Source organism: Salmo salar, chromosome ssa14 (genome assembly GCF_905237065.1).
Source record: "Salmo salar chromosome ssa14, Ssal_v3.1, whole genome shotgun sequence".
NCBI lineage: Eukaryota > Metazoa > Chordata > Actinopteri > Salmoniformes > Salmonidae > Salmo > Salmo salar.
This window is the reverse complement of record NC_059455.1, coordinates 68866196-68937654: the sequence shown is the minus strand read 5'-3', so window position 1 is coordinate 68937654 and position 71459 is coordinate 68866196. Positions and strand designations below refer to the sequence as shown.

At 42.5% G+C, this 71459-nt stretch overlaps 4 protein-coding genes across 9 annotated transcripts in view; 1 reads left to right on the top strand and 3 right to left on the bottom strand.

Moving 5' to 3' along the window:
• Positions 1-10607: 10607 nt before the first annotated feature.
• On the bottom strand, positions 10608-27169 carry LOC106570204 (hepatoma-derived growth factor). The gene is made up of 6 exons (XM_014142285.2): positions 26687-27169; positions 23596-23672; positions 23103-23247; positions 22684-22842; positions 13916-14107; positions 10608-13507 (listed from the first exon to the last, which is right to left on the bottom strand). The coding sequence occupies exons 1-6, from the start codon at positions 26771-26773 to the stop codon at positions 13487-13489; spliced, it is 681 nt and encodes a 226-aa protein (XP_013997760.1). The 5' UTR covers positions 26774-27169; the 3' UTR covers positions 10608-13486.
• Positions 27170-36936: 9767 nt separating this feature from the next.
• prcc (proline rich mitotic checkpoint control factor) lies at positions 36937-45326 on the top strand. 2 transcript variants are annotated; one of them, XM_014142287.2, is made up of 8 exons: positions 36940-37183; positions 37702-37948; positions 38085-38132; positions 40559-41038; positions 42628-42726; positions 42974-43120; positions 43379-43444; positions 43782-45326. In XM_014142287.2, the coding sequence occupies exons 1-8, from the start codon at positions 37146-37148 to the stop codon at positions 43866-43868; spliced, it is 1212 nt and encodes a 403-aa protein (XP_013997762.1). In that variant the 5' UTR covers positions 36940-37145; the 3' UTR covers positions 43869-45326. The 2 variants fall into 2 exon arrangements, with proteins under 2 accessions (XP_013997761.1, XP_013997762.1); XM_014142286.2 differs by having other exon boundaries at positions 36937-37948.
• Positions 45327-45532: 206 nt separating this feature from the next.
• On the bottom strand, positions 45533-52973 carry mrpl9 (mitochondrial ribosomal protein L9). 3 transcript variants are annotated; one of them, XM_014142290.2, is made up of 7 exons: positions 52866-52973; positions 50377-50536; positions 50146-50270; positions 49917-49970; positions 49589-49690; positions 47485-47568; positions 45533-45948 (listed from the first exon to the last, which is right to left on the bottom strand). In XM_014142290.2, the coding sequence occupies exons 1-7, from the start codon at positions 52956-52958 to the stop codon at positions 45817-45819; spliced, it is 750 nt and encodes a 249-aa protein (XP_013997765.2). In that variant the 5' UTR covers positions 52959-52973; the 3' UTR covers positions 45533-45816. The 3 variants fall into 3 exon arrangements, with proteins under 3 accessions (XP_013997765.2, XP_013997763.1, XP_013997764.1); XM_014142288.2 differs by lacking the exon at positions 52866-52973 and adding an exon at positions 52342-52654; XM_014142289.2 differs by lacking the exons at positions 49917-49970; positions 52866-52973 and adding an exon at positions 52342-52658.
• A 9959-nt stretch (positions 52974-62932) lies between these two features.
• The window catches only part of si:dkey-266f7.9 (phosphatidylinositol-specific phospholipase C), an 8761-nt gene continuing 234 nt past the window's right edge, over positions 62933-71459 (bottom strand). Inside the window, exons 1-4 of one of the 3 annotated variants that reach the window (XM_014142299.2) lie at positions 71453-71459; positions 65125-65218; positions 64241-64811; positions 62933-64162 (exon numbers count right to left, since the gene is read on the bottom strand). The exon at positions 71453-71459 is cut by the window's right edge and continues 234 nt beyond it. In XM_014142299.2, coding sequence (XP_013997774.1) covers positions 63896-64162; positions 64241-64811; positions 65125-65218; positions 71453-71459 — 939 coding nt within the window. In that variant the 3' untranslated portion in view covers positions 62933-63895. Of the gene's footprint in view, positions 64163-64240; positions 64812-65124; positions 65219-68354; positions 68480-70773; positions 70943-71452 lie in introns of those variants that run through there. The other 2 variants (XM_014142301.2, XM_014142300.2) reach the window with 2 other exon arrangements.

Here is a 71459-nt window from a genome sequence, read left to right as displayed (position 1 = left end):
AGCGCTCATCCGGGAGTTCCACAGCCTCCATCCGGATCGCCCTGCGCCTCGCCCTCCGGGGGCGTCCTCGAGGCCGGCGTCGGCGCGCTGCGGGAGCCGCGCGTCAAGGGGGGAGTACTGTCACGAGAGTGACGGATGGTGGCGCCCCTCCTCGGCCGGGCGGAGCTCGGCGGTCGTCGTCGCGGCCTACTAGCTGCCATCGATCCCTTTTTGTTTCACTTTCGTTTGGTTAGGTCTAGGTAGGCACGCACCTGTTTTGGGTTAGTAATTAGTAAGGGGGGGTTATTTAGGTTAGCGTAGGATGTATGTGGTTGTACGTGATTGTGTTGCTTGTCCGGGTTTTGTGTGTTCGTCAGAACGTGTATTGAGTTTTCCCTTCTGCCAGTGGTTTCTTTATTTTGTGTACACCACCGCAGAATCTTTCAGGGCTGCGCCCCTATACCGTATCGACCGCGTACAGTACTTCAAATAAAGAAGTGTGGTCACGAACTCTCTCTGTCTCCTGCGCCTGACTCTACCTCTCCTGTTGTTCCTCGAGCCAGCCCGTGACAGCGACTGCCTCTGCAACTGCCTCTGCAACGCAATGCTGCAAGGCAAACACAGCGTTTCATCGGAAATGAATGTAATTCTGGTGTACTAAAATGCAATGACGTTGTCGGTGTGATCGAAGTGTTAATAGAAATTACGGATTGCCTCTTATCCGCTTGTCGTCCCTTTATGTCATAGTTTGTACATCTCAATTGTCAGTAGAAACCACATTTGTTTAAGCAAGTCAGCCATATCAGCTATGTTTTTTTAAAAGGCAGTAAATGAGGCTGAATGAACTGTTTCGCTGCCAGATAAGGCTCCGCTGATAGCCAGGTGTAGCAGTGGTAAGGTGTTGGGACTGCTATTGGGGTTCTGCTGTTGGGAGAGCTTTATGGAGGGCTCCCGGGTGGCGCAGCGGTCTAAAGCACTACATCTCAGTGCAAGAGGTGTCACTACAGTCCCTGGTTCAAATCCAGGCTGTATCACATCTGGCCGTGATTGGGTGGCGCACAATTGGCCCAGTGTCGTCCGGGGTAGGCTGTCATTGTAAATAAGAATTTGTTCTTACCTGACTTGCCTAGTAAAATAAAGGTTAAAATAAAAATATAGGCCCTAACAGTTTGTGGGCACCGTTATAGTGCAATTTTAGTGTTGTGTAGTGGCTTTGCTGGCATGCATCCCACTTTCTTTTTTTCCCCCCACCAAAACTGATGTCTGCCCGCTTGCCTTTTTAGTTGAATTCTCTTGCACTCTCTCTCCTCATTAATACGTCTCCAACAGCATCCTGGAGAGGCGTGCTGGGCATGGACAATCTAAATATTTTGCGCCCCTGCATTTGGTAAAGTGGGCACTGGTTATCACCGGGCGACATCAGCACTCACCTGCTTGTAGTGTATGTACAGTAAAGTGCTACCACCTTCAGTAACAGAATTGGCCGGGTAAAGTTCAAATTAATTGGGGATTAGAGAGGCCCAACCTTTGTTCTTTAGAGCTGGTTTGCCTTAACCTCAAAGGCATACTAATCCTGTAGGCCACTAGCAACCATACACAATACATTATACTGAACAAAAATATAAATGCAACATGCAACGATTTCAATGATTTTACTGAGTTACGGTTCAAATCAGCAAATGTGTCAATTTAAATAAATAAATTAGGCCCTAATCTATAGATTTCATTGACTGGGCAGGGGCACATAGGTCTACCCACTTGGGAGCCAGGCCCACCTACTGGGGAGCCAGGCGCACCCAATCAGAATGACTTTTTCCCCTCAAAAGGGCTTTATTACAGACAGAAATACTCCTGTTTCATCAGCCATCCGGATGGCTGGTCTCAGACGATCCCGCAGGTGAAGAAGCCGGATGTGGAGGTCCTGGGCTGGCGTGGTTACACGTGGTCTGCGGTTGTGAGGCAGGTTGGGCTTATTGCCAAATTCTCCAAAATGATGTCGGAGGCAGTTTATGGTAGAGAAATAAACATTAAATTATCTGGAAACAGCTCTGGTGGACATTCCTGCAGTCAGCATGCCAATTGCACGCTCCCTCAAAACTTCAGACACCTGTGGCATTGTGTTGTGTGACATTACTGCACATTTTAGAGTGGCCTTTTATTTTCCCCAGCACAAGGTTACCTGTGATAAGGATCATGCTGTTTAATTAACTTCTTGATATGCCACACCTGTCAGGTGGATGGATTATCTTGGCAAATGAGAAATGCTCACTAGCAGAGATGTAAACAAATGTGTATACATAATTTAAGAGAAAGAAGCTTTTTGTGCATATGGAACATTTCTGGGATATTTTATTTCAGCTCATGAAACATGGGACTAACACTTTACATATTGCGTTTATATTTTTGTTCAGTATATAACCTAAATAAATTGCCATTACACTGTCTTACTGGGCCTTTTCCAAAGGGGTCTAATGTGAGAGGTTTGCTGCAGCTCTGCATGATTACGGAGTAGAGTGAAAGAGATTCATAGCCAAAGGCCCGAACCTACTAGTCTGACTAACACCTAATCTCAAAGTCCTCCTGACTTCAGAGTCCAGAAAGGCTGTTTTGATGTTGTTGAAACAATGTGTTCATAATGAAGGGGACTGTGCTTTTACTGGATGGTTCTCCTAAGTGTCTCTCTCACTCAAACACACAGGCAGAGTCACACACACACTGAGTGCTGCCCCCTGCCATTACAACAGGTCAGATGACAGGTCTCAACTACCCAGGAAAAAAACGAAAGAACCAATCAAATGTTGCATTGACAAACAGCCTCCTGTCCAGACCAGTGAGTCACTGCTCTTCCTCGCTGTGTGGTCACGTGGGTCGCGTCAGCCGGGCTACAAACCTACAGGCACAACCAACAAACAGATGAGCGGGTGCACTTACACATAAAAGGTATGGACAATGTAGGCGTGCATTCTCAAAGCCTGAGGATGGCAGGTTGAGGATCACTGACCAGGTCTCCCTTGTCAATACAATATAGTAAAAGCAAAACTGATATTCTATCTGCCCCAAAATTATTTTTGTAGACCATAAAAGAAGGGTGTGTGTTCAATGGTGAGAGCTGATGATGAGGCGGGAAAATCCAGACCCCGGTGCGTGTGTGTGTTCTCATCATTTCTGGACCGATGTAATGTATGAATTATATTAACAAAATATACTAGAGAATGAATATAGTTGCTTGAAAACACACATTTCATTATATTACAGCACTGCAGTGGTAGTTTTTCTGTTTTAAGGCTTATGCTCCTATTGTAGACATATTGCCTAGTAGCCAAGATAACTTGTAGAATGTGCAACTCAATGTATTCACTTCTGACCATTTGTTTTCAAGTGTATCTCCCCAAAAATAGTGGGCAGACAAGGCCACACAAAGAGCAGAGATAATCAGACAGCAATGGATAATTGAAGTACACAAAAGGGCCACTCGATGTCACACTGACAGAGATAAAACAAAAGTAGATAGTATAAATCAAATTATAGATGTATCTCTACCAAAAAAACATATGTTAAATGTAGTGTTAGGACAAGGAACCTATACTCTCAAGAAGCGAACAATATAACCATAAAACATTTAAAACAGATGCAACACTAGATACATTGCACCAGGAGAAAAAAACTAGATGTAAGTAAAGGGTGGTACAATAAGGGCAGGTTTCCCTGACACAGATTAAGCCGAGAAATATTAGACTGAGTAGGTGTAAGTAGCGCCAAAGCCATAGTGAGGCAAACTATTCTCCAACTTGGCACTAACATTATTATGACATTCTCATCCTAATTTAGTTTTATTGTGGCCATGGAACCTTTGGGCCAGCATACAGTGCATTCGGAAAGTATTCAGACCCCTTGACCTTTTCCACATTTTGTTATGTTACAGCCTTATTCTAAAATTGATGAAATAAATAAAAAATCTTATCAATCTATATACAATCCCATATAATGAATACTTATTTACATAAGTATTCAGACCCTTTGCTATGAGACTCGAAATTGAGCTCAGGATCATCCTGTTTCCATTGATCATCCTTGAGATGTTTCCTCAACTTCATTGGAGTCCACCTGTGGTAAATTCAATTGATTGGGCATGATTTGGAAAGGCACACACCTGTCTATATAACGTCCCACAGTTGACAGTGCATGTAAGAGTAAAAACTAAGCCATGAGGTCAAAGGAATTGTCCGTAGAGCTCTAATACAGGATTGTGTCGAGGCACAGATCTGGGGAAGGGTACCAAAACATTTCTGCAGCATTGAAGGTCTCCAAGAACACAGTGGCCTCCATCATTCTTAAATGGAATAACTTTGGAAGCACCAAGACTCTCCCTAGAACTGGGAAATCTGGGGAAAAGGGCCTTGGTCACAGAGGTGACCAAGAACCTGATGGTCACTCTGACAGAGCTCTAGAGTTCCTCTATGGAGATGGGAGAACCTTCCAGAAAGACAGCACTCCACTAATTAGGTCTTTATGGTAGAGTGGCCATACGGAAGCCACTCCTCAGTAAAAGGCACATGACAGCCCGCTTGGAGATTGCCAAAAGACACCTAAAAACTCTCAGACCATGAGAAACAAGATTCTCTGTTCTGATGAAACCAAGATGGAACACTTTGGCCTGAATGCCAAGTGTCACGTCTGGAGGGAACCTGGCACCATCCGTACGGTGAAGCATGGTGGTGGCAGCATCATGCTGTGGGGATGTTTTTCAGTGGCAGGGACTGGGAGACTAGTGAGGATCGAGGGAAAGATGAACAGAGAAAAGTACAGAGAGATTCTTGATGAAAACCTGCTCCAGAGCGCTCAGGACCTCAGACTGGGGTGAAGGTTCACCTTCCAAAAGGACAGCGACCCTAAGCACACAACCAAGACAACACAGGAGTGGCTTGGCACAAGTCTCTGAATGTCCTTGAGTTGCCCAGCCAGAGCCCAGACTTGAACCCTATCGAACATCTCTGGAGAGACCTGAAAATAGCTGTGCAGCAACACTCCCCATCCAACCTGACAGAGTTTGAGAGGATCTGCAGAGAAGAATGGGAGAAGCTCCCCAAATACAGGTGTGCCAAGCTTGTAGCGTCATACCCAAGATTATTCGAGGCTGTAATCGCTGCCAAAGTTCTTCAACAAAGTACTGAGTAAAGGGTCTGAATACTTATGTAAATGTGATTTTCCCGGGTTTTTTTTATGTATATAAATTAGCAAACATAAAAATAAAAAATAAAACGTTTTTGCTTTTTCATTATGGGGTATTGTGTGTAGATTGATATGGGGCAAAAACTATTTAATACATTTTAGAATAAGTCTGTAACCTAACGAAATGTGGAAAAAGTGAAGGGGTCTGAATACTTTTCGAAGGCACTGTATATTGTAGTGAATTCAGGGGGTAGCCTCTACTCAAACCCGGATCCAGTGACTGTCATTCCAACACTTTAACTGTACGCAAAAAGGTTTGGACCACACACACGGCAAGCCTACCCCTACTAACATACCTACTATAAGCATTCACTTACATTTTCTATGTAAAAAAAATATTTTGAAGTTGGATTGATAACCACAGGCCTTTGAATGACATCTACATGTATTATTTTTTTCTATAGTATTATAAGGCCTCTAACAATACTCTAACGCTCATGTTAACATGTTTTCACACTTCTTAAATCATTATCATACCATTTTCATTTTCTTACTCCCCATCATCTCAGATTAAATAAGTGTGGTTCTTTGGACTGTGTCATGCATAGAGCAGGTTGGCAACATGTCATAAAGTATAATGTCATAGGGAACATTCTGTAATGAAAGACAACTAATGTCACCCCAATAATGCTGAAATGGGTCACTGCTCACCTGTGTTGGTGTTTGTCCTACTGTAATGATGATGATTACTGTAAGAAACAACAATGAAACTTAAGAATGGGAAGTATAGAAATAGAGAACATAGAACACAAATACCGCTTTTTAGAGTTGCTTTCAACACGAATGACAGATCTATAACTCACATGTCTATGCGACTTTGGTCAGCTCACTCAAAAAGTTACATATTGCAACTTTAAGAGTCCTTGTTTCCATATATGTTTTTATTTGTCTAGAAACAATAGAATGTGTCAACGTTTCATTGTTTGAACAGGGGGGTTGTCTGGGACTACTGTCCAGGCAGTTTCTATGCGCTGAGAGGCTGATGCTATCATCCAGAAGGCGAGGTCAGTGCAGGTGCATCAAAGCTGGGACCGAGAGACTGAAAAACAGCTATCTCAAGGCCATCAGACTGTTAAACAGCCATCACTAACATTGAGTGGCTGCTGCCAACATACTGATACAAATCTCTAGCCACTTTAATAATTACAAATTGGATGTAATAAGTGTATCCCTATTCACTTTAAACATTGCCGCTTTATATAATGTTTACATACCCTACAGTACTCATCTCATATGTATATACTGTACTCTATACCATCTACTGCATCTTGCCTATGCCGTTCGGCCATCGCTCATCCATACATTTATATGTACATATTCTTATTCATTCCTTACACTTGTGTGTATAAGGGAGTTGTTGCGAAATTGTTAGATTACTTATTAGATATTACTGCATGGTTGGAACTAGAAGCACAAGCATTTCGCTACACTCGCATTAACATCTGCTAACCGTGTGTGTGTGACCAATAAAATTTGATTTGGTCATGTTCACAGCACTCTGTGCCCATATCATGAGAAGTTTGCACGTCCTTGTTGAGCCCCATTGTCCTGAAAATGTCAGAATCACTGTCTCGCAAAACCGTGGATTTCCGTACTCCATAATGCATCATGACAGCCCCCGTCAGATGGGTGGCAATCAACTCGTATTCCTCAGCGTGGCAGTCCGACAACTTTTTGTGATCTCTCCGATTGTTGTTGCTGAAGTTCCAGAAGTCTACGGTGACCCTTTCCGACTTACAATGGGTCAGTGCCAAGTCGACCTTTCCACGAACGATTAGGACAGTTCTCTCTGCTATATTTTATTTAATTTTTTTATTTCACCTTTATTTAACCAGGTAGGCAAATTGAGAACAAGTTCTCATTTACAATTGCGACCTGGCCAAGATAAAGCAAGCAGTTTGACACATACAACAACACAGAGTTACACATGGAGTAAAACAAACATACAGTCAATAATATAGTAAAAAAATATGTCTATATACAAAGTGAGCAAATGAGGTGAGATAAGGGAGGTAAAGGCAAAAAAGGCCATGGTTGCGAAATAAATACAATATAGCAAGTAAAACACTGGAATGGTAGATTTGTAGTGGAAGAAAGTGCAAAGTAGAAATAGAAATAATGGGGTGCAAAGGAGCAAAATAAATAAATAAATACTGTTGGGGAAGAGGTAGATAGCCCATCTAAAATTTAGCCCAAACTATCTACAGGTGCAGTAATCTGTGAGCTGCTCTGACAGCTGGTGCTTAAAGCTAGTGAGGGAGATGTGTTTCCAGTTTCAGATATTTTTGTAGTTCGTTCCAGTCATTGGCAGCAGAGAACTGGAAGGAGAGGCGGCCGACAGAGGAATTGGCTTTGGGGGTGACCAGAGAGATATACCTGCTGGAGCACGTGCTACAGGTGGGTGCTGCTATAGTGACCAGCGAGCTGAAATAAAGGGGGAACTTTACCTAGCAGGGTCTTGTAGATGACCTGGAGCCGGTGGGTTTGGCGACGAGTATGAAGCGAGGGCCAGCCAACGAGAGCATACAGGTCGCAGTGGTGGGTAGTATATGGGGCTTTGGTGACAAAACGGATGGCACTGTGATAGACTGCATCCAATTTATTGAGTAGGGTATTGGAGGCTATTTTGTAAATTACATCGTCGAGGATCGGTAGGATGGTCAGTTTTACGAGGGTATGTTTGGCAGCATGAGTGAAAGATGCTTTGTTGCGAAATAGGAAGCCAATTATAGATTTAACTTTGGATTGGAGATGTTTGATGTGAGTCTGGAAGGAGAGTTTACAGTCTAACCAGACACCTAGGTATTTGTAGTTGTCCACATATTCTAAGTCAGAACCGTCCAGAGTAGTGATGCTTGTATTTAAGAGCAGTTGGAGGCCACGGAAGGAGAGTTGTATGGCATTGAAGCTCGTCTGGAGGGTAGTTAAGTGTTCAAAGAAGGGCCAGAAGTATACAGAATGGTGTCGCCTGCATAGAGGTGGATCAGCGACTCACCAGCAACAAGAGCGACATCATTGATGCATACAGAGAAAAGAGTCGGCCCAAGAATTGAACCCTGTGGCACCCCCATAGAGACTGCCAGAGGCCCGGACAACAGGCCCTCCGATTTGACACACTGAACTCTATCAGAGAAGTAGTTGGTGAAACCAGGCGAGGAAATCATTTGAGAAACCAAGGCTGTTGAGTCAGCCGATGAGGATGTGGTAATTGACAGAGTGGAAAGCCTTGGCTAGGTCAATGAACACGGCTGCACAGTATTGTTTCTTATCGATGGCGGTTAAGATATCGTTTAGGACCTTGAGCGTGGCTGAGGTGCACCCATGACCAGCTCTGAAACCAGATTCCATAGCGTAGAAGGTGCGGTGGGATTTGAAATGGTCAGTAATCTGTTTGTTGGCTTGACACAAGAGGTTGAACAGGCTAGTAATAGGGGTTGCAACAATTTCGGCAGATCATTTTAGAAAGAAAGGGTCCAGATTGTCTAGCCCGGCTGATTTGTAGGGCTCCAGATTTTGCAGCTCTTTCAGAACATCAGCTGACTGGATTTGGGAGAAGGAGAAATGGGGAAGGCTTGGGCGAGTTGCTGTGGGGGGTGCAGTGCTGTTGACCGGGGTAGGGGTAGCCAGGTGGAAAGCATGGCCAGCCGTAGAAAAATGCTTATTGAAATTCTCAATTATAGTGGATTTATCGGTGGTGACAGAGTTTCCTATCCTCAGTGCAGTGGGCAGCTGGGAGGAGGTGCTCTTATTCTCCAAGGACTTTACATTGTCCCATAACTTTTTTGAGTGGAGCATTTTAACTTGTCTTCGTCGCAGGTCGAGAGGTTGGACTGTGACCACCTTGCTCAGTTGCATCAGATGGGGTTGCCCTGGTTGGCTGCAAGTAAATAGGTCAAAAGATTTTTGGAGATTAGTGGCCTCAAACAATACCTGGCCACGGTCAATGATTTACAGTATCTTCATGTTTGCAGCTTGTTTTACCTCAGAGCTCATTCCCGTCTCATTGACCTCCACTGCCTCAACATCTCTGTGAAGATACAACCCAACTGTATAGTAAAGTGGAGCCATAGTAAAACTGAGCACAGAATTAGAATTACTGATTGTCTGTACTGTAGATGTGTTACCTGGCGTCCTCAGTAGCTGTACTGTTGCTGTCTGTACCCTTGCTCTTAGTATCATTACACACATTTAATAAAAGTCTACCCTACAAAATAACATACCTACCATAAGCATAAACTTCACTTTTCAAAAATACCTTTGGATGACAGATTGATAACCACAGGTCTTTGAGCGACATCAACCTTCATTTATTTTGTTAATTAGGGTACTAATATTACTCAAAAATGTTATTAATGTATATATATATCATAGAAGAGTGTAATTGTTTTTAGGCCAGCTGTTTTTAGTCAAGATGTTTGTGTTTTTAATGAAATATGTAATTGTTGTACTGTATGTGTGTATATAGTTTTTTTTTATGTGTTAGTGTATGTAAGTTGTTTTGTCTGAAACATTGTTGCCCCTGCTGCTATGGACCAGGTCTCTCTTGGAAAAGAGATATCTCAATGAGAAAAAACCTGTATAAATGAAGGTAAAATAAAAAAATAATAATCACCAACAGGTCTTGGCACTTCAATAATGATACCTTTTTCGATTTGTTCCCGCCCATGGTTGAAAATGTTATTGGAACGTTGCATTCAGAGAACAATGGTAGTAGGTAACATGTCATAAAGCATGATGTCAGTTATTCCAGGGTGGAATGTTCTCAATGATCCATATGTTCTAAATGTATTTCTATAGTAAGTCAGCAGAGGTCTTAAATGATACGGCTACGGAACACACGGCTAGCATTAATGGGATGTTTAAAATAGAAGAGCGTGTTTGATCTCCACCGGTTATTGTGCAGCATTAAAACTATATAGACACACAGTTCCATGCCTCAATCCAAAAGTCATATCAGGAAGGAATTACAATGTATTATGGCTAATATCTAGTGGCCAGAACAGGACACAACAGTTAACCATACATCATTGTGAAATAAAAAATGGCTGTCATAAATACACTGAAGAGCTAATTTATTAACCCATTAAAATCACTTATGATTTACCCATTCCCAGGATAAATAAGAAAATGCTTTGACAGGAATCTACAAACATATTTTCCACAAGTCAACAGTGACACTGTCGGATATTGGACTCTTCAGTAAAAGATGCAGGTCTTCGCGTACCCCCTCCCCCTATCTTACATTTGGTGGCAGCTGTGGGATGAACGTTAATGTCCAGGTGGAACGATAAGAGGGGAAGGTGCACATTCTATAAGGAAAGGCACTCCTGGTGGGGTTGACATAAGTCCACATAATCACAGGCACATAGACATTTAAACATGACAGGCAGGTGGACTCATTTCGTAATCAACATGTTTATTGGTTTGAACCAAAATGGACTGGCAGCTAGCTACAATGGTAGAACTAAGCAAGAAGTGTGGCGGATTGACAATCAGTGAAAAAGATCCAAAGAAAGTAAGTAGAATTTTACTCCCCACACATTTTTGGGGGGATTTTAAGTCCATTGTGAATTGCAGAGGTGGTGAGGATCTCGTTATGACCCCCAAAAACAGAATCCTATCCTTTTGACAGCATTAGGTTTTGAAAGTTGAAATGTAGAAGGGAAAAATAATGAAAGGTCCAGAATCATGGAGCAGGTCAGTCAGCATACAAAGTTGTCTATGAATGAGTGACAGTCTAGCAGTTGAAAGGGAAGCCTGGTGTAAAGGTCTGGGCCATATTCAGTACAGACTTAAAGCAGGTCTAAGACCTGTTCCTGAAGCGCCCCTGTGTGTCGTGGTTTAGTTCATTAATGACTTACAGAATTCTAAAAGACCTGATGATTGAATGCGTATATGGATTTCACTAAACAAGGGCCACATAATTGCAACAACGAATTAATGACATATCCAAAAAACATCCAATCATAAAAAAACTGAAGACACAGGGCCCCCCCACAAATCACAAAACATACATACGGGAGGGACCAATAAATGTGACAAAAAAGGGCTCCCCGGGATAAAAAAAAAAAAAAAACACATATTTCATTTCAAATAACAACATATTCTTACGACAACACAAAATAATAAAACATTTGGTTTAGCAGCCAAAATCATAGGACAAGTCTCACTCTGTTTCAGTTCAAAAGGTTTGAAGGGCAAGTCACTCACACCAAAATATTAAGTTACACATACTCTAAGTATGTCCCACAGTAAATAGAATAAGAAAAAAAGCAGAGCAACTTCAAATCAGAATTGTGACAATCATGTACCCAAAGACAGAGCTATTCTGTACAGTGTTGAAGTGTTCGGTTTTCACAGGTGCCCCAATATCAAAATAACCTGGACACTGGCCACAAGGCTGATGTCTGTTTCACTACATTGTCACCATTAAAGCACCATAAGAGATGGATGACATGAGATTGTAAAATGTCTGGACCAATGAACAGTGCCGTTTCTATCAAGAAATGTATATCTTTTTTCAAGAACCCTCATATTAAAATCTGAACCTTGAAGCCACGTCTACTGCTTTTTTCCACTTTTCATTATTCCCTTTCTAAATCAGGTTTAAACCTGGGATATCAGGTAGGTGAAATTAATTAGGTGCAATTAATAGAACTGAAAACCAGAAGTACTTCAGACCTCCAGTGTAGGAGTAAATGTCCCCTTCCATAGAAGGTAGTCCTTCCTAGTCATCTTCCAGACCTGAAAGCATTGCGCGTCATCAAGCAGGTCACTGGTTAATACCAACATTGTCACAGAAACATTCAGGAATGTTTTTCTTGCTTTTAACAATGCACATTTAATTTTGGGGTAGTTTTTTGAAATATAGATTTCCCTTAACTATTTACACGTGGGAATTGACCTATATGGACAGGGATAAATTGTAATGTTTCTTATAGAAGAAATATGAAAATGCATATGCATAAGCATGGTAGCAATTGAAAGGGAACAGTTTGGAGATTATGGAATAATTTTTAGACCAACGTTGAGGACAACAGTTCACCTGACATCCAAACATTACAGTGTTGATTTTATGTGCATTTTACATTTAGTGTACTTTTCTTAGCATTTGTTGATAACAAAATCTGAAAATACTCTGGATACAACCAGTAAGGGAGAGATGGGGGCAACTTCTGAACTTGAGCACTGCACACGACAAGAACGGCTGTCAGTCAAAACCCATACAGCGCTGTGACACGCAGAGCCAGAGCTCTGACGTCATTTATAGCATGTTACTGTAGAGCCACTGCGTTCCAATTTAGACTTATCAGTGCCCAAATCTGCCATTTTCAACCCATATAAGGGTTCGAGTGTAAAGGGTTAAGACAGGGGTTTGCAAAGTGGTTTTCATTATCTTGTATTTGTGCTTATGTAAATAGACTTGTGACATTCAATCAAAATAGGGAATTCGGTGGGATCTAAGTCATTTAAGGCGCATTATTTGGTCACCTACCATGTACAGGTAACATGCAACATGTTATATAGCGTTAAAGCGATAGTTGTCGCTAGAAAAACTTGCTAGTGATCTAGGCAAAGCTAAATATCTTAAAAATGCAACACACCATGAGTAAGAAAATACATCGCCTGTTTCAAAGTCAGGCCGAGGAAAGGGAAAGAAAAGCAAGTACAATTACTATTATGTATACACCTTAAAGCCAAGAAAACATTTTTATAAAGCACAACGACATAGCAAAAAGCTATCAAGTCTTCTAACACCAACGACCCTCAAAACTAAAAACATATTCAAAAACAGGATTTTTATGTCAAATGGAAATGAATTATGAATGCAATGTTTACTAGATTTCCCCAAAATAGTTTTGTTTTTGTATTAATTTGCTTATGTTCAGGTTCTTGTTAAAGAAACCGCCGCGTATGTGCACTCTCTAAACTGCATTTGACACCTAGCAGCCAGACATCCTAATTGCACGCCAAAAAAAATGTATACATCCGAAACACATTTCCTCTTGAGCCTTGAATTTCTCATCACTATTGGTTTGACTTGACAATTTCAATCCTGGGATATACAATATCCCCAACTGGCAAGTAAGGTTTTTTGCCTATCAATATATATCTATAGATATATAGCAAGTACAATTTCTATATAGGTCTTAACATTTTCCAGTTACTTAAACAGGAGAAACCTAGCATTCAAAGATTAGCTAAATTACTGTATGTTGACGCCCCAAATTCCACAGAGAAGAACCAAGGGTCCTTGGTCATCCTCGGAGGCTTGATGTTAAGCACTGTCCATCACAGGCTGAAAAGAAAGCATGGAGAAAATGTTACATTGCATCAGTAATTTCATATTTTTAAATAAATGTTGGATATGAAACAAACACCACCAACTATTCAAATTTACGTGGGTGTGAGTTTCTCGAAAGCCTCGTTGCCAGTGCAGTAGTAGATACAGTATCTATTGATGAACCATTCCGCGTAGAACAGCAAAGTGCTTCATTTGTTCAATTTCGTTAGTTCAAGCACAGAAGATTGTCAACAGAAATAACAGGCCACATAAGCTAGAAGGCTTTTGGGAAACTCACCCTGGATCAGGCCCTGATGTATGACCAAATTAATCGATCTCCTGTTCAGAGAAGATCTATGTAAAACATAGTGAAAAAAGGTAGTTTCATATCTAACTCAACAGCCAAAAGACAGCTTCCCTCACCTTCTCTGATGTTAGTTGGCCCTCGGTCGGTGGTTTTGCCTGGCCCTCTGGCTTTGATTCACCCGGCGCGGAAGACAGCTCAGTGGGCTTATGCCCTGCCTTGTCATTAAGCTTCAGCTCAGTGTCAGACTTCTTACTATCCACCTTCGAGTCACCTTTGCCCTCTGTGTCCTTAGGTCGTTTAGGAGAGCTCTTCAGGGAGAGAGAAAGACGCATCACCCTTATTCAAGTGACATGTTTCCCCAAGTCAGCAAGCATACAGTGGCAAGAAAAAGTATGTGAACCCTTTGGAAATATCTGGATTTCTGCATAAAATGGTCATAAAATTTGATCGGATCTTCATCAAGGTCACAACAATAGACAAACAGTCTGCTTAAACTAATAACACACAAACAATGATATGTTTAAGTCTTTATTGAACACACTGTAAACATTCACAGTGCAAGGAGGAAAAAGTAAGTGAAACCTTGGATTTAATAACTGGTTGACCCTCCTTTGGCTTCAATAACCTCAATCAAACCTTTTCTGGAGTTGCAGATCAGACCTGCACAAAGGTCAGGAGGAATTTTAGACCATTCCTCTTTACAAAACTCTTTCAGTTCAGCAATATTATTGGGATATCTGGAGTTAACTGCTCGAGGTCATGCCACAACATCTCAGTCGGGTTGAGGTCAGGACTCTGGGCCACTCCAGAAGGGGACTGGGCCACTCCAGAAGGCGTATTTTGTTATGGTGAAGTCTCTCACAGATGCAACCTGCTATAGACCACCCTCTGCCCCCAGCTGTGCTCTGGACACCATATGTGAACTGATTGCCCCCCCCCCCCCCCCCCATCTATCTTCAGAGCTCGTGCTGCTAGGTGACCTAAACTGGGACATGCTTAACACCCCAGCCATCCTACAATCTAAGCTTGATGCCCTCAATCTCACACAAATTATCAATGAACCTACCAGGTACCACCGCAAAGCCGCAACACACAGGCACCCTCATAGATATCATCCTAACCAACTTACCCTCTAAATACACCACTGTTGTTTTCAACCAAGATCTCAGCGATCACTGCCTCATTGCCTGCATCCGTAATGGGTCAGCGGTTGAACGACCTCCACTCATCACTGTCAAACGCTCCCTGAAACACTTCAGCGAGCAGGCCTTTCTAATCGATCTGGCCCGGGTATCCTGGTATCCCTTCAGTAGAGGATGCCTGTTTTTTTTTTTTAAATGCCTTCTTCACCATCTTAAATAAGCATGCCCCATTCAAGAAATTTAGAACCAGGAATAGATATAGCCCTTGGTTCTCTCCAGACCTGACTGCCCTTAACCAACACAAAAACATCCGGTGGCGTTCTGCATTAGCATCGAACAGCCCCCGTGATATGCAACTTTTCAGGGAAGTTAGAAACCAATATACACAGGCAGTTAGAAAAGCCAAGGCATAGCTTTTTCAAGCAGAAATTTGCTTCCTGAGACAAACTCAAAAATGTTCTGGAACACTGTAAAGTCCTTAGTGAATAAGAGCACCTCCTCCCAGCTGCCCACTGCACTGAGGATAGGAAAATCTGTCACCACCGATAAATCCACTAAAATCGAGAATTTCAATAAGCATTTTTCTACGGCTGGCCATGCTTTCCACCTGGCTACCCCTACCCCGGTCAAAAGCACTGCACCAACCACAGCAACTCGCCAAAGCCTTTCCCATTTCTCCTTCTCCCAAATCCAGTCAGCTGATGTTCTGAAAGAGCTGCAAAATCTGGAGCCCTACAAATCAGCCGGGCTAGACAATCTGGACCCTTTCTTTCTAAAATGATCTGCCGAAATTGTTGCAACCCCTATTACTAGCCTGTTCAACCTCTCTTTCGTGTCGTCTGAGATTCCCAAAGATTGGAAAGCAGCTGCGGTCATCCCCCTCTTCAAAGGGGGGACATTCTTGACCCAAACTGCTACAGACCTATATCTATCCTACCCTGCCTCTCTAAAGTCTTCGAAAGCCAAGTCAACAAACAGATTACCGACCATTTCGAATCCCACCGCACCTTCTCCGCTATGCAATCTGGTTTCAGAGCTGGTCATGGGTTCACCTCAGCCACGCTCAAGGTCCTAAACGATATCTTAACCGCCATCGATAAGAAACAATACTGTGCAGCCGTATTCATTGACCTGGCCAAGGATTTTGACTCTGTCAATCACCACATCCTCATCGGCAGACACAACAGCCTTGGTTTCTCAAATGATTGCCTCGCCTGTTTCACCAACTACTTCTCTGATAGAGTTCAGTATGTCAAATTGGAGGGCCTCTAACTTAGAATATGTGGACAACTACAAATACCTAGGTGTCTGGTTAGACTGTAAACTCTCCTTCCAGACTCACATCAAACATCTCCAATCCAAAGTTAAATCTAGAATTGGCTTCCTATTTCGCAAAACAAAGCATCTTTCACTCATGCTGCCAAACATACCCTCGTAAAACTGACCATCCTACCGATCCTCGACGATGTAATTTACAAAATAGCCTCCAATACCCTACTCAATAAATTGGATGCAGTCTATCACAGTGCCATCCGTTTTGTCACCAAAGCCCCATATACTACCCACCACTGCGACCTGTATGCTCTCGTTGGCTGGCCCTCGCTTCATACTCGTCGCCAAACCCACCGGCTCCAGGTCATCTACAAGACCCTGCTAGGTAAAGTTCCCCCTTTATTTCAGCTCGCTGGTCACTATAGCAGCACCCACCTGTAGCACGTGCTCCAGCAGGTATATCTCTCTGGTCACCCCCAAAGCCAATTCCTCTGTCGGCCGCCTCTCCTTCCAGTTCTCTGCTGCCAATGACTGGAACGAACTACAAAAATATCTGAAACTGGAAACACTTATCTCCCTAACTAGCTTTAAGCACCAGCTGTCAGAGCAGCTCAGATCACTGCACCTGTACATAGCCCATCTATAATTTAGCCCAAACAACTACCTCTTCCCCTACTGTATTTATTTATTTAGCTCCTTTGCACCCCATTATTTCTATTTTGCACTTTCTTCCACTGCAAATCTACCATTCCAGTGTTTTACTTGCTATATTATTGTATTTACTTCGCCACCATGGCCTTTTTTGCCTTTACCTCATTTGCTCACTTTGTATATAGTGTGGCAAATAAGGGGGTCGAGTGATAAATGGCAGATATGTGAGGGCAGAACTAATAAACGGGCTCTGCCCGATCACTAAAATGGCCACCCCGATCAGAACTACAGATCACAAAATGGCCGACTGCCAAAACTACAATTCCCAGAAGCAAGGGGAACCCTCAGAAGGTGGAGCCGACCCACAGATAAAAGGTCAAGAAAAACCAGGAAGAGAAAGAGAGGGCGGGAAGGATCTATGAACCATAGAGAAAGAGACAATGTACATTGGCTGGATTTACCGTGTACGAGCTGGACTGTTTTGGACTTACCTGTTGGCGTTTAGACCTGGACCTACCGAGAACCAGATTTGTGTACCGAACCCTGCTATCCTTGACCTTACCTGCGGCCTGGGTGGACCAGGACAGCGAAACAAACACACAGGTACTGTCATGTTCGAAAGAACTTTCATTCTGGGCTGACTTTGGTGACAGTTTCCCACTTAATTTGTGACAAACGCTCCTAACTTTGAAGAGGTTTGCCACAATAGACTTATTTTTCTACTATATTATTGACTGTATGTTTGTTTTACTCCATGTGTAATTCTGTGTTGTTGTATGTGTCAAACTGCTTGCTTTATCTTGGCCAGGTCGCAATTGTAAATGAGAACTTGTTCTCAACTTGCCTACCTGGTTAAATAAAGGTGAAATAAATAAATCAAATAAATTAATTCTGTTGTGGATTTCATTCTGTGTTTTGGATTGTTGTCGTCATGTAGCTTCACCCAACTTCTGTTGAGCTTCAATTGTCGGACAGATATCCTTACATTCTCCTGCAAAATGTCTTGATAAACTTGGGAATTCATTTTCCCGTCGATGCTGTCCAGGCCCTGAGGAAGCAAAGTAGCCCCAAACCATGATGCTCCCTCCACCATATTTTACAGTTGGGAGGTTAATGTTGGTGTGCTGTGCCTTTTTTCTCCACACACATTGTGTGTTCCTTCCAAACAACTCAACTGTAGTTTCATCTGTCCACAGAATATTTTGCCAGTAGCGCTGTGGAACATCCAGGTGCACTTTTGCAAACTTCAGATGTTTTATTCGGACAACAGTGGCTTCTTCCGTGATGTCCTCCCATGAACACCATTCTTGTTTAGTGTTTTACGTATCGTAGACTCGTCAACAAACATGTTAGCATGTTCCAGAGATTTCTTAAAGTCTTTAGCTGACACACTCGGATTCTTCTTAACCTCATTCAGCATTCTGTGCTGTGCTCTTGCAGTAATCTTTGCAGGGCAGCCACTCCTAGGTAGAGTAGCAACAGTGCTCAACTTTCTCCATTTATAGACAATTTGTCATACCGTGGACTGATGAACATCAAGGATTTTAAATATACTTTTGTAACCCTTTCCAGCTTCATGCAAGTCAACAATTCTGAATCTTAGGTCTTCTGAGATCTCTTTTGTTCGAGGCATGGTTCACATCAGGCAATGCTTCTTGTGAATAGCAAAATCAAATTTTTGTTGAGTTTTTTTTATATGGCTAGGCAGCTCTAACCAACATCTCCAATCTCACCTCATTGATTGGAAACCAGGTTAGCTGACTCCAAATAGCTTTTGGAGAAGTCATTAGCCTAGGGGTTCAAAAACTTTTTCCAACCTACAAAATGAATGTTTAAATGATGTATTCAATATAGACAAGAAAAATACAATAATTTGTGTGTTATTAGTTTAAGCACACAATGTTTGTCTATTGTTGTGACTTCGATGAAGATCAGATCAAATTTGATGACCAATTTATGCAGAAATCCAGGTAATTCCAAAGGGTTCATACTTTCTTGCACTGTACATGATTGCTTATTTGTTCGTATTTTTTATTTTTACTGTTTAAAACAAACAAAAAAATGAAATGCCATGCAATGTCAGTTTCATTATGACAAGCAAAGTGACCCACTCCTGCCACTCTTCTATTGAATACTTAGTAGCACTTTGTTATAACACCTTGAAATACATTTTACAAGGGATTAGTAAATAGTTTATTCATCATTACTCCCACATTTGTTAATGTTAGCAAGCTAGTTATTCACATGTATAAACAACTTTTAAAGTAATAATGATCCATAAGATCATTTATAACATGTTTAATATTAGGTCCATAAACCATTTACTAATCATTTATACTTTATAAACGCGTTGAGTGACCAGTGTAATTTATCACAAAAACAACTTCATTGGTAGACATTCCAGCCGTATCCGATGCTACTTAAGGTCTCAAAATAGCCTAGAACATATCAACGGTAAAAGAATAAGCACACAACACAGGATGTTGAAGGAAATGTAAAGCAGATTGTTTGGAAATGAGGAAATGTTGTAATGCAACTGTTTTGCTAATGTCAACCTTGCAAACCAATCATAAAATCAGGGAGATGTAACCTACACATAACAGCTGGCCGGATCGGCCCGTTTTCCTCTAGTGGATTTTCATTCCTTCATTACAGCTGATATGTGATTGAAGTAGAAATGTTACATGTATGATTTGCAGGTGGAAATGTTGCATGTATAACCTTTAAATGCAGACTATTTTCACGTTTTGGTATATCACTGGCAAGAAAAGGGTAATAATTCCGTTACTTTACCAGCATTGAGTGAGTCTGAAGTTACACACACTATTACAACAGTGTGACTGTTTGAATGAAATTATAAATAGATTTCCTTAAACATCCTCTGTAGTGTGTGATTGTTTAACCAATGATATGTTCAAGGCCGTTCTAGGATAGAACAGCAGAATATGTAGTGCACATTTTTTCCCCCACGTTGCACCTCACCTCCACTTCGTTACAAAAAGAAACAGATTCCCTTACTGCAGATTCAGTCTAAGGAGCAGCAGGTACTGCTGAATGGTATACCAATGGCATGAACATTATCTTATGAGAATGTACACTGTTCACTCAAGACATTATGAATGATTATTACATACTTAGGTTGTTTATAAATGTGTGAATAACTAGCTTATTAACATTTACACATGGGAGTAATTAATTAATTGTGAATAAACTATTTACTTATCGTTATTATAAAGTGCTGCAGAATATTCCTGTGGAACATATAATTCAGTTTAAAGCAGAAAATGGTAACGTCATTGCCTGTGAGGCAGTTATTCTGCGATACCGGCCATCAATGTACCGAGCAAATTTCAGGTCTTATGAGCGGAATCTTGAACACTTGTGAGCATTCTGTGCAACTTGCAGCACGCTTTGACTGTGAACACTGATGCTGTGCCCACTTTCAGTTACAGTTTTAGAAAATGTCCAAGCAGACAACTGAAGCTATTTGGAGCCTATTAGGACTTTCACAGTGGCCTACCAACAAACACAATAGATCAAATGCATTACATAACATTTTCAGATGAAAATAGCTATTGATTGAGGCCTGTATTCCATGAGACTTTTTAAAAACATTATGCAGGACTTAACATTAACCTTAGGTTTTTTATTTGTCTGAAAGCTCAAGTCACTTGTCTGCAAACAGTGAACACCATGGGCCAAATATGTGACAGCAAATTGTGTTGTATTGTGATGAAGGAAGAAACTATTTTACAAAATAAAAAAGTAGCATTATTGGTACCATACAGAGAATTGTAAAAAAAAAAATCTGCCTGTTGTCTTCTTTGTATATTCAAGCTAGTCTCAAAATACTCTACTGCCCATGAGACAAAAACAAAGGTCTTAACCTGACCTGCTTTTCAAAGACGTCAAGAAATGCGGCATGGCAGTCTAAGGCACTGCATCTCAGTGCAAGAGGCATCACTACAGTCCCTGGTTCAATTCCAGGCTGTATCACATCCGGCTGTGATTGGGAGTACAATAGGGCAGCGCACAATTGGCCTAGCGTCATCTGGGGTTGGCCGGGGTAGGCCGTCATTGTAAATAGGAATTTGTTCTAACTGACTTGCCTAGTTAAATAAAGGTTAACAAATGAACAGCGTTTGTGTATTAGCTATAACCTGCCTAATAACTCGCTAACTAGCAAAGAATATGAAAACATTTTCACACACGGCTCTGCTCTTTGATCTCAAAAGCGCTTCTATTCCAACAGCGGTTGATTCCTGACGGGCCGGCCCCAGGTGGTAAGGGTATGCAACAACACATGTGCCACACTGATCCTCAACACGGGGGCTCATCAGGGGAGCGTGCTTAGTCCCCTCCTGTACTCCCTATTCACCCACGACTGTGTGGCCAAGCACGACTCCAACACCATCATTAAGTTTGCTGACGACAGTGGTAGGCCTGATCACCAACAACGATGAGTCAGCCTATAAGGAGGGCAGAGACCAGCAGTGTGGTGCCAGGAGAACAACCTCTCCCTCAACGTAATCAAGACAAAGGAGCTGATCGTGGACTACAGAAAAAGGAGGGCCGAACACGCCCCCATTCACATCGACAGGACTGTGGTGGAGCGGGTCAAGAGTTAAGTTCTTTGGCGTCCACATCACCAACAAACTATCATGGTCCAAACATACCAAGACAGTCGTTAAGAGAGCACGACAATACCTTTTCCCCTTCAGGAGACTGAAAAGATTTGGCATGGGTCCAGAGATCCTCAAACATTTCTACAGCTGCACCATTGAGAGCATGCTGACCAGTTGCATCACTGCCTGGTATGGCAACTGCTCGGCATCTGACCGTAAGACGCTACAGAGGGTAGTGCGTACAGCCCAGTACATCACTGGGGCCAAGCTTCCTGCCATCCAGGACCTATATACACTAGGCAGTGTCAGAGGAAAGCCCAAAAAATTGTCAAAGACTCCAGTCACAGACTATTCCCTCTGCTACCGTACGGCAAGCGGTACCGGAGCGCCAAGTCTAAGTCCGAAAGGCTACTTAACAGCTTCTACCCCCAAGCCATAAGACTGCTGAACAATTACTCAAAATGGCCACCTGGACTGTTTACATTGACACCCCTTGACCCTTTGTTTTTACACTGCTGCTACTCATTGTTTATCATCTATGCATAGTCACTTTACCCCTACTTACGTGTACAAATTACACCGACTAACCTGTACCCTTGCACATTGACTCAGTACCAGTACCACCTGTATATAGCCTCTGTTATTTTATTGTGTTACTTTTTTTATTACTTTAGCTTATAAGGTAAATGTTTTCTTTTATTCTATTTATTGAACTGCACTGTTGGTTAAGGACTCGTAAGTAAGCAAAAATGTTGATTTTCGAAACTGCTTGTGCCGGTCAATGCAAAAGAATGCTATTCTGATGTGCTCTGCCTACGACAAAAATCACTGACAATCTTGCCAAGTTAGGTTTGATGCACTGAAAAAGACTATGTTCATTTGATCATAATTCCCACAGTACTGTAGAAGGAAATTGATCTGTTTCAGGAAAGATAGTTTACATTAACGGGGCAACTAAAGGTCAATTTCATGCATCAGCATCTCTGCGCAGGCTGGCATTTCTTCTCCACTGCAGACCTGAAGGAGCTGCGCAGCTTAGAGGGAACATTGTCATAAATTACTACCTACAATAGTGGCTATATAGTTTGAATGCCCAATCAATTGAAATTGGCAAAATATTAACAAATACAGTAGCTATATGGGGTATGTTTCTACTTGTTAGACTGACTAGACATGTGAATGTTTGACACTTACCTCACTGGAACCCCCAGCTTTCCTCTTGGCCACTCCCTTGTCATTCTTCTCATCGATGACGAGGGTCCCTTCGTCCTCGTCACTGCTTCCTTCTGCATCCCCCTTTTGTGCCCCTCCTGCCTCCACCACCCCCTCTGCTGGTGTCTCCTCCTTTGCTGGCTGGGGGAGAAAGAACAGAATTAAGGATGGGAAACGTGGTGAACTACTCCCAATGCACACCTGTATTTGCTAATGTTGAGTATAGGTAAATGTGTATTTGGGAGTACTTTTCGTCACTGATGATGAAGTAGTAGGGCTTTTGTGTTCCCAGATTAGCAAAGAAAAACATTGGGTGGTGTGTGTGTCACACAGGAACAAAGGCTCAAGCATGTCAGCAGGCACACAGACAGACACGTCCCTTTCCGTCTCTAAGCACACACCTCATAGACTGCGGGTTCATGTATCACTGTAGGGTTGTTCTCAATTTCCCAGAGACCCTCGCTGAAGCCTTTCCTCTTGGTGGGCTTGCCAAACTTCTCCTTGCCCTCCTCATAAGGGAACAGGTCCTTGGGACCCAGGAATGCCCTGAGAGGTTAAAGGTTATAAAGTTCAAAGGTTGAAGCATGCAACCACCTACAGAGCTTCAAAATACTGTTCTATGGAACTACCAGGTAAACAACTAATGTGTAATTCCAAATGAACCACCCAGTGCACTCATGGAGATCTGGAGAGAATTTGATAGGTGTAAGGAACGATATTGTGGTAGCTCCAACTTGTTCTCTGATAGGTATAAGTAATACAGTGAAAATACAGACTAGCCTATTAAAGCCTCTCATATCACGACAAGTGTAAAGAAGGTAGGGGCTAGGGGTTCATTTGGAATTAGGCAAGACTATGTGATAGGATTCATCGCATCAAAAACGATTTACTTACGTCTCATGTGTCCCAAAGAAGAACACTTGGTATTTGTTGGAGGGGGACTTGACCACTCCCTCGGGTAACTCATTAATCTGCGGAAGAAGGAAACAATGAGTGTAATTGTTAGTGAGTGCTTCAAACCAAATAACTAGGGGCAAAAATTGCAACAAAAAAAAGCGCAAAGATGGTGATTTATGAATTTCAGGAGCTACCGCAAACAATACAAGTTCATATAAAATATTTTTGGGGCTACTGAAACAAAGAAAAAAGGCACACTCACTTGAGAGGCCAGGTTTCGAGTGTTTTAATGACTGACACACACACAGTTTCGTTTTCTCACTCAAATACACACATAGCGTAAATGACTGCCATTCAGAGTTCTGTCAAAATGGTGTCTCTGCCCCCAAGGCAAATATTGGGCACTGAACACAGTGGCAAATCAATGAGTCTCTTCACTGACCCCCTTCACCCAATTTGATAGACCTGTGTGTATATGTATGGCATAGTTTAGGGAATAGTAAAGAATTGCTGTTTTGTGTCCTGTGAATGTATTATGAACGGGATCATGCACAAATGTATTGATAACCCAACGCTTATGTGTGTAGTGAGTGTATACTTTCTTGAGGGCTCATTTGACACTTTCTTTGGTGTAGTTGAACACACACACACAGAAATAGAATTACAAATTCTAAGAATTAACATTTCAGAAGTAGGCCTAAATTAGTTCTACTTTTATCTCTAATTACATTTCTATGCTCACGCATCTGTTTCTTTTCAAAACTATGTAACATCAAAGGATTCAAATTGTTTATATGCGATGTATCCACAGGCACACTCAAGATACATTTCTGATGAGCACATGATACAATAGCCCTGCTGTAATCTAAGGGGGAAAAGAGATGATGCCATTATGTCAAACATGTAGGAGCAAATATGTCTAAGCAAACCAGATCGCACTATTTTTATTTATTTTCACAGATAGCCAGGGACACACTCCAACATAATTTACAAACTAAGCATGTGTTTAGTGAGTCCGCCAGATCAGAGGCATTAGGGACGACCAGGGATGTTCTCTTGATAAAGTGTGTGAATTGGACCATTTTCCTGTACTGCTAAGCATTCAAAATGTAACGAGTACTTTTGGGTGTCAGGGAAAATGTATGGAGTGAAAAGTTCAGTGGCGCAGCGGTCTAAGGCAATGCATCTCAGTGCAAGAGTGTGCAAAACTGTCAGCAAGGCAACGAGTGGCTACTTTGAAGAATCTATTTCAGCCACACCCGTTGCTGACAGGTGTATAAAATTGATTACACAGCCATGCAATCTCCATAGACAAACATTGGGCTTACATTGGCCTTACTGAAGTGCTCAGTGACTTTCAACATGGCACCGTCATAAGATGCCACTTTTCCAACAAGTCAGTTCGTCAAATTTCTGCCCTGCTAGAGCTGCCCGTCAACTGTAAGTGGTGTTCTTGTTTAGTGGAAAAGTCTAGGAGCAACAATGGCTCAGCCACGAAGTGGTAGGCCACACAAGCTGACAGAATGGGACCGGCGAGTGCAGAAGCGCGTAGCACGTATAACTCGTCTGTCCTCAGTTGCAACACTCACTACAGAGTTCCAAACAGCCTCTGGAAGCAACGTCAGCACAAGAACTGTTCGTCGGGACCTTCATGAAAACGGGTTTCCATGGCCGAGCAGCTGCACACAAGCCAAATATCAACATGCACAATGCCGAGCGTTTGCTGGAGTGGTGTAAAGCTCACCGCCATTGGACTCTGGAGCAATGGAAACACTATTTCTGGAGTGATGAATCACGCTTCACCATCTGGCAGTCCGACAGACAAATCTGGGTTTGGCTGTTGCCATGAGAAAGCTACCTTCCCCAATGCATAGTACCAACTGTAAAGTTTGGTGGAGGAGGAATAATGGTCTGGGGCTGTTTTTCATGATTCGGCTAGGCCCCTTAGTTCCAGTGAAGGGAATTCTTAATGCTACAGCATCCAATGACATTCTAGACGATTCTGTGCTTCCAACTTAGTGGCAACAGTTTTGGCATTCTGTATTTTATTAGGATCCCCATTAGCTGTTGCGAAAGCATGACAACACTGAACATTAATAGACAAGAATAGCTCAAGGACAGAACAGTTTGGGGAAGACCCTTTCCGGTTTCAGCATGACAATACCCCTGTGCACAAATAGAGATCCATACAGAAATGGTTTGTCAATGATCGGTGTGGAAGAACTTGACTGGCCTGCAGAGCCCTGACCTAAACCCCATCAAACACCTTTGGGATTAATTTGAACACTGACTGCGAGCCAGGCTTAATCACCCAACATCAGTGCCCGACCTCACTAATGCTCTTGTGGCTGAATGGAAGCAAGTCCCCACAGCAATGTTCCAACATCTAGTGGAAAGCCTTCCAGAAGAGTGTAGGCTGCTATAGCAGCAAAGGGCGGGACCAACTTCATATTAATGCCCATGAATTAGCAATGTTCGACGGGCAGATGTCCACATACTTTTGGTCATGTGTATTATCCATTCGGAATTCTCACACTAGCAAACTCCGTTACAATGTTTCAAAGTATCCATTTCGCGACTCGCCTAGTCGCAACTTTGTATCACAATCACATTGTAAAATACTACTGTTTGGACTTTGTATAGCCTAATATCCTAGAAGTCCAGGGTTAACTGACATTAAAATGTACTCCAGCCTATTTGTTACACAAGTTGAATATATTAAATGTTTGTTTACTTGAAGCCAGGATCTATCGAACAGCCTATACTAGGCCTCGTATCAATGATTAAATTAAACAGCGTCTCTGCGAAATGAATAGTATTCAGGACGGTATTTGCTAGGTCAATGTAAAAGTATGTTTACTGCTACAATTTAGATTTCCCAAAATGAAACACCAAATGTACAAATAAAAACCATGTCACTAGCCTATTTCACAGCGCGTAGTCATACGCAAATAAACTTTGCAAAGACCAGGGGTAGGCCTCATTGAACTGATCTAGCAGATAGGCCTATATACATGTGGGATAGAAACAAGAAGACGAAGGCCTACGATTAGCGTTTGGTTAAGAAGAAAAGTCTGAAGTTGCTTACCCTCGCGGGCCAATGTGGATAACCCTTCATTTTCGCAAACACGAGATCCCCAGGCTTATATTCTTTTTGCCTATTCGACCTCGGCATGGCTTCTCAGTGGATGAATAAGATATATAAAAAAAAATATATATAAAAATGTACAATGCCGGTTTACTGTTGCAAGTACAACGAAATATAGCAACCTAGAGGATTGCGCTTGTTAAGTTTGGAAGCTCCAACTTTCGGTTGCTTTAGGTTTTCGCGTCAAAATTCAACCACGCGTAGAAAATTGGAAAGTGGACGCAATCAAATTGGTAACTTTGCGCGGTCCAGTGCTTTGCAGAGTGTGGTCACAAGCTACACCTATCAATTGTAATTTTCGTATGTTTTATAAAAATCCCGTTATTCCTGCCGTCCTAATCCTCTGTATATAGAGACTTGTTTTTGTTTGAAATTGGAACCGCTTCCCTCTTCCGAGCAGACTCATTATCTGAATTGACTAGTATGGTCTAGCTCTAAACCGAGGTAGCAAAGAGATTGGAATTCTGCAAGATTACATAACCTCCATGGATTTTAAGCAAAATAAACCTTCCAAAACACCAGCAAAATCCTTCTTTTGTATTTGATTTGCTTTACCTCAGATTAAAATTAAAATGGTCTATAATATTCTACTGATACAATATTATTGATGTATCTGGGTAACCTATCTAGGGAGATCCAATTAAATTTTCTCCACTATTGTGTCAATCCAAAAAGGGTACTGTATTGGCATTATTTTCTTTCACACCGTCCTATGTAGCATGGTTCCAGCAACCATATGGTGAATGAATGTGTAACCCCACAATTCAGCTTGGTGCAGCACCACTGGCTAGTTGTGTGAATAGGGTTGGGTAGTACACAAGTTTCAAACTGACAGTTAACTCTGAAATGTCCAACTGAATTATTATTATTTTTTAAATGTAACCTTTATTTAACTAGGCAAGTCAGTTAAGAACAATTCTTATTTACAATGACTGCCTACCGGGGAACTGTTGTTCAGGGGCAGGACAGATGTTGACCTTGTCAGCTTGGGGATTCGACCCAGCGACCTTTCGGTTACTGGCCCAACCCTCTAACCACTAGGTTACCTGCCGCCCCAATTTTATGTCCCAGGGTTGCTCCTGGTATTTTCAATTTAAGACAAAGCGTGGAAATATTGAGAAGTCCAAAGAACCTGTACAAATCTGTGTAAAAATTGACATTAATGGCTATATCAAGTAAATGTAGTTTTAGCAGTACTTTCACAGGGTTCATTAGTGAGCACTGTCCAAGCGAATTGCTGAATTTCCATGAAGGGTGGAAGAAATTCGATCTTGTAACAACATCTTTTTTATGCCCTTAGGGAAGACGCACCACAAACACGGACAACCACCCTTACATCAGAACACTCATATGAGAGCACTTGCAACTGGGGTAGTACATCTTGGAGCTTAACATAATCTTTGTAACTATGCGTCTTTTAAGACATTATGCATGGAATAAAGATAGACTCTGTTTGGAATACCTTGGAGAAGTGAGACTCATCACTCTTTACATTCACCAGAACACAAAAGCAGTGTGACCATCAGTCAGCTGAAAGAGTCCATTCTTCCTGTTAGACATTAGTAAAAATCCAAGACCAACCAAAATATGTCCAACCAAACCAAACCCGTTGGATGTGATGCCAGACTAACCATAGTGCCTTTGTCTCGCCTATACACTTTTGACACTTCATTATATAGCATCTCAAGTACCTAATTTGACAGGTTCTGAGCAGCACAGACAAAGGTGTCAGCATCCTGGTTGCAGAAAAACCTGTCAGCAGGTTTGGGTCCCTCCACACTTATGCCTAAGGATAGCTTCCTGGGTATTCCAAACAAGGCATCTGCAGCTATAATTTGAGTCCCATTTGCCAAAAAAGAAACTACTCCCACCTGTCAAATCCATATTGTTGTTTCTTGCTGTATACCCGAGGACATAGAGAGGTTCTGCTGACATCTGAGGAGGCTGGTGGAATCCAACTACTAGTATTGAGTACATGCCCAGTGGGCAAAACTTGGTTGAAAGGACATCAGTATGATGTCGTTTTATGACATCTTATTCTGGTCACAAACTGGTTGAAAAATTATGTTTTTTAAACTGACCAGAAAATAACGTATTTTTCTGACCATCATATGACCAGTTGGTCATAATTGTGACTATCTGACCAGCTGTTCATAATTCTGACCACTATAATATGTGATATATTATGTAGCCTACTGGTCATAGTTAAGACCCCATCATAGACCCCATTATTACCTAAGCTGCCAGTCGGAAGTCCTTGTATGACTCATTTGTGAAGATCCTGTAAAATCGGATTTCTGCTCCAAATTTAAGTACAGGAAATGAGAACCAAAAATGTTGTTGCTGGGTATTCATGGATCAATATTTCAACCCAAACACGATGTGCTGAGTAAAGACAGTAAAAGTTGCTCATATACACTCACTTTGGATCAACATGATAGCAACATTACATTTGTAAAAAAAAATAACAGTCTCATGAGCAGTCTCTTGTGGCAGTCTGTGAATGAACTGTCCTGTCTAAAAGAAACATAGCATAGCATTCACAATTCATTTAGCAATATCTGTTGGGCCCAGACATAAGGAGAGCCAAAAAGCAAGTAGATGGATTATCAGTACTATTATATATTCTATGCAGAATATCACTACTACAGTTAGTCAGATTATGCAGAATAGTGCAGAAAAGCTAGAATGATCAGCTGCTGATGAACAGGTGCTCTAAGGTCAATTGAAAGCTCATTGGATACAGTACATACCTCCCACAATTCCAAATGATGAACAATGTTTCTACCATTGTGAAACCTAAGGATGAACAGGGCTCCGGGCAGTCGAGCGGAAATGGAGGAAAACTCGCCTCCCTGCGGACCTGGCATCCTTTCACTCCCTCCTCTCTACATTTTCCTCTTCTGTCTCTGCTGCTAAAGCCACTTTCTACCACTCTAAACTCCAAGCATCTGCCTCTAACCCTAGGAAGCTCTTTGCTACCTTCTCCTCCCTCCTGAATCCTCCTCCCCCTCCCCCCCCTCCTCCCTCTCTGCGGATGACTTCGTCAACCATTTTGAAAAGAAGGTTGACGACATCCGATCCTCGTTTGCTAAGTCAAACGACACTGCTGGTCCTGCTCACACTGCCCTACCCTGTGCTTTGACCTCTTTCTCCCCTCTCTCTCCAGATGAAATCTCGCGTCTTGTGACGGCCGGCCGCCCAACAACCTGCCCACTTGACCCTATCCCCTCCTCTCTTCTCCAGACCATTTCCGGAGACCTTCTCCCCTACCTCACCTCGCTCATCAACTCATCCTTGACCGCTGGCTACGTCCCTTCCGTCTTCAAGAGAGCGAGAGTTGCACCCCTTCTGAAAAAACCTACACTCGATCCCTCCGATGTCAACAACTACAGACCAGTATCCCTCCTTTCCTTTCTCTCCAAAACTCTTGAACGCGCCGTCCTTGGCCAGCTCTCTTGCTATCTCTCTCAGAATGACCTTCTTGATCCTAATCAGTCAGGTTTCAAAACTGGGCATTCAACTGAGACTGCTCTTCTCTGTGTCACGGAGGCTCTCCGCACTGCTAAAGCTAACTCTCTCTCCTCTGCTCTCATCCTTCTAGACCTATCTGCTGCCTTTGATACCGTGAACCATCAGATTCTCCTCTCCACCCTCTCCGAGCTGGGCATCTCCGGCGCCGCCCACGCTTGGATTGCGTCCTACCTGACAGGTCGCTCCTACCAGGTGGCGTGGCGAGAATCTGTCTCCGCACCACGTGCTCTCACCACTGGTGTCCCCCAGGGCTCTGTTCTTGGCCCACTCCTATTCTCGCTATACACCAAGTCACTTGGCTCTGTCATATCCTCACATGGTCTCTCATATCATTGCTATGCAGATGACACACAATTAATCTTCTCCTTTCCCCCTTCTGACAACCAGGTGGCGAATCGCATCTCTGCATGTCTGGCAGACATATCAGTGTGGATGACGGATCACCACCTCAAGCTGAACCTCGGCAAGACGGAGCTGCTCTTCCTCCCGGGGAAGGACTGCCCGTTCCATGATCTCGCCATCACGGTTGACAACTCCCTTGTGTCCTCCTCCCAGAGTGCTAAGAGCCTTGGCGTGACCCTGGACTACACCCTGTCGTTCTCCACCAACATCAAGGCGGTGACCCGATCCTGTAGGTTCATGCTCTACAACATTCGCAGAGTACGACCCTGCCTCACACAGGAAGCGGCGCAGGTCCTAATCCAGGCACTTGTCATCTCCCGTCTGGATTATTGCAACTCGCTGTTGGCTGGGCTCCCTGCCTGTGCCATTAAACCCCTACAACTCATCCAGAACACCGCAGCCCGTCTGGTGTTCAACCTTCCCAAGTTCTCTCACGTCACCCCGCTCCTCCGCTCTCTCCACTGGCTTCCAGTCGAAGCTCGCATCCGCTACAAGACCATGGTGCTTGCCTACGGAGCTGTGAGGGGAACGGCACCTCCGTACCTTCAGGCTCTGATCAGGCCCTACACCCAAACAAGGGCACTCCGTTCATCCACCTCTGGCCTGCTCGCCTCCCTACCTCTGAGGAAGCACAGTTCCCGCTCAGCCCAGTCAAAACTGTTCGCTGCTCTGGCACCCCAATGGTGGAACAAGCTCCCTCACGACGCCAGGACAGCGGAGTCAATCACCACCTTCCGGAGACACCTGAAACCCCACCTCTTCAAGGAATACCTGGGATAGGATAAAGTAATCCTTCTAACCCCCCCCCTTAAAAGATTTAGATGCACTATTGTAAAGTGGTTGTTCCACTGGATATTATAAGGTGAATGCACCAATTTGTAAGTCGCTCTGGATAAGAGCGTCTGCTAAATGACTTAAATGTAAATGTAAATGATGCCAGTGCCACAGTCTCTACAACACAAGATCTCACCGCCTCCCACCTGTGACACTCCACAACTGCCACAGCATGCTGTGTCTAATGGAGTTGAAGCTCAACAGCTGGGATGTGAAGCAGCAACTCCTGCAGTGTCCTCCAGTGTCCTCTGTATCAGTCTCTTGGTCTTGGTCTTTGTATATTTAAAGGGTTAGTTTCCCTGAAAGGTTTAAACGATATCCATGTACCAATAGGTTATTTTTTCAGATCACCATAACAATGGTAGATTTGTACCTGCTGGACCTACTGGACCTAATACACAATAGGTACCTACTGTTTGGAATTTTTTTGTAAATTTTTTTTTTGTTGGGGGGGGGCATCAGGTGCGTGTTCAGCATAGGGCTGAAATCTATCTACATGTCAGATCTATTTACATGTCAATCAGATTGGACTCTGGTCCAATCTAATTGTTTTGTATCCTTTGACAAAACCGACAATTATTTAATTAACCCTTTTTTTGATTTGATATGACTTTTATGAATATTTGATAGGATATTGAACCATAGGATACTGATCTATGGGGGAATAACATTTTCCATGTCAAAGTCAAGGTGCACAGAAAAGGTGGATTTGCGGAGTCTGATGGTGTGTTCAGTAAAGTTTTTGGATGTGAGTGGAAGACTGTGACATTGGAAAATGGAGCAAATGGGAGATGTATTTTGGAAGACCCAATTGCTGTCGCACAAATGGTGGCGGATGCATTGGGGAAGGTGGAGTTAACCAGAGTTACCAGGAGTGGTATGTTGTTGATTTATTGTGTATCAGAACAACAAAAGGAACTGGTAAAGGTGTCATCTCTGGTATCTCGGTGGAAATTGAGGCTCCATGTCATAAACACCACATACCAGGAGTAGTGGAGGAATGTAGGAATGGACAGAAGAAGGAAAGTCTATATGTTATTGCTAATTGATGAAGAGTTTCTCCCGACACATGTATAGCTGGGGTATATGAGATATGCAGTGAGAGCTTTTGTGAACGAGCCATTGAAATGTCGTAATTGTAAAAGTTTGGGCATTTGTCAAATGTGTGTAGACGGAATAAATATGTTACTGAAGACTCAGTCAAATCAAATCAAATTTGATTTGTCACATGCTTTGTAAACAACAGGTGTAGACTAACAGTGAAACGCTAACTTACGGCCCTTCCCAACAATGCAGAGAGAAAGAAAATAGAAAAATAATAGAAAAATAAAACACATAATACTAAAATAAAAACACAAACGTGGCTATATACACGGGGTACCGGTACCGAGTTGACGTGCAAGGGTACGAGGTAATTGAGGTAGATACTCTATATATACAAAAGTACGTGGACACCCCTTCAAATTAGTGGATTCGGCTATTTCAGCCACACCCGTTGCTGACAGGTGTATAAAATCGAGCACACAGCCATGCAATCTCCATAGACAAACATTGGCAGTAGAATGGCCTTACTGAAAAGCTCAGTGACTGTCAATGTGGCACCATCATAGGATGCCACCTTTCCAACAAGTCAGTTCGTCAAATGTATGCCCTGCCCCAGTCAACTCTAAGTGCCGTTATTGTGAAGTGGAAACATCTAGGCGCAACAACGGCTCATTCCGCGAAGTGGTAGGCCACACAAGCTCACAGAATGCGACCTCCGAGTGCTGAAGTGCGTAGTGCGTAAAAAATCGTCCTTGGTTACAACAATCACTACCGAGTTCCAAACTGCCTATGGAACCAACGTCAGCACAATAACTGTTATTTGGGAACTTCATGAAATGGGTTTCCATGGCCGAGCAGCCGCACACAAGCCTAAGATCACCATGCACAATGCCAAGCGTCGGCTTGAGTTGTGTAAAGCTCGCTGCCATTGGACTCTGGAGCAGTGGAAACGTGTTTTCTGGAGTGATGAATCACGCATCACCATCTGACAGTCCGACGGAGGAATCTGGGTTTGGCGGATGCCAGGAGAACGCTACCTGCCGAATGCATAGTGCCAACTGTAAAGTTTGGTGGAGGAGGAATAATGGTCTGGGGCTGTTTTTCATGGGTTGGGCTAGGCCCCTTAGTTCCAGTGAAGGGAAATCTTAACACTACTTACATTATAGACGATTATGTGCTTTCAACTTGTGGCAACAGTTTGGGGAAGGCCATTTCCTGTTTCAGCATGACAATGCCCTTGTGCACAAAGCGAGCGAGGTCCATTCAGAAATGGTTTGTCGAGATCGGTGTGGAAGAACTTGACTGGCCTGCACAGAACCCTGACCTCAACCCCATCGAACACCTTTGGGATGAATTGGAACGCCGACTGCGAGCCAGTCCTAATTGCCCAACATCAGTGCCCGACCTCAATAATGTTCTTGTGACTGAATGGAAGCAAGTCCCCGCAGCAGTGTTCCAACATCTAGTGGAAAGCCTTCCCAGAAGAGTGGCTATTATAGCAGCAAAGGGAGGACCAACTCCACATTAATGCCCATGATTTTGGGATGAGATGGTCGACAAGCAGGTGTCCACATACTTTTGGTAATGTAAGGTATGTACATATAACTAGGATTATGTGACAGAGCGTAAACATTAGCAGCAGCGTATGTGAGGAGTCAAATAGGGTCAATGCAGATAGTTAAATAGTTAAAGAAATAGCTACCCAGACTAACTATTTAGCAGTCTTATGGCTTGGGGGTAGAAGCTGTTCAGGGTCCTGTTGGTTCCAGATTTGATGCATTGGTACCTCTTGCCGTGCGGTTGCAAAAAGAACAGTCTATGACTTTGGTGGGTGGAGTCTGACGATTTTTAGGGCCTTCATCTGACACAGCCTGGTATACAGGTCCTGGATGGCAGGGAGCTCAGCCTCAGTGATGTACTGGGCCGTACACTACCTTCTGTAGCGCTATGTGGTCGGATGCCAAGAAGTTGCATACCAAGCGGTAATTTCCAGTAGTCCACGATCGGCTCCTTTGTCTTGCTGACGTTGAGGAAGAGGTTGTTGTTCAAGCACCACACTGCCAGGTCTATGACTCCTCCCTAAAGATTGACTCATCATCGTCGGTGATCAGAACTACCACCGTCCTGTTGTTGGCAAACTTAATGATGGCGTTGGAGTCGTGCGTAGCCACGCAGTCATAGGTGAACAGGTAGTACAGGAGGGGACTAAGCATGCACCCTTGAGGGGCCCCGTGTTGAAGGTCAGCGTGGCAGATGCATACTTGCCTAACATCACCACCTGGGGGAGGCCCATCAGGAATACCAGGATCATGTTTCAAAGGGAGGTGTTCAGTCCCAGGGTCCTTATCTTAGTGATGAGCTTGGAGGGCACTGTGGTTTTGAACGCTGAGCTACACTCAGTGGACACACAGTGCTGCAATTGTTTAAGAGTGAAGAAGGTTGAAGTAGCAATCTTTCCAACCGGTCTCCTATGCAGAGGCATTGTCAATTGCAGAAGGAGCGTGTGGAAATTAGGAAGAAATGTCAATAGACATCTTGAAGCCGGGAGAGAATGTTTATTAGTTGAAGGATCCTGAAATTCTGATAGTAAAGAAGGTGGATTTTGTTGCGTTTATTGCGCAGGTGATAAATTATACATGCCAAACAAACAAGAAATCAAAGAAACTGGATATAATTGTGAATGTGGCTAAAAGGTTTTTGGATCTCCAGCAGTGGTGGGAAAAGTACTCAATTCTCATACTTAAGTAAAGGTAAAGATACCTTAATAGAAAATAACTCAAGTAAAAGTCAAAGTCACCCAGTGAAATACTACTTGAGTAAAAGTCTAAAAGTATTTGGTTTAAAATATACACTCCCGTTCAAAAGTTATGGGTCACTTAGAAATGTTCTCTTTTTGAAAGAAAGGCACATTTTCTGTCCATGAAAATAACATCAAATTGATCAGAAATACAGTGTAGACATTGCTAATGTTGTAAATAACTATTGTAGCTGGAAACGGCTGATTTTACAACACTGTGTACTACTCCCTTCACAGAACAGAGCAAACTGGCTCTAAACAAAATAGAAAGAGGAGTGGGAGGCCCCGGTGCACAATTGAACAAGAGGACAAGTACATTAGAGTGTCTAGTTTAAGAAACAGACGCCTCACAAGTCCTCAACTGGCAGCTTCATTAAATAGTACCCGCAAAACACCAGTCTCAACGTCAACAGTGAAGAGGCAACTCCGAGATGCTGGCCTTCTAGGCAGAGTTGGAAAGAAAAAGCTAAATCTCAGACTCTTTTTATTTGCCAGTCTGAGATTTATCTTTTTCTTTGCAACTCTGCCTAGAAGGTCAGCATGCGGGTACTATTTAATGAAGCTGCCAGTAGATGGCAGCATGCACCTTTAACGTTTGTTTGTGGCCTGTTATAATACCATAGAAGAAGAAGAAGACGAAGAAGAAGAAGGGAGCATGGCAGCAAACTGGTTACCGACGTAATTAAATAGGATCATAAACTGGGTGGTTCGAGCCCTGAATGATGATTGGCTGACAGCCGTGGTATTTCAGACTGTATAGCACACATATGACAAAGCATTTATTTTTACTGCTCTAATTACGTTGGTAACCAGTATATAATAGCAATAAGGCACCTCTGGGGTTTGTGATATATGGCCAATATACAACGGCTAACAGGCTGACTACAACGCTTGCGTTGCAAAATAAATGTTGAAATCTATATTATTCAATTATTGTACCCACACTGCTCGCACACGCCAATGAGCATCTGTGTTGCCAAAGGCTAAAATAGAAGTCAGTTCTATTTGTGACGCAGATCGCACTGCAAGTCCTTCCTCTCCCATCTCCTCATTGTTATACCCACGTGGGTGACTGAAAGACGATTGAGGTCAGTGGCGGTTATACACCTAATTTATGAAAGTTGCCAATGGCAATATAAAGTCCAGAGAAGAAAAGGCTTGGAAGGAGGAGAGATGACTAGAAACAATTCGGTTGACCGTTTTATGTGTGGATTAATTGTCAGAGTAGAGGACCTTGTGCATTTCAGGTAAAATAACAACTCAATGTTTATATCCCTGGACAAATTAGCTAGCAACAGCAAGCTAACTAAATAAGACAAATTAGCTAGCAAGTGCAAACTAGCTAGCTAAATTGCCATACATGTTTTAACCTGCGTGTCGTGATCGCGTTTGGTGTGGGGGAACAAAATACATTTATGCATGATGGTGCATGCACCCAGCCGGTTTGGGTTCCATGTAAGGACTGTGTCCAGGCACTCTGCGTTGCGCATAAGAACAGCCCTTAGCCATATACCACACCTCCTCGGGCATTATTGCTTAATTAGATGGCGGTGCAATGTCCTTTCCCCCCCCCCATTTCCATGAACAAATGTGCAATCCATTTTCCAAACTATGAAAGGCAGCAACACCCAACAAAGAAAGCATCTAGTCTGCCGGAAAACCAAACGAAGAAGGTGGATTTGCGTCGAAGCGGCGCAATTAGTAGCAGCTTGAACAATTCTGTTTTGCACGCATCCATCCATCGTATCAGAGACCCCAAAAGGATATGCTAGCGATTGCTGTTATTGGATGGAACCAGCTATTTTGGTGGAGAAAAGATGCCATGGGTATTGACTGCATAATATTCAGTGTAACCTTAAACTAGAACTAGCTTAACATTCACATTAAAGGTATGCTAAGCACCTGCTGAGGCCTTGTTTGCTTCGAGTCTAGTCAGTAATCGGCCTGTTTGGAACATTATTAACTTACTCTGCAGTGGCTCGACTTGAGCCGCAGGATTTAGCCTCTAGCTAGCCTTTGGCGAGTCAATTGTTTACAATTTGAAAGTTATCTATAAAGTTTGTCATAAATTTAAATTGTTGTCCACAATTTATTGGTTGTTCTCATGCAGTAAGCCTCGTATACTTGTACGGCCAAACAATTTTAGCCAGCGAACGTTAGTTATCGTAAACTTGGCAGGTGTGGGTCGGTGGGTGCAGCTAACTAGTTAGCCATATCAGTATTTACCCGCTACTTATGCCAAAGCTGCTCCAGAAACATCAACAATGTCTTTGGTAGCGTATGCTAACAGTGACGACAGTGACTCAGACGAAACGTCTAACGTTAGTTCCATCGTCCCGGGTAGCAAACGTGGGGGGCTTTTCGCACGCCTCCCTGCCCCCAAAAGATCTGCCTCAGAAGCACTAGGAAACGTGCGACCAAGCAAAGGGACAACACACTTCTCTTCACGGAACACTGTGTCAAACGATGGCGACGAGGACTCAGTTACCCGTTCTCAACCATCCAAGGGAGGGTTGCTTTTCGACTTACCTAAACCGAAGAAGCGAACAGAGCCTGTCAAAATCCCTATACCTGAGATAAAGAGAGGGGATGTAAGTAACAGGGCCACAGGCTCATAACCATGCTAGATGTTAAACATTTAATTTAGCTACAGACCAAATAACAAGTGCTTGTTTTGAAATGGATTAGAAGTGTTGATTTCAACATGATCCTATGTCTTGTCAACAGTCTGACTCTGATGAAGATGAACCAAGGAGAAAGAAATCCCTGCCCCAGGTAAAACATGACTTGCATTTTAGAAAATTTTCAGTGACAAATTCTCAGTATATTTAACCTTTATTTAACCAGTTAGGCTAGTTGAGAACAAGTTCTCATTTACAACTGCGACCTGGCCAAGATCAAGCGAAGCAGTGCGACACAAACAACAACAGAGTTAAACATGGAATAAACACATACAGTCAATAATACAATAGGGGAAAAAAGTCTATATACAGTGTGTGCAAATGAGGTAGGATAAGGGAGGTAAGGCAATAAATAGGCCATAGTGGCAAAATAATTACAATATAGCAATTAAACACTGAAGTGATATATGTGCAGAAGAAGAGTGTAAGTACAGATACTGGGGTGCAAAGGAGCAAAATAAGTAAGTGTGAGGATGAGGTAGTTGGATGGGCTATTTACAGATGTCTTATGTACAGGTGCAGTGATCTGTGAGCTGCTCTGACAGCTGGTGCTTAAAGCTAGTGAGGGAGCTATGAGTCTCCAGCTTCAGTGATTTTTGCAGTTTGTTCCAGTCATTGGCAGCAGAGAACTGGAAGGAGAGGTGGCCGAAGGAGGAATTGGCTTTGGGGGTGACCAGTGAAATATACCTGCTGGAGCGCGTGCTACGGGTGGGTGCTGCTATGGTGACCAGTGAGCTGAGATAAGGCGGGGCTTTACCTAGCAAAAACGTATAGATGACCTGGAGCCAGTGGGTTTGGCAACGAATATGAAGCGAGGGCCAGCCAACGAGAGCATACAGGTCGCAGTGGTGGGTAATATATGGGGCTTTGGTGACAAAACGGATGGCACTGTGATAGACTGCGTCCAATTTGCTGAGTAGAGTGTTGGAGGCTATTTTGTAAATGACATCGCCGAAGTCAAGGATCGGTAGGATAGTCAGTTTTACGAGGGTATGTTTGGCAGCATAAGTGAAGGAGGCTTTGTTGCGAAATTGGGAGGCGATTCTAGATTTAATTTTGGATTGGAGATGCTTAATGTGAGTCTGGAAGGAGAGTTTACAGTCTAACCAGACACCTAGGTATTTGTAGTTGTCCACATATTCTAAGTCAGAACTGTCCAGAGTAGTGATGCTGGACGGGCGGGCAGGTGTGGGCAGCGATTGGTTGAAGATGCATCAGCTATCTGGATTTGGGGAAGGAGAAATGGGGGAGGCTTGGGCAAGTTGCTGTGGGGGGTGCAGGGCTGTGGACTGGGGTAGGGGTAGCCAGGTGGAAAGCATGGCCAGCCATAGAAAAATGCTTATTGAAATTCTCAATTATCGCAGATTTATCGGTGGTGACAGAGTTTCCTAGCCTCAGTGCAGTGGGCAGCTGGGAGGAGGTGCTTTTATTCTCCAAGGACTTTAGTGTCCCAGAACTTTTTGGAGTTTGTTCTACAGGATGCAAATATCTGTTTGAAAAAGCTAGCCATTGCTTTCCTAACTGCCTGTGTGTATTGGTTCCTAACTTCCCTGAAAAGTTGCATATCGCGGGGGCCATTCGATGCTAATGCAGTAAGCCACCGGATGTTTTTGTGCTGGTCAAGGGCAGTCAGGTCTGGAGTGAACCAAGGGCTATATCTGTTCCTGGTTAAAAAAAAATTGAATGGGGCATGCTTATTTAAGATGGTGAGGAAGGCATTTTTAAAGAATAACCAGGCATCCTCTACTGATGGAATGAGATCCATATCCTTCCAGGATACCCGGGCCAGGTCGATTAGAAAGGCCTGCTCGCTGAAGTGTTTTAGGGAGCGTTTGACAGTGATGAGGGGTGGTCAATTGACCGCAGATCCATTACGGACGCAGGCAATGAGGCAGTGATTGCTGAGATCCTGATTGAAGACAGCAGAGGTGTATTTGGAGGGCAGGTTGATTAGGATGATATCTATGAGGGTGCCCGTGTTTACGGATTTGGGGTTGTACCTGGTAGGTTCATTGATCATTTGTGTGAGATTGAGGGCATCAAGCTTAAATTGTAGGATGGCTGGGGTGTTAAGCGTGATTCAGCCTGTAAATGTGGACGTAGGCCTTGCCAACCATACCTATCATGATCTAACCCCTCATCGAAGTCGCCACTAGCCGGCCTCCGCCCAGTACCCTGCCCTGAACCTTATTCACTTTTCTAGCCGGCTACCACTTGGTACTCTACCTAGCACCCTAGACTGCTACCCGATGTATATAGTCATGAACACTGGTCACTTTAATAATGTTTACATCTGGTTTCACCCACATTATATGTATATACAGTATTTTAGTCATGATTCATCCTATATAACTTATTTAAACATTTTGTGTATTGTTTGTTTTTCTAGTTATTACTGCACTGTTGGATCTAGAAACATAAGCATTTTGCTGTACCTGTGATAACATCTGTAAATCTGTGTATGCGACCAACAAACTTTGATTTGAGGACATGTTTTCTTTCTCTTTCCATCTCTTTCAGGGTCCTGGCACTGGCCTTTCCTCCCTCCTGCCTCAGCCAAAAAACATGGTTGTGAAGGAGATGCAGAGGGCCCTGGTGCCGCACACCCTCACCAAGCGGCCTGACCCAAAGAAACCCACAAAGCCCTCCTTAGGGGCCTCCCAGGGCCACCTCAGCTCCAGTGCATCCCCCTCCGCCATCAAAGCAGCAGCTAAATCGGCTGCCCTGCAGCTAGCGAGGCAAATAGCTGCTGAGGAAAGTGACGAAGAACTGGCCCCCGAGAACTACTTCTCCCTGGAAGACAGCGCCAAGCCTCTCCCTGCTGTGGTCCCCAGCTTGAACCCAGAGCCTGTCCCCACCTCAGGCCTGCTACCCGCTCCTCCAGGCATGCAGCGTGGTACATTCCAGTCAGATGCCCCTCTGGACTTTGGCGCGAACCAAGAGGGAGCTTGGGGAGGTCAACAGCTAGGGGTGTACCAGCAGCCCTCGGCAGAGCCTCAGGTATGGAGAAAATGTTGGGTCAATGGATACACTACATGACCAAAAGTATGTAGACACGTGCTTGTGGAACATCTCATTGCAAAATGGGCATTAATATGGAGTTGGTCCCCCTTTACTGCTATAGCAGCTTCCACTCTTCTGGGAAGGCTTTCCACTAGATGTTGGAACATTGCTGCAGGGATTTGCTTACGTTCACAAGAGCATTAGTGTGGTTGAGCGCTGATGTTGGGCGATTAGGCCTTTCTTGCAGTTGGGCTTATCAATTCATACCAAAGGTGTTTTGATGGGGTTGAGGTCAGGGCTCTGTGCAGACCAGTCAAGTTCTTCCACACCGATCTCAACAAACTATTTCTGTATGGACGTCGCTTTGTGCACGGGGCATTGTCATGCTGAAACAGGAAAGGGCCTTCCCCAAACTGCTGCCACAAAGTTGGAAGGTAAGAATCGTCTCAACTGTCATTGTATGCTGTAGCGTTAAGACTTCCTTTGACTGGATCTAAGGGGCCTAGCCCGACCCATGAAAAACAGCCCCAGACCATTATTCCTCCTCCACCAAACTTTACAGTTTTCACTATGCATTCGGCAGGCAGCGTTCTCCTGGCATCTGCCAAACCCAGATTAGTCCGTCGGACTGCCAGAGGATGAAGCGTGATTCATTACTCCAGAGAACGCGTTTCCACTGCTCCAGAGTCCAATGGCGGCGAGCTTTACTCCACTCCAGCTGACACTTGGCATTGCGGATGGTGATTTTTAGGATTGTGTGCAGCTGCTAGGCCATGGAAACCATCAAGCTCTAAACCAAGCGTTTTTGTGACGTTGGTTCCAGAGGCAGTTTGGAACTCGGCAGTGAGTGTTGCAACCGAGGACAAACTACTTTGCATGCTTGGGCACTCAGCGGTACCATTCTGTGAGCTTGTGTGGCCTACCACTTTGTGGCTGAGCCGTTGTAACAGCATTTACAGTTGACTGGGCAGCTCTAGCAGGGCAGAAATTTGATGAACTGACGGTGCCACGTTGAAGGTCACAGAGCTCTTCTGTAAGGCCATTCTATTGCCAATGTTTGTCTATGGAGATTGCATGGCGGTGTGCTCAATTTTATACACCTGTCAGCAACGGTGTGGCTGAAATGGCTGAATCCACTCATTTGAAGGGGTGTCCATATACTTTTGTGTATATATAGTGTATAGCTCTTTTTCCCTCTAGCTAGATAGATGGACAGATATAAGCTTTAAAGCTTAACAATGCATTGTGTAAAACTGTTGCCAATGCATCAAAATAAACTACAATAATACTCAACTTCCACAATTGACCAAATACAATAGACCTGCTGTGTATTACCTACTCAAATGTCCAACTACAACTTATTTTAGATGAGAGCAAATTATGGATATCAGTCTTACCAAGCTGATATTCAACATCGGCTGTACTGTGCCCAGAATTGATCCTTATTGACCCCTGTGAGTTTGGCACACAGCAGTTCGCTGTAAAATCTCTTGTTCTCATCCGTTGAGATGACTCAGGGTGGCGTAATGCTCTTATGTCATGTTGCATTGATACAGGCTAACAAAAAACATTATCCTGTTGGATAGGGTTACTACAATGAGGCTTACTACCAGGATCCAGAGTCTGACCCAGCATTGCCTGAGCCAGAGCAACCTAGTTCCTCCGCCCTGTTTGATGATGAAGCGGTAAGAATGTTTCTTGACTTGACATTGGTCTGTTGGCTTGTTATTGATCAGGAATGTGATTTCTTTCCCTGATCAATCAGGAAGTCCTTCCTTTCTGACATCCTGTATATCACTGAATTTGACCTACCCGGAAACCAATATCCTGCTCTTCTTGATTTGTTTTATATTGTCCTGATCACATCCATAATTGTCAGCATAGTTCATACACTTGAAGCGGCAACCGCTTCAAGATATTTTCTGGTTGCAGTTCATGAGGCTGCAGGGGAAGAGGAACAGGGGCAAGGAAGAGGTGAAGTTCCTGGAGATTAAGGGAGATGACCAGCTGAGCGGCAACCAGCAGTGGATGACCAAGAGCATGACGGAAGAGAAGCAAGAGCGCAAATCCTTCAGCAAGGTGAGGGAGATTTGCACTGGAACCATCCCCATATTGCTTACACTTGTCCATTCTTTTCAGATCTGTTAACATCAAAGGGTTAGGGGCTAGGAGCTGAATTGGAACCTGGATTGTAGTAGTGATGATGGGCTAGGGGAATAGTGGAATTAGAGTTGAGGAGTTGGTAGGGTAGGACTTTTTTCATGTCGCTTAGTGAGGATTTTATCTGATCTCAACCTTGCTTGGGCTGACTCCCTAACCTCTTCCCTATGTCTGTAGAAAAAGGGAGACCAACCCACAGGGCAACAGCGACGCAAGCACCAGATCACATACCTCATCCACCAGGTGAGTAAATACTGTTTACATTGCTTCAGTACTGTCTTGGAACCTAACAACAAGGTCCCATTTCAGTAGGCTCAAACCGGAGAAAAACAAAATGTGTTCCCACTGGACAAGTTGTCCTTCTCTTCTGTTGAGAGTTAAAAAAAATAAAAAATCCCAGTTTGGCGCCTACTGAACACAACTTGGCACACCTATCACTGGCAATCATTTTGGAAACACTTAACATGCATGGTTATTGGCCTCATATCAACAGACCTGGATTTGACCAGAAATGTGATTTTTTTTTTACAAGCAAAATGTGTCAAAGTTTGCGTTAACTTGTAATTTTGATCACCTATAGGCAAAGGAGCGAGAGCTAGAGCTGAAGAACAACTGGGCAGACAACAAGCTGACTCGCCGGCAAACACAGGCCAAATACGGCTTTTAAGAACCGTAACAGAAAGCTTGGTGGCATGCATAGCCCCCTCTGGAGATTTAGAGTAGTACAGTCCAGAATATTTTCTCAACATGGGGCATACTATACCCTTGCTGTGGGGGAGGGGTTACACACCTCATAGACCCATCCTTGGAGATGTTAGCACTGACTTTCCTTTTTGTCCCCCCTGTTTGTGGGCCTCCCTGGATTTGATACTTAAAACATTGCTGATATAAACAGTAGTTTTGGTGGTCTATTTTGTATTTGTTTATTGGCTGCATAGAAAATCAAACTAATCAGACTGCTGCACACATGGTTTCCTGGGAAATTGTATTTAAATGCAATTTTATGTGGTGGTGGTATTTCACCAGATTACACATTACTGATAATTGGTCGTTCCAGTCTGAGAATAAGAGGAATGTTTTCCTTGCGGAGTCCATATTGTATGTTTCCAATGGTGGGACGGTGACCTGCTCTTAAATTCTGTCAATCCAACCACAAGCTTCCCCTAGTTTTTTAAAATGTTAGGAAACACATTTTATGCCCTTGGTGGAATTTCCCTGTGGTGGAGATGCTTCAACCTGACCTGTTGGGAATGCATCTCTTTACTGGTATTTGGGGGAGAGTTAGTCTTTTTTGAAGGAGCCAGAAACTCCTGTCTGCCAATAAACACGATCATATACAGTGATGAGACTTATTGGAATTATAATGAACTGTGCAATTTGAATAAAATAATACTGCCTGTTCAGCCTGTGGAGAATCTTGTAGGATGTTGCTTTCTCTTCAGAGGGAGCATGGATGTGAAATTGGATCAGTTTTGTATTTTACCAGGTTTTTAAATGGCTCTTTTACCAGACCTCAACATTTACTGAGGATTTGGGAATCCATGTTTCTGAAGGGTGCTCTCTGCTCATTCTGCTGGTTTTGTTGTAGCTTTATATGGTGATGGCAGATACTGTATGTATAAGAAATATGCTACGGTGCATTCCTTGCTTACACTTACCCAATCCTTTCAGATCTTCAAGGGTGTGAGTGAATTAAGAGAAATGGAACTTGGAAGGGCAGTTTACTAATCCCATTACACCTGGATACCCCCCCCAAGAAAATGCTGAAAACCAGCAGTCAAGGAACTCGGTTCTACCTTTCGTGATAAACTAGCTCAAGTGTTTTTGTATATTGACACTCCTATTAAGTCAAAGCAGAAATAATGTAACCATGTTCACAACTTGGCATTGGCAGGGACAAAGACTGGCGCTGCCAAAAGCACCCCATTGAGGACAATGGTATAGCAGACAGACTACTAGATTTCTAAAGGTGTTACGGCTAACTATTTTAGGCACTCAGATCTTACAAAGGTCTGCTTTGCCAAGCTCATTAGAAGGCATTTCAATACTGTTTATGTAAGAGGCAGGGAAAATACCTTTTTGTTTTACCCTATACTGTTACAATAAAATGTATTTCATTTCCTGACTTGCCAGATTTGATACATGTTGTTCAGTATCTCAGCTCTTAACATTAAGGACAAACCGAAATAAAAATCAGTCAATGGTGCCGACACCTGGAAAACCAGACCAAGTTAACGGCTCCATCCCAGGCAGTTGCACTGTAACTACTCATGTGAAAGTGATGGCATGCATATGAAAATAATGAAATGACAGAATGAGACTAATACAATATACAACCATGAGTTTGTTATTTCATGACAATCTTGCACTTTCAAAACAGATCCAAAGATGCTTTAATCATTTTACACTTATTGTCAGGAGTCAAACAGAGTAAACCGTTCCGTGAGCAATCTACTACTGACATTAAGTACTCCAAAGCTATGTTTAAAGTTTAGTCCTCAATCGTGGGCTTCTGTCTTTTTCCTGTTTCTCTGTGGGTGGAACTTCTTTTTTCCTGAGTCGTCTCAGGTGCTGGGGCAGCTTCTGGAATGGTAGCCTCTGGAACAGTAGCTGCCTCAAACTGTAGGGACCTCTTGTACTGCAGCTGCAACAGTCTCCTGCTTTTTCAACAGTTTGCGCCCAGTCGCTGTAGGGTCTTCAAAGGGCACCACCGACATGGGGATCCGCACAGTATCTATCCCATTAACCTGGGGAGAAGAGGCAAATTAACACTGGAACCACAGGGCCAGATTACCAAACAGGCACGCAGGACACTAACCTTAACCCCCCCAGATGGCTTATGATGTTCATATGCTATGGCAAAATGTGTGGAAATTGGCTATAAAAAAAGCACATTTCTCTCAGCCTCACGGCAAATTAGTTTCCCCAAATAATACAAAATTCCAGATTTTGCGGGGGGGGCTCATGGAGGTAGGTGTGCGGGGTCCATGCATACCAATTCTGGCCAAGGCCGCACCTTTTGGGGAATCACCATTCAATTGCCTAATAGCATATGACATGTATTTATAGCAAAAATAATCATTTTTGGTTGTGTTTATGAAGGTCTTAGGTAACAGAATTCAAAAGAAAAATGTATTTCAAAAAACACAATAGCATTTTCATTAGTTTGTTACTCCAGGCCAGCATTTCCCAAGCTCCTCCCTGGGGACCCCAAGGGGTACATGTTTTGTGTTTTCTTCCCCCTAGCACTACACAGCTGATTCAAATAATCAAAGCTTGATGGGTTCATTACTGGAATCAGCTGTGTAGTGCTAGAGCAAAAACATGCCCCCTTTGGGGTCCCCTGGACAGAGTTGTGAAACTGCTGTAGACTATATGTAAAATGAAAAACCACAACAAAAACAATTAAAGTATTAATATACACCATCGCAAAGAAATCCATTATTTCATTTAGGCAGGTCTTAAGAAACATGCAACTAAGAACATTTATTTCAAAAGAACAGAATAGCATATATATTATGTTGCCACGAGTGCTGCCGTGTGGAACGCATGGAATTGCAGTAATTCTACAAAAAAAAGTTATATTTTGAAATAGAGCCCATCTGCAATTTTTTTTTTGTTTGGCAAATGTAGGTGTTTTAGAAACCTTTGAAGACATCTGACCTGCATGAACCTTGATCATATTGTCAGCCATCTAACTATTGTCAATGTAATCTTGTCTTTAAGCTAAATCTATTATTTTCATATTTGAAAATAGTTTTGATATAGGTGTAGTTTCGATGGGCCATTGCTAGATGGGCAGCCAACTGTCGGGTAAAGGAAGGGCGGGGAATGACATGTCCTCCTAAAACTGCTTAGAACAAACTGATATCTAAATTCTAACAACGTCAGTGTGTTAAATATACTTTTTAGTTAAAGTAAAGGACGGAGGGGGACATAACTTTAAAATGGCAGTGATACTACAATTCTTTATTCACAAAAGTCGTCAGTGGCGGTTCTAGTGTTAATGGAATGCCTTTAAAATCATCTCAACTATTTTGGCTCCTCTGTCTCCAGTTTCTGGGAGGCAACCATGCTCATCCTGTCTGATACCAGACCAGAGTCATTTGAGCTGCTGCTCTCTTCATTAGTAATGAAAGAGAATACTTATTTTGGTAGTAAAAAGCCAATGCTTTCATTGGAGAAAATTGCCAATAAAACCCACAGTTCCATGCATTTAGACCAGACAAAATAAAACAAAAATAAAATTGTCAACACAGTGAAATATGGAGTTGTGCCCTTACCGTGACCTCACACCAGTAATCTCCCAGGTCTTTGATTGACTCTTCCGGTAGTCTCAGTGCATGAGGTGGCACAAATATGCCCCGCTGAATAGGAAAAAGATGAGAAGACTAAATCAAAAGATTGCTTTCACTTCAATGACGGCTTCTCAGTCATCATTGGCAACCTTTGTTACAGAACATGGTAGAAAATGCTACCAAACCGACACCACTTAATCAGTAGAGGATGATTAGACATGAGTGAATGTGGGCAATTCCACGGTAACAGTGTTGCTGAGACTCCCAATTTTTTTCACTTTAACTTCTTTGGGATAGGGGGCAGTATTTTCACGGCCGGATAAAAAACGTACCCGATTTAATCTGGTTACTACTCCTGCCCAGAAACTAGAATATGCATATAATTAGTAGATTTGGATAGAAAACACTAAAGTTTCTAAAACTTTTTGGTGTCTGTGAGTATAACAGAACTCATATGGCAGGCCAAAACCTGAGAAGATTCCATATAGGAAGTGCCCTGTCTGACAATTTGTTGTCCTTCTGTTGCATCTCTATTGACATTACAGCATCTGTGCTGTAACGTGACACTTTCTAAGGCTTCCATTGGCTCTCTAAAGCCGCCAGAAAGTGGAATGGGGTGTCTGCTGTCTCTGGGCAAAGTATAGGAGCAGAGTTTGTAAGTGGTCAGCCTGGGGACAGTGAGACTGGAGATGCGCAGTCACGAGAACTTGCCATGTTTCTCTTTCCCTCTTTGAATGAATGCAACGTTGCCCGGTTGGAATATTATCGCTATTTTACGAGAAAAATAGCATAAAAATTGATTTTAAACAGAGTTTGACATGCTTCTAAGTACGGTAATGGAATATTTTGATTTTTTTTGTCACGAAATGCGCTCGCGCGTTACCCTTCGGATAGTGACCAGAACGCACGAACAAAACGGAGGTATTTGGATATAACTATGGATTATTTGGAACCAAAACAACATTTGTTGTTGAAGTAGAAGTCCTGGGAGTGCATTCTGACGAAGAACAGCAAAGGTAATCCAATTTTTCTAATAGTAATTCTGAGTTTAGGTGACCCCGAAGTTGGCGGATGTCAAAATCGCTAGCCGTTATGGCCGAGCTATGTTCTCAGAATATTGCGAAATGTGCTTTCGCCGAAAAGCAATTTTAAAATCGGACATAGCGATTGCATAAAGGAGTTCTGTATCTATAATTCTTAAAATAATTTTTATGTATTTTGTCAACGTTTATCATGAGTAATTTAGTAAATTCACAGGAAGTTTTCGGTGGGTATGCTAGTTCTGAACATCACATGCTAATGTAAAAAGCTGGTTTTTGATATAAATATGAACTTGATTGAACAAAACATGCATGTATTGTATAACATAATGTCCTAGGAGTGTCATCTGATGAAGATCAAAGGTTAGTGCTGCATTTAGCTGTGGTTTTGGTTTATGTGACATATATGCTTGTTTGGAAAATGGCTGTGTGATTATTTGTGTCTATGTACCCTCCTAACATAATCTAATGTTTTGCTTTCGCTGTAAAGCCTTTTGGAAATCGGACAATGTGGTTAGATTAACGAGAGTCTTATCTTTAAAATGGTGTAAAATATTTGATTGTTTGAGAAAATTGAATTGTGGTATTTTAGTTGGTTTTGTATTTCGCGCCGTGCGATGCCATTGGCTGTTGGCTAGGGGTTCCGCAGCAGATTAAAATGTCAAACAAAAACCAATCATTGAAAAGTTGAAACATACAACTATGCACAAGGACTACTTCTAACAATTTCAACAATTTTACAAAAACACATTTGCAGTGGCAAAGTTTGGTAACAGAATGATGGTTTGTGCCATCATTCTGCTACCCAACTTTGCATCTGCCCTGTTCTTCAAGTAAATGTGTTTTTGTAAAATGTTCAGTGAAAATTGTTAAAAGTAGTCCTTGTGCATAGAGTTGTATGGTTTGTTGAACATTTTCAACCGTGAAATTGCTACATTACTGTCTGTTTGATGAAAATGGTGATAATCCAACCCTCGCAGATCCGTGACTGCTTCAAGGAAGGATGAATGTACTCCATTTTACTGAATAATCTACAAGCCCAGTCTTACCTTCAGGAGAATCTGTCTGCAGACCATCTCTTTGGTGATGTCATACTCAATGGAGGTTCTTTTCTCAACCTTCAACTCCATATGCTTCAGGATCTCCACCGTCTGCAAACAAGACACACAGCTCAGTTGTAGACAACTGACAGACTAATGGTAGTAGGAGTGATGTTCATTTGCAAATACAGAAGTACAAACAGGATCTATTAAATATTATTCTAGTTGTTTCAGACAAACGCTTGGTGATGAGCAACACTGCCACAGTACACCAACTTAAGCAGGGGTTAGCCTTAGAAATGAGATGAACTGAAGGAAAAAGGAATGCCCTGCTCACCAGCTGTCCTGTGCGGGTTTGGATTCTCTCCTCGGGCCTCCCTTCATGTAAAAGCTGTAGAGGGAAATGATACGTCTGTTTTAGGAGGTGCAGTATAAGGACTGCATATAACATAGGGTTGATGTAACATAGCTGGATCCTACAATAAAAATGGCAGACTCACACCCATGAACCTTTTTCTATAAACCATACCCCCAATACATCTAAAGACTCAGAAGAAAACACTCACCCTCAGCTCCTCTGCAAACATGGCTTTGTTTTCTGGTGATGGGTAGACTGCCAGGCCTTGGGCCAGGAGGTTATTGCGTCCAACAGACTTTTTCACAAACACAGTGTCACCTCGCCCACCAAGCTCTGATAATAAAGCCACAAATACATTAGAATGCATGCATGCCCATTACTTCATGCTAAGTAATATCCTAGTCCGGATATTGGAAGAAGAACAAACAGGCATACGTACTAGCCACAGTCTGTGTGAGGATGAGTTCCATCTTCTCCTTAGGAGCATGCTTTGTGTCCTCTACCACTTTGTAGACCTGATGTCGCCGAGGGTATAGTCTTGGTGGGCGGCCCTCTTTGGACAATGGGACCTGCCACCAACGCTCTACCACAACTGTATTCTGTGCAAGAAAGAGAATGAGGTATAGTAGGAGAGTTTGGTTCCCCAGGGGTGTATTCATTACAGAAACCGTTTACTGTTTAAGAACCAGATGGAAGCAAACAGAAAACGTAACTAAAACGGGGAGGGACATACCTGAATTTGTCCAATACAAACTCTTGTTTAGGAATCATGACATTGTGTACTTGAGGAAAATAGGCATGTTTCTCGACTCAAACCCTGACTTTAAAATATGATCGATGGACATTTAGCTTAGCAACCATGCGATGCAGCATGACAACGTGAACACGATTGGTCAATAGTCTGCTTGGCAGGGTGTTATACGTTCCTCCATTCGTTGCAACCTGGTCTCAGAGCATTTCATACTATTCTGTATGTAAAGCCGAAATAATTAATTTGGTATGATATGTTACGTTTCGTATGGTTAGAGACAGATGCTTACTTAAAAAAAACGAATGGAGGGTGGTTGGTCGGGTAGATAGGTGGGGGTTGCGAGTTCAAATCTCACCATGGTCAACTTGAGCATTTTAGCAACTTTTCAACTACTTACAACTTTGTAGTTACTTTGCAACTACTGTGCATGTTAGCTAACCCTTCCCCTAATCTTAGCCTTTTTAGCTAACTCTTCCCCTAACCTAACTCCTAAACTTAACCCCTAGCCTAGCTAATGTTAGCTACCTAGCTAGAAACATATAATCACAGTAACATATAATCCAAATTGTAATTCCCATATCATACGAAATGGGTAATGGACATCCACAAATTAATACATACCATACAAAACATAACATAACCATACTAAATGGAGAGTCTTGGATTTACGTACAGAACAATACGAAATGCTCTGAGACGAGGTTGTTCATTGTCCAATGGGATTCCTGACTCCTTTCTCTAATATCTCTGTATAATTCACTTGAGGCTGCTGAGGGGGAAGACTGCTCATAATAATGTCTCGAACAGAATTGCACAAAACACAAGTATACAAGCAGTGGACACTATTTCTGTGCATTTAGGGCCCATAATGCAATTCTTCATGAAATGGGCATGGCTTCATTTTCAGATATGAAGTAAATGGCAGAAAATACAAATACATTGCTTTAGGTAATTATGACAAATATTAAGATTTTTTTTTTAAGCAATGTCAAAGTAATGACTTTTCAAATAAGTTACACATTAGGTTGGCTGACAATTTGTTAGCTACGCTAGCCTTACAAACCACATAGCATATCATTACTGCAGTTGCTTGTATGTACCGTTAGTTAGCTACTTAACATTAGTTGGCTACTAATACATCAAACTTGCTGGTATATTAACTATATGCCATCTACACTACCCAATGTTTACTGACTTGATTATTCACGTCATTCTTAGCTTAGCTAAGTGGTATAGTCGTTGTGTGCTCTCAATAGACATTTTTAATGAAGTCGTCAGATCTAACTAGTAATTTTATATTCTAACAAGATGCATAGAAGCAGCATCAACATCCAGTATACAGGCGAAGCGCTAGTACACTCAATTGAAAGAATAACGTTCATTTACAGTATACTAAAATTAACTAGTAGTATATACTCATTATGTAATATACATTATTGGTATTTGAACACAGCTCATGTGTTTGATATCTTTCCACACATTCTGCTCCAGCCATTACCAAGTGCCCATCCTCCCCAATTGAGGTGCCACGAACCTCCCGTGTTGGCTATAGTTAGCAGCACCCATTTAGCTTGCAACCTTATAGATTATTCCTGCCTACGTTTAAAAAACAGAAACATTTTATCATTCACTCAAAAACAAAACTATCTTTACCTTGCATGATGTTTGTGAAAAACACTGAACCGAGGAATGTGTCACTTTCGTAAACTCCCGGACTAGATCCTGAAGGACATGACGGCTGGTGCTCCACATGGTTGTCAAGTTTGTATTCAAAATTGCACAACTGCTATTTTCAAACTGTGCTAAAGCAAGGTGGCGTTAGTGCACCTAATGTAAACCAGAAGTTTGATGTTATGAATCAAACAAGACCTTGAAATTAATGCTAATCGGCTAGCTGGTTACCATTGACTATGCGCTATTGATGTGCGTCACATGGGCGACTACGAAGGAAAGGACCCCAGATTGGCATCTTAAATGAAGCCTGCAGTAACTGCTATCTTCCGTCAAAATGTTTAAGCATAATTTATATTAGGAATGATTTGAATGAAAACGTTGGAATTATTTTATGCAATTTCATAAAGAAACAAACGTGTGTGTGTGAGAGAAAGATAGTTGTGTGTATGTGTTTTGCTATGAATTCACCAGTGACGTTTAAGATGAGGGAGGACATTCTTTACATGTTTTTGTGGAGGCCAGGTCATCTGATGCATCACTCCATCGCGCTCCTTGGTCAAATAGCCCTTACACAGCCTGAAGATGTGTTGGGTCATTGTCCTGTTGAAAAACAAATTATGGTGTCACGACTTCCTCCGAAGTCGGTCCCTCTCCTTGTTCGGGCGACGTTCGGCGGTCGACGTCACCGGTCTTCTAGCCATCGCCGATCCACCTTTCATTTTCCATTTGTTTTGTCTTGTCTTCCCACACACCTGGTTGTCAGTGTCCAATGTCCAAAGGATCCTCAGCAGTCTTCTTCTTCCAGCCATTGGAGCTGGGTCGGGGAGATGGGGTAGAGGTTGATGACGTTGCAGGGCAGAGCGCAAGGGTGCTTTCCATAATTATTAAAAAAATATATATTTTGAATTCTGGCTGTAACACAGCAAAATGTGGAATAAGTCAAGGGGTATGAATACTTTCTGAAGGCACACTTAAATTGTGCTGCTTACTACTTGTGAATAACCATCATATTATTGACATAGCACATTTCATATTACATACTGTAAATTCTATAGTGTACAGTGCCTTCACCCATCTACATAATGACAAAGTGAAACATGTTTTTAGAAATTTTAGCAAATGTATTGAAAATAATACAGAAACATCTCATTTGCATAAGTTATCACACCCCTGAGTCAATACATGTTAGAATCACGTTTGGCAGCCATTACAGTTGTGAGTCTTTCTGGGTAAGTCTCTAAGAGCTTTGCACACCTGTATTGTACAATATTTGCATATTAATCTTAAATAAACTATTCAAGCTCTGTCAATTTGGTTGTTGATCATTACAAGACAGTCATTTTCAAGTCTTGTCATAGATTTTCAAGCTGATTTAAGTCAAAACTGCAACCAGCCACTCAGGAACATTCAATGTCATATTGGTAAGCAGCTCCAGTGTATATTTGGCCTTGTGTTTTAGGTTATTGTCTTGCTGCAAGGTGAATTTGTCTCCCAGTGTCTGTTGGAAAGCAGACTGAACTACGTTTTCCTCTAGGATTTTGCCTGTGCTTAGCTCTATTCTGTTTGTTTTTATCCTAAAACAATCTCTAGTCCTTGCTGGTGACAAGTATACTCATAACTTGATGCAGCCACCACCATGATTGAAAAAATTAAGAGTGGTATTCTGATGTGTTGCGTTGGATTTGCCTCAAACATAACGCGGTGTATTCAGGACATAAAGTTTATTTCTTTGCCAATTTCTTTATATTTTTTTCAGTTTTACTTTAACGCTTTATTGCAAACAGGATGCATGGTTGGAATATTTTTATTCTATACAGGCTTTCTTCATTTCAGTCTCATTTAGGTTAGTATTGTGGAGTTACTATGATATTGTTGATCCATCCTCAGTTGTCTCCTATCACAGCTATTAAACTCTGTAACTGTTTTAAAGTCACAATATTGGCCTCATGGTGAAATCCCTAAGTGGTTTCCTTCCTCTCTGACAACTAAGTTAGGAAGAGTGTCTGTATTTTTGTAGTGACTGGGTGTATTGATACACCATCCAAAGTGTAACTAATAACTTCATTCTCAAAGGGATATTCAATGTCTGTCCTTCTTTGCGTGGCATTGGAAAACCTCCCTGGTCTTTGTAGTTGAATCTGTGTTTGAAATTCACTGTGCGACTGAGGGACCTTACAAGTTATTGTATGTGTGGAGTACAGAGATGAGTCATTCAAAAATCATCTTCAACACTATTATTGCACACAGAGTTAAGTCCATGCAACTTACTATGACTTGTTAAGCAAATTTTGACTCCTGAACTTATTTAGGCTTTCCATAACTTCTAATGTGAAGTGTTTGACACAGACATGTATTTATTTTAATAATACAGAGCTTTTATCAAAAAATGGTTTTCTTCTTATCTACATATTGTAAGAATATTATTACTTTTGACTAATGGTACTATGTCAATGAAATATTTGTATCCATTGAATGTAAAGTACCTCAGTCTGTTTTGATTCTACTGAGGAGAGATGTGCACAGTGTGCAGTGGTGATTTTACCATTTACATCTTGGTGGGGCAAACTACAAAAAAAATATATATATGTGCATGCCAGCAAAGCCACTACACAACACTAAACAATATATTAATTGCAGTATAATGGTGACAAACGGTGCCGACAAACTGTTAGGGCCTACATAAAGCTGTCCCAACAGCAGAGTCCCAACAGCAGTCACAACAGCAGTCACAACACCTTACCACTGCTACACCTGGCTAGCAGCGGAGCCTTGTCTGGCAGCGAAACAGTTCATTCAGCCTCATTTACTGCCTTTTTAAAAAACATATCTCAGATGGCTGACTTGTTTAAACAAATGTGGTTTCTACTGACAATTGAGATGTACAAACTATGGCATAAGGGAAAGATGAGTGGATAAGAGGCAATCCGTAATTTCGATTAAGACATTACTGAGCGAGCTAGGATGGACATTGTCAATATAACTATTTGTTCAGCACTTTTGAAATGTACAGCGACAGAATTCAGAACATTGGCCATTCTTACAGTATTCTCCCTGTACACCAAGTCAGAACCGTAGGATAAATAAAGGAGGGCATATAAGCAGACAATGAAAGCTCTTACAATATTTGATGATTACATTTCTCTAAAACAGGCAATAGGCTAATTATGAGGGGTACATGATTACGTCATGTACCTACGTTATATAGGTATGCACGTCAGCTTTGACCTCGGTTTTGCACATCGGTGTGTTAAACTAGACATCCAATATGTTCACCGATATAACGTGCATCCCTAGTTCAAATGGTCCGACATTGGCATGGGAATCCCTCTTCCCATTTTGTTAGTCATACAAATCATACATTTTGCACAAAATTGTTCAGTAAACACAGAAAACCCAGGTGCAAACCAAAATGTATTTACAAAATCAACTACTCCCCTCTTTGACACATGATCCTCACCATGTGACAACTTAGCTAAGTAAGGGAAACAAGAACGTGGTAGGACTGGTAGCCCAGCCGGGCCCAGCCAGAGTTTCTGCACCTGGTCATATGTACATACACTTCCTCAACTCAACAGGACCTACAGATGATTGTAAGTCAGAGATATCAGTGGGAGAGAAAAGGTTATGAGCAGGAAGTGAAACCATCTGTAACACAGGGGCCTCCATGGAGACAGCCGCTGCCTTTGCTGCCAAGTCAGCCATAGCATTTCCTTTGGAGACAGGGTCAGAAGAGTTAGTATGAGCGAGGCACTTACAAACAGCAACTTCAGAAGGGAGCAAAATAGTCTTTAGTAAGTTATCAACAAGTTTTAAATGAGAGATTGTCTTACCAGAGGAGGTCAGGAAGCTGCGTTGTTTTCACAGAGTACCAAAATCATGTACCTCACCAAAGGCATATCTTCTATCTGTATAGACAGTAGCAGACTGGCCTTTAGCTAATATGCAAGCTTTGGTGAGTGCAAAGAGTTCTGCTGCTTGAGCAGAAAAGTGGCAGGGTAATTTAGCACTCTCCAATGTGGTTGAGGCAGTAGTAACCGCATACGCAACCAATGATTCTCCTTTCTCAGTATGCTGAGCAGCGCCATCTACAAACAGTTCCAAATCATCATTTTGCAAAGGGACATCAGTTAAATCTGACCTTAGTTTAGATACAAGCTCTCTATTGTCCTCGGGAGGCAACAAAGTAGCAGGATTTAACACAGTGCACCTCTTCAGGGTCACATGAGACATTGTCAAAAGAACATTCTGATAATGGAGCGGTCGAGCTGGTGTTAGATGGGCCGTCTTTGCCTGTGAAATAAGAGCATGTACAGCATGATGAACGTGTTACAGTGAGTTCACACATGGCAACAATGTCTGCACAAGCCAGCACAGCTTCAGTAGCAGCAGCCACAGCTCTCAAACAACAAGCCGGACCTCTTGCCATACTGTCCAGCTGTTTGGAATAATACCCAACCGGACGCTGCTTTCCTCCATGATCCTGTGTTAGAACAGATTACATAAAAACATTTTTCTCACAAAGAGGTTACAAGGTTAAGAATGGTCAGGGAGTCCCAAACAGGGAGAAGTAGTCATGACTTGTTTTAGTCTGGTCAGAGCAGTCAGTCCCTCCGGTGTCCACTTAATTTTGTCATTCATAGCCATTGTGTGGCCATAAATAAGGTCAGAAAGCAGCTTGCCCCCCCTCAGCATAGTCAAGTAACCCTGCCATACCAGTCAATGACATCATGTGTTGTTTAGTAACCGGCTGTGGGACGGAGAGAATAGCCTGTATCCTCTCTGTACCCAGCTGTCTGCCATTGGGAGTGATGTCATGACCTAGATACTTGACTGTTGGTGAAACCAACTGTAACTTCTTCTTTGAAACCTTGTGGCCATTCTCTGCGAGAAATATCAACAGAGCACGAGTATCAGTTTCACAAAGTTGAGCTGGAGCACAACAACAAATCACCACATACTGAATCAGAGTGCTGCCCTCAGCTGGTATAAAACCCTCCAGATTTTGCACTAAAGCTGCTGAAAAAAATTGTGGTGGATTCCACGTAGCCCATAGACGTCCCTGTCCATGTAAATCTCTCATTGAGAAACGTGAAGGCGAACCAGAACTGAGATTCTGGTGCCACATGAATACTGAAAAATGCATTAGCCAAATCAATCACAGAGAACCACTCTGCTGTGGGTGGTACCGCCCCAAACAGAGTAGTAACATTAGCAACCACCGGGGCACGGGCAAAAACTGCATCGTTCACAGGCCTTAAGTCCTGGACCAATCTCCAATCACCTGAAGGTTTTCTAACAGGCAAGATAGGGGTGCTACAGGGTGATTCTGGACAGGGAATTAAAGCGCCATTAGCTAACAGGGATGCATGAACAGGATTAATAACTGCTACTGCCTCCATACTGAGTGGATACTGTGCTCTAAGACGGGTGCCTGGTATCTTTAGGAGTGACTATCATTGGCTCAGCTCTCTTCATTCTCCCAAAATCATACTTGTCCCTTGCCCATAGGCATTCAGGAACCCCTCTCAGGAGTGGTGAGTCTTCACTTAACAACATGATATTGGTAGAAAAAGAAACCTGATCAACACCATGCACACCCCTCTCAGTTGGCATTTCCCAACTGAGTGGGTAACAACTTGTCAGTGTGCTCGGTGAATAAGTTGACCCATCAGGGCGCATCTCCCAGTCAATAGCATCAACCAAGCATTTCATCCATATACCAGTATCCGCCCATTCTACTCTATCTGATTTTGGGACACATTTTGGAACACATGTGGTGCGCTATCCTCAAACAGGTAGAGCTCTTTCTGAGCAAGGGGTTGGATTAACCACTAAGGCACAGAAATCACTGCTACAGTATAAACCCTCATACTGCACTGACTCATCCTGTAATGTAGCACACAGCCATTGTTTCTCATAATGGAGATCTCTTGTCAATGGTGAAAAATGGGAGGTGCAATGTAAGCCTGCTTCAGACATGAAACTGCCCTCGTGGCCCCAATGGGTTTTAGTCATTGAGAAAACACAAGCAATATTGGGCACCTCATTATCTACGCCCCATGCGTAATATCAGTCACAAAACTCAGACATTAACATCAATTGCTCCCCCTCTTCCTCCTCCTCCTCTTCATGAATTATGGTTAAACTGGTTTGGCCACATGTTATGTTGATGACCAGTTTGCCCATGAGATCGACAGGACAGTGGTCAGAGTAGAGAACTTCTCCTCACAAAAGGAGACTGGCAGAGGCAAAGTTACATACTCTCTGAATGGGAGGCCTGAAGCCCCTACAGTTTAGACTGTTTCACTAGACATGGGAGGTATTGTCATAGCCTTACAGTTAATGACAGACATGGCAGCCCCAGTATCAACAAGAAATGTTATTGACTCACCATTGACGTAAGCCTCCATGGTTGGCTCTACTCTGGGAAGGGTGTGACTCTTTAAAAACAAATGTTCTGGTTACTCTGATGATTCTACCTCATCTGTCTCTTCACCATGTCAATATTCTTCCTCCTGTTCTTGTCCTGGATTGTACAGGGTCGCCTGTGCAGGCGGGCCTGTCTGACATTGCCCAGATTGGCCTCTGTCTCGGGGGTCCCCGTGGTGGCGGAGGGCCCCCCTGTGGGGGTGGCCCTGGCCATTGGTTGGGTGGCGGCTGCCATGGCTGTTGAGCAGGGGGATACCACAGTCCTTGTCCTCTGGGTGGACCTCCTCCTCGAGGGGCCCCCCTCGGGGCTCCTCTGCCTCTTGGTCCGCCCCTGCCTCTTCCCCTCAGCTGCTGGGCTTGATTGCATTGTGCAGCGAAATGGCCTGGCTTGCCACAGGTGAAGCAACTTCCAAGTTTGAGTTTTCCTCCACTTGCACCACCTCCCACTCCAGCAGGCACCTGCCCCTGGTAGAATGTCAACTGGGCAGCTTGCAATTTCTGAGTCTTCATTTTTTCTTGTTGTCGCTCAGCATGTTTGCAATGTTGTACCACAGTGCCCAGGGGTTCAGTTTCCCAAATCATACAGGTGGTTCTCCAGGTCTGGTGTCAAGCCCCTCACCAGGGCGTCCTTCAACAGATCTCCATATGCCAGTTCATTAGGTCTTATGCCGCTGTACAGCCTGAAACAGGTTTCCAGTCTCCTTCGATACGCTTCCAAGCTCTCATCCTTCGCCATGGTGCATTCTCTGATGGTCGTCCAGTCAGTCTTGGCGGGATACAGTGCTCCTATTCTTCCCAACACGGCCACCAGTTGGTCCTGATATAGGCCATTCTCAGCCCAGAGCTGGTTGTAATCAAAGTCCCCTTCTTAGATCTGTTAATATCTCCCTAACCTCATCCAACAGTGTCACACTCAGTGTCCCTGTCAAAGAAAAACCTCCTTCGATATGTCACAATTTCACCTGGTCCAAAATATCCCCTCCCCACTTATCTACCATAACCTCCATGGCACCCGTTGGGGGATCTGGAATGCTGTGTCCTCTGCTCCTGTGTGCTCCCATGGTTCCTGCTCTTTCACTCATACACACTCACAGAAAACACAAACACGGACACACAGGGGACGAGACAGAAAACCCCCGCTGTTTTTAGATTTAAAACCCTGTCTATATGAACAGGGTAACCCATACCATTTATCAAAATGATTGCCTAGTAAGTGGTCTCAAAACAGGATGCTGTCTCCCCACTGGGATATCGCCTACTGCGATTACTGTGGTACAGATTCTCTTACGTCTATCCAAATGTGCAAAATTACCTACAGAGTACCCATGTCTTCTATCTAATTGCGTAACACCGATACTCAAAAATCCAATCTTACCTCGTATATTTTAACCTCCACCTCCGGTGAAGTGCCAGGAATGACAAAACACTCACAATAATATCTAACAATAGTAATCTAGGGCATACCTGTTTACTTTATTTATCAAAACATTTCATTAAAACATTACATGTTACATTTTTAAATTCACCAAGCCAGATGACCTCGCAAGGATACCTCACTTAAGAACTCTCTTATCAACTCAACTCAGTCCTGCTAGTTACCCCAGCCCTGGCCCTCATAAGGAAGACCTTGCTCTGAGTGTACCCTCAGCAGGGGCTTTTGTTATTTTTTATATTGTTTTATTTTTTCTTATCTTTTCATCACTTATTAATAGATTGTCCAAGCTCACCTCTCTCAGTACTATGTTCAGGATCTGGCAACCACCCGTGCATTCTTCCTCTCAAATCATTAGGCGGGTCCAGCTGCTGTGGTATTCCCTGGGATCGCAATATCAGATCCCCTGTGCACAGTTTACCCAGATCTTCAGGAGCGGTCAACAGGTGAAGTTGTAGATCCCATTCTCGTCGCCAAAATTGTAGTGGAAATTCTAATCAATAATGAAGAGAGACAAGGTCAATCACCAATCAGGATATTACTTTATTAAAAACGTATTAATAAGGAAAGCATAGAGCAATTGCTTCTATAATGATGAGACTGGTTAGCTCAACACTTCCAATCATTTGATAACATATTTACAGCACTGAGTGTACAAAACATTAGGAACACCTTCCTAACATTGAGTTGCACCCCCTTTTTTCCTCAAAATAGCCTCAATTCGTCTGGACATGGACTACAAGGGGTCGAAAGCGTTCCACAGGGATGCTGGCCCATGTTGACTCCAATGCCTGATAAACACGGTAAACTGTTGAGCTTGAAAAATCCAACAGCATTGCAGTTCTTGACACACTCAAACTGATGTGCCTGGAACCTACTACTATACCCCTTTCAAAGACATTTAAATATTTTGTCTGGCCTATTCACCCTCTGAATGGCACAACACACAATCTATGTCTCAGTTGTCTCGAGCTTTAAAAATCCCCTTCATCTACACTGAATGAAGAGGATTTAACAGTTGTCATCAATTAGGGATCATATCTTTAACCTCGATTCACCTGGTCAGTCTGTCATGGAAAGTCTGTCTATGTCATGTTCCTAATGTTTTGTTCACTCAGTGTATATATACAGGGCATTCAGACCCCTTGACTTTTTCCACATTTTGTTACGTTAGTCTTTTTCTAAAATTGATTAAATCTTTTTTTCCCCCTCATCAATATACACTACAATACCCCATAATGACAAAGCCAAAACAGATTTTTAGACATTTATGGAAATGTATTACAAATAAAAAAAATGAAATATTACATTTACATAAGTCATAATTCAGACCCTTTACTCAGTACTTTGTTGAAGCACCTTTGGTCCGGGCTCTGGCTGGGCCACTCAAGGACATTCAGAGACTTGTCCCGAAGACAATTCTGCATTGTCTTGGCTGTGTGCTTAGGGTCATTGTCCTGTTGGATGGTGAACCTTTTCCCCAGTCTGAGGTCCTGAGCACTCTGGAGCAGGTTTTCATCAAGGATTGCTCTGTATTTTGCTCCGTTCCTCTTTGCCTCAATCCTGACTAGTCTCCTAGTCCCTGCCGCTGAAAAACATCCCCACAGCATGATGCTGCCACCACCATGCTTCACCGTAGGGATGGTGCCAGGTTCTCCAGACGTGATGCTTGGCATTCAGGCCAAAGAGTCCAATCTTGGTTTCTTCAGACCAGAGAATCTTGTTTCTCATGGTCTGAGAGTCTTTAGGTGCCTTTTGGCAAACTCCAAGCGGGCTGTCATGTGCCTTTTACTGAGGAGTGGCCTCCGTCTGGCCACTCTACCATAAAGGCCTGATTGGTGGAGTGCTGCAGAGATGCTTGTCCTTCTGGAAGGTTCTCCCATCTCCACAGAGGAACTCTAGAGCTCTGTCAAAGTGACCATCGGGTTCTTGGTCACCTCCCTGACCAAGGCCCTACTCCCCAAATTGCTTAGTTTGGCTGAGGGCCAGCTCAAGGAAGAGTCTTGGTGGTTCCAAACTTATTCCATTTAAGAATGATGGAGGCCATTGTATTCTTGGAGACCTTCAATGCTGCAACATTTTTTGGTAACCTTCCCCAGATCTGTACCTCGACCCAATCCTGTCTTGGAGCTCTACGGACAATTCCTTCAACCTCATGGCTTGTAAATAAGGTATTTCTGTTTTTTATTTTTAATAAATGAGCACAAATTTCTTGAAACCTGTTTTAGCTCTGTCATCATGGGGTATTGTGCGTAGATTGCATTTTAAAAAATGTAATCCATTTTAGAATAAGGCTGTAACGTAACAAATTGTGGAAATGTCAAGGGACCTGAATACTTTCCGAAGGCACTGTATATACATTGTGCATAGTAATGTTGTAGGTCAAACTAGGTTTGTTATTTATTTACTGATTCATAACGATAAAATCAAAGGTTTCATTGTGGGAAAATTACTAGCATCGCACCTGCTTGGGACACAGGTCATGGTACCCCTACATTAAGAATATATCTATAAATAGCCATAGTAATGTTTTTGGTCAAACTAGGGATGATATTTATTTACTTATTCTTAACGATAAAAGCCAAGGTTTCAGTGTGTGAAAGTTGCTGTCATCAAACCTGCTTGAACACTGTTCAATTATTTCTACAGCTGTTTTCTTTCAAAATCTCCATTCAGTCAATACAAGTCCATTCACAAACAAAGCATACATTTTATGTGGATTAAAGCAATTTATTTCTATTGACAATTTTGAATAGCCTGTCCAATCATACAGCCATTGTGTCATTGTTGTGACTGAAACACTGCTGGGTTTGAAAGGGGTTAATATCTTAATGACATCACTGTCCAACAGATTAAACAATACCACATGTAAGGTTTGAAATCAATAACTCAAAGATGTCCTAATTGTTTTCCGTTTTGTGTTCATGTTTGTGGTGTGGCATTCTTCCCAAATGTGTCAGTTTTCTTTGAGCATTAACACTTACAGTTAATGTTCACTCCAAAATTAAAGTTTTTCAGACATTTTCAGATCTACTGCTGTGTAGGTCCAGCTATATGCTTCAATCCCAATATGAATGAGAAAGATGGGCGCCATAGGCATACTAGGGCTGTAGCTGGATTTACACAACGTGTGGGACGTAGATTAATCTCGACAATAGACAACTTTTGACGTCTAAACATATCTGGAAAACTTTGATTTTGGAGTGAACTAGCACTTTTAAATAGTGATAGTCAACTCCTATAGTTATTTTCTTGATGAGGTGCTACACAAATTAGAATTGCGACTCGTCCATGATCACCTGGCCAGCGGTCAAAATTTGGTATTGGACATCTTAACAACGTCATTTTCTGGTTGTATCTGGTTTTCTGGTTGTGGAGACCAGATGATAACCAGTTTATGATGTCTTACTTCCTTACAGTTAGTACACAACCTGACCATGACATCAGAAAATGTATCAGTCTGACATCATTGTAAACTGTTTTGTCCGCTTGTTGGAAAGTCAAGAGAGATGACAAACCTCACTGCTTCATTAAGTGGCAAGGCATAGTGAAAATAAGCATACAATGAGTAAAATGGACTCCCAATCCTCATGTAGTGTCCCAACAATTTTAATTTGAGGGTATCTATGTTGATTGTATGGTAGCAGGCTTAGTAGATGAGGGACCTCTCTCTCAGTTGAAGTTGATGATCATTTGAAGGAGGGGAGCAGCGGGGAAGTCCATGGTGATGATTCCGAAGCGCCTGTTCTGCCCTATCAGTGCCATCATGTAGTCGTACAGGCGGGCATTGATTCGCTGGGCGATGGCGTTGGGGTAGGCAAAGATGCCCGCTCCGCTGCCATAGGTGAGGAAGATATAGGCTTTGTTGCCCACAGGGGCAGCCTCCAGGTGTTCGTGCACACTTTGCCATTTCTCAGCCACATGCAGGAGGGTGGGGACCTGGGGAGACAACAAGCATATGAGACTCAATAAAAATGTTTAGCCACAATTTAATTTTCAAAATGACCATCTCCTTACCTTCCAGTCGTCTGCAATGTCCAGGGAGCCGTAGCGCATGCCGAGGTCAGGTCCGCCAAAGTCCTGGAGGACAATGAGCTTCCCTCTGGCCTGTCCCACAGTTGGCATGAGCCGACTGTGCCACAGCATGTCCCAGTCGGCGTAAAGGTGAATGTAGCTGACCACCGCCCCGTAGATGTCAAAGGTCTCACTGAACTCCTCCTTGAGCCGCATCAGCACCGTCTCGCTAGGGTACTCACGTAGGAAGTCAGCCACGCCCTCCAGCACGTCACCGAAGTGCGCCCGCTGGTAGGACACACCGTGGTGTATGGTGAGGTTGCCACGCACATGGCGCACACGAACGTCCAGGAAGCGCACACCGGCACGCAACTGCGACGCCAGGCTCCAGGACTGGCACTCAGCCAAGGCGCCGCCGTAGATGGCCATGGTGTTGTGGGTGCCAGGCATGGTGACCTCGGACAGCGGGCGGCTGTCCGGGAGGTCCGCCATCCAGGAGGGGTTGAGGAACTCGGGGGCCGGAGTGTCGTCATAGTCAGGCCTCTGGATGGCGCTGTTGCTCAAGCCAACAGCCCTGGTGGGTAATTAGATCAAAGGTCAATACCAAAGTTAGCTAATTATATTACTCATAACTGACTCTCACACCACTCTTACACTACTTCTCTAGAGTTGTGTCTAAATTCTCCTGAATGACGTCCTCTCCTTATCTCCTTTGCTTCATAACTGCATAAGTCTGAGATTGGCCTCTTCTATATTGTTCTGTCCTCTCCAGTCATTCAGATTAGTGCTAATGAAGGAAAGAAGACTGTGAGTCTCCTTAAACTATTCAAGACTATTGAGACACAACCCAGGGGTTGTCAGGACTACCTTTGAAATAAGATACTCACCCCAGTAGGGTCATCAGCTCGATAAGCATCTTCCCCATCCTGGGGACTCCTTTGGTGCTTGCCATGTCTGATTCTTCAGTTATATTAATGGGGACTGAGTTTGGGGGCAAGAAAAGGAAGCACAGATGAATCTCAGGGAAATTGTTTGGTGCTTTAGTTTTAGAATAGCAGCAATACAGGAATTGTTTTGTGATTTTTGGTTTGGGGGGTTACAGGTACAGTGAGGGAAAAAAGTATTTGATCCCGTGCTGATTTTGTACATTTGCCCACTGACAAAGAAATGATCAGTCTATAATTTTAATGGTAGGTTAATTTGAACAGTGAGAGACAGAATAACAACAAAACAATCCAGAAAAACGCATGTCAAAAATGTTATAAATTGATTTGCATTTTAATGATGGAAATAAGTATTTGACCCCCTCTCAATCAGAAAGATTTCTGGCTCCCAGGTGTCTTTTATACAGGTAACAAGCTGAGATTAGGAGCACACTCTTAAAGGGAGTGCTCCTAATCTCAGTTTGTTACCTGTATAAAAGACACCTGTCCACAGAAGGAATCAATCAATCAGATTCCAAACTCTCCACCATGGCCAAGACCAAAGAGCTCTCCAAGGATGTCAGATACAAGATTGTAGACCTACACAAGGCTGGAATGGGCTACAAGACCATTGCCAAGCAGCTTGGTGAGAAGGTGACAACAGTTGGTGTGATTATTCGCAAATGGAAGAAACACAAAAGAACTGTCAATCTCCCTCGGCCTGGGGCTCCATGCAAGATCTCACCTCGTGGAGTTGCAATGATCATGAGAACGGTGAGGAATCAGCCCAAAACTACATGGGATGATCTTGTCAATGATCTTAAGGCAGCTGAGACCATAGTCACCAAGAACACAATTGGTAACACACTACGCCGTGAAGGACTGAAATCCTGCAGCGCTCACAAGGTCCTCCTGCTCAAGAAAGCACATATACATGCCCGTCTGAAGTTTGCCAATGAACATCTGAATGATTCAGAGGACAACTGGGTGAAAGTCTTGTGGTCAGATGAGACCAAAATGGAGCTCTTTGACATCAACTCAAATCGCCGTGTTTGGAGGAGGAGGAATGTTGCCTATGACCCCAAGAACACCATCCCCACCGTCAAACATGGAGGTGGAAACATTATGCTTTGGGGGTGTTTTTCTGCTAAGGGGACAGGACAACTTCACCGCATCAAAGGGACGATGGACGGGGCCATGTACTGTCAAATCTTGGGTGAGAACCTCCTTCCCTCAGCCAGGGCATTGAAAATGGGTCGTGGATGGGTATTCCAGCATGACAATGACCCAAAACACACGGCCAAGGCAACAAAGGAGTGGCTCAAGAAGAAGCACATTAAGGTCCTGGAGTGGCCTAGCCAGTCTCCAGACCTTAATCCCATAGAAAATCTGTGGAGGGAGCTGAAGGTTCGAGTTGCCAAACGTCAGCCTCAAAACCTTAATGACTTGGAGAAGATCTGCAAAGAGGAGTGGGACAAAATCCCTCCTGAGATGTGTGCAAACCTGGTGGCCAACTACAAGAAACATCTGACCTCTGTGATTACCAACAAGGGTTTTGCCACCAAGTACTAAGTCATGTTTTGCAGAGGGGTCAAATACTTATTTCTCTCATTAAAATGCAAATCAATTTATAACATTTTTGACATGTGTTTTTCTGGATGTTTTTGTTGTTATTCTGTCTCTCACTGTTCAAATAAACCTACCATTAAAATTATAGACTGATCATTTCTTTGTCAGTGGGCAAACGTACAAAATCAGCAGGGGATCAAATACTTTTTTCCCTCACTGCCATCTAAGAGCCAACATATTTTTTGCGCTCTCATTATTAAGTAACATAATAGATGCAAAGTATTGAATATTTACGATGATGCATTTCAAAATACATTTTGTAACTTTCATTTTGTAACTTTGCCCCAGAAACAATTAACTGAAGGGCACCCCCACATCATATGAAGGAATGTGCCTACCTGATTCAGGGGACTGAGTGAACAGTTGGGGCCAATTTCATCATAAAACATTTTAAATACAGATAAATATAGATACCAAGGTCAACATTTTAAAAACAGATAAATATAGATACCAAGGTCATATTTTTTCATATTAGGGTTGTTCAGATTCAATTATATCTGTGGACAATACTTTTTTAATGGCTAGTTCAGAATATGGGCTTTCCCAAAGTTGTTTATAGAGATCAGTCCTTTCGGGAGCCCAGATCATTCATTTATAAATACCATCATTGGATGGTTCGGTAGTTGGGTTTCCCAAGAGACTCCATAGGCCAGCATAGCTGCCCTAAATTGTAAATATTGAAAAAAGGAGTTACTTGGTAATGTGCATGGATCCTTCAAATCTGTGAATCTTCTCAAACCATTACTGTCCATGATACTGGCAAGGGAACAGATTCCACATTTGGACCATTCGGGGGGGGGGGGGGGTGCAAAAGTCCGCCCTCCAGATCACAAGTCATCATTGTGAAATATTGGAGTATGGGCATGCCATTTTGATTCCCAGTTCCTTTGTTTTCAATTTTGCGCCAGATAGAGATTGTGTAAGCAATAATAGGACCAAAGCGTATTTTAATGTCACGGCGGTATAAAGGATCGGGAGACATGCACAGGAATGGGTAATAGGGATTTTTATTGACCCAAATTACAGCGTGCCATGTAAAGGCACGGGGATGAAGACCAAACAAACACGTTTACAAACATAGGGTTGAAACCCAAACAAAAGAGCGAGGCGTACCTCGAATAAATACACAATCGCACAATGATTATCACACGGGACGAGACCCGTAATCATCTGCACATTACACGTAGCACGAACGCCAAAACAACACAGCACAGGTACTCACAAGACAAACGGACAAAAAGGACAATGGTGAACAAAGGGCACACTTATACAATTACTAATCAAATGGGAATAGGGACCAGGTGTGCGTAATGACAGTTCCGGAGGGATCTGTGACATTTACATTGTTCAAGGGATATATCAGGGAAGACCATCTCTTCCAGGGCAATAGGAGACACCATATGTCTCTTTATACTCAGCCAGGGGGCGGTAGAATAATGTCTAAACCAATTTAGAATGGGACGAAACGCTAGTGCCTGGAAATACAATTTAAAGTTATAAATACAATTTAAAGTTTGGTACGTCTTTCCCTTGTAAGTTTGTTAATTTTAGCCAGAATTGCTTACCTTTCCATATACATTTTGATTCCACACTATGTAGTTTGTCCCAATAGCCAGAAGGGGGAGCAATGGGAAGCATTGAACTCCAGAAATTCAGCCGTGGCAGTAGACTCATTTGACAATAGATATTCTGCTGGTTAAAGCAACTGGGAAGTTATTCCATCTACAGAGGAACGTGTTAAAGTGATTTAAGCATTCTGTTAAAGTTAAAACAATGCCATTATTCATTAAATAAATTGTATCAATAGCATGTCAACTATTAAGGGGTTTATGAATGCTTATTCATGAAAGTTATTATAAAATGTTAACAAAAGGTATTATTTGAAATCAACACAAGCAACTTAAGAGCCTGTTGCTCATTTGTTTTTCGTAAGAGGTGCAAATGCCAACAGATACATGTTTTTCAGCTTTTTTGGGGAGGAGATCAGGTGGTTAACTCAATTGGAACTACAGTGCCTTCAGAAAGTATTCATACCCCTTTACTTATTCCACATTTTGTTGTGTTACAGCCTGAATTAAAAATTGATTAAATCATTTTTTTCTCACCCATCTACACACTATACCCCATAATGACAAAATGAAAACATGTTTTTAGAAATTTTTGCAAATCTATTGTAAATGGAATACAGACATATTTCATTTACATAAGTATTCACATCCCTGTGTCAATACTTTGCAGAAGTACCTTCGGCGATTACTGTTGTGAGTCTTTTTGGGTAAGTCTCTAAGAGCTTTGCATACTTGGATTGTACAATATTTGCACATGATTCTTTTTTAAATTCTTCAAGCTTTGTCAAGTTGATTGTTGATCATTGCTAGACAGACATTTTCAAGTCTTTCCATAGATTTTCAAGCCAATTTAAGTCAAAACTGGCCACTCAGGAACATTCAATGTCGTCTTGGTCAAGCAACATCAAATCAAATTTTATTGGTCACATATACATATTTAGCAGATGTTATTGCGGGTGTAGCTAAATACTTGTGTTCCTAGCTCCAACAGTGCAGTAGTATCTAACAATTTGGTACATCAGTGTAGATTTGTCCTTGTGTTTTAGGTTATTGTCCTTCTGAAAGGTTGGAAAGCAGACTGTACTAGGTTTTCCTCTGGGATTTAGCTTGTGCTACTATAGACTACAAAGGGAAGCACAGACGAGAGCTGCCCAGTGACACGAGCCTACCTACATGTATTCCGTTTTGTTTTATCCCCCCAAACAACTAGTCCGTGCTGATAAGCATACCCATAACATGATGCAGCCACCACAACACTTTAAAATATGAAAAGTGGTACTCAGTGATGTGTTGTGTTGGATCTGCCCCAAACATAACGTTTTGTATTCAGGACAAAAAGTGAATTTCTTATCAATTTTTTTTCCCAGTATTACTCAACAGGATGCATGTTTTGCAATTTTTTTTATTCTTTACAGGCTTCCTTCTTTTCACTCTGCCATTTAGGTTAGTATTGTGGAGTAACTATGTTGTTGATCCATCCCCGGTTTTCTCAAACTCTAGCTGTTTTAAAATGACAATTGGCCTCATGATGAAATCCAATGAAATCTCTCCGGAAACGGAGTTAAAGAAGCATGCCTGAATCTTTGCAGTGACTGGGTGTATTGGTACACCATCCAAAGCCTAATTAATTTCTTCACCATGCTCAAACAGATATTCAATATGTGCTTATTTTTTATTTTGTTTACCCATCTACCAATTGGTGCCCTTCTTTGCAAGGCATTGAAAAACCTTCCTGGTCTTTGTGGTTGGATCTGAACATGAAATTCACTACTCAATTGAGGGACATTGTATATAATTGCATGTGTGGAGTACAGAGATGGGGTAGTCATTCAAAAATCATGTTAACCACTTATTGAACACGGAATGAGTCCATGCAACTTATTATGCGATTGGTTAAGCACATTTTTACTCCTGAACTTATTTAAGCTTGCCATAACAAACGGGTTGAATACGTACTGACTCAAGACATTTCAGCTTAAAAAAATTATAGTAATAATTTAAAATATGTTCTACAAACAAAATTTCACTTTGACATTATATGGTATTGGGTTTAGATCAGTAACACAACATCTAAATGTAATACATTTTAAATTCAGGCTGTAACACAACAAAATGTGTCACGCCCTGACCTGAGAGAGAGGGTTTGTTTCTCTATGTGGTTAGGTCAGGGTGTGGGGTGGGCATTCTATGATGTCTATTTCTTTGTTTTGAGCGGAGTATGGTTCCTAATCAGAGGCAGCTGTCTATTGTTATCTCTGATTAGGAATCATACTTAGGCAGCCTTTCCCCACCTGTAGTTGTGGGATCTTTATTTTGTACTGCTTGTTAAGCTTACAAGACGTTACGGTTGTATTCATTGTTTGTTCCTTTTGTTTGTAGTGTTCTGAGGGAAATAAAGACTATAATGAACACTTACCACGCTGCGCTTTGGTCCACTCCTTTAGACGATCGTGACAGAATGTGGAAAAATTCAAGGGGTGTGAATACCTTCTGAAGGCACTGTGTACAATATGCACTTGTGGACACAGGTGAAACCTAGAGTAGTTTTCCCACTACAAAATTCTGCAAAAGGTAAAGATCACACTATTGATTACCTAACTCTTGTCAAACTTAGGTTACATAAATAGAAACATAACTTTATTTCTTATGCTGACTGCTAGTTTAAATTATGTCACTTGTTACCTATTTCAATACAAGTGCTTATAGATTTGTTTTAACCTACAGTAGTTTATTTTCAGTTATTCCTTGCTTTGTCAGAGTTGACCGCAGAGCAATTTCCTAGATGATCCCTAAATTAATATATCCTCCTTTTCAAAAATATGGTTAACCTCTAAACCAGACTTAAAGATAATATAAACCTAGGATGCAATTGTATGTGGCTCAAAAACAGCACAGATGTACAGTAGGCATAATAAAAGCAAGCAAGCCCATGAAAAAGTTGGCAGCGATACGGGCAAAGTACAGGCAATGAATGAATTCGATGTGAACCCAGTTCACCCCACAAGGAATTTCTATGGCAGGCTAAACCTTTCTAAGCCCAGATCCAAACATGAGTTCCTCCATTCTAGCGACCACAGTATCAATACCCTTGTTACCTGAACC

Coding starts and splice junctions, on each gene's coding strand:
- prcc (XM_014142286.2), top strand. CDS start 37,622: ATGTCTTTGGTAGCGTATGCTAACAGTGACGACAGTGACTCAGACGAA. Junction 38,133..40,558: donor GAAAGAAATCCCTGCCCCAG/GTAAAACATGAC, acceptor CATCTCTTTCAG/GGTCCTGGCACTGGCCTTTC. Junction 43,121..43,378: donor AGCGCAAATCCTTCAGCAAG/GTGAGGGAGATT, acceptor CTATGTCTGTAG/AAAAAGGGAGACCAACCCAC.
- LOC106570204 (XM_014142285.2), bottom strand. CDS start 26,773: ATGCCGAGGTCGAATAGGCAAAAAGAATATAAGCCTGGGGATCTCGTG. Junction 23,673..26,686: donor ATCCACATTGGCCCGCGAGG/GTAAGCAACTTC, acceptor CTTCTTCCGCAG/ATTAATGAGTTACCCGAGGG. Junction 13,508..13,915: donor GCCAACTAACATCAGAGAAG/GTGAGGGAAGCT, acceptor CTTTCTTTTCAG/CCTGTGATGGACAGTGCTTA.
- mrpl9 (XM_014142288.2), bottom strand. CDS start 52,440: ATGTGGAGCACCAGCCGTCATGTCCTTCAGGATCTAGTCCGGGAGTTT. Junction 50,537..52,341: donor TTTCACAAACATCATGCAAG/GTAAAGATAGTT, acceptor TTTCTTGCACAG/AATACAGTTGTGGTAGAGCG. Junction 45,949..47,484: donor ATTACTGGTGTGAGGTCACG/GTAAGGGCACAA, acceptor TCTTCTCCCCAG/GTTAATGGGATAGATACTGT.